The sequence below is a fragment of the Mastigoproctus giganteus genome, chromosome 9, assembly GCF_048544385.1.
Source record: "Mastigoproctus giganteus isolate SK-2022 chromosome 9, ASM4854438v1, whole genome shotgun sequence".
NCBI classification, from domain to species: Eukaryota; Metazoa; Arthropoda; class Arachnida; order Uropygi; family Thelyphonidae; genus Mastigoproctus; species Mastigoproctus giganteus.
Window position 1 is genome coordinate 68219539 of NC_143583.1, and position 72089 is coordinate 68291627.

The following is a 72089-nucleotide window of genomic DNA, read 5'->3' on the forward strand; positions in this document are numbered from 1 at the left end:
ATTTTGCAAAAAAATTCACTCAGGAATTGTTTCTAAGAAGATTCTCTTCTTCTGTCTGTTGCAATTAGTGACTGGTTTCATCAGTCACCAGCACTAACTAAATTTAGATTTGCGTGGCAGCCACAAACAGTCTCAATGTGAACTTTCCGTGAAGAGCAGCGGTCAAAATACCGTGCCTCACTACCCTTATGTTAGCGACAGTGAAAACGGATTTCAGTCCGTGCTTCTAACATCTCTTCACACCACTTCCCTTCCGGAATCGTTAGAGAAAATAACTAACGCAAAGTATCACAGTTCATTACCTACGAATCCTCTTCTCGCTGCAATCGATCAGGCGTGCGGCTTGACATCCCCTGAAATACAAGCTTCGAGGAAAAACGCGCTGCATCGAGTAACCTTAGCAACAAATTGCCTATTTTTCGTGTTTTCGCGTCCATCCTGTTGCTAGGATAAGTCGCAGCAGCTTCGAAAGCGGAGTGTCAGCGGCAGTGGGCGAACTACGGATGCCCTTCTAATCCGCCCACCGTAGTTGCGAGGCGAGATCGGAATGGGCACACAGCGCTGTCGTCTCTGCTGAGGAATCTGACCAGACGTGAACATTACTCGGAGAAGTGAAAGTGTACACGCCAAATAGACAGAAACAGTAAGAAGGCATTAAAATCACGTGGGTGGAATGACAGATCATTGCCTTGGGAGTTGGAATCCTCCTCAACTTTAACTGATACCTTTCTAAAAATATTCGCTCGAGTGGAAGGCAGTAAATGAACGGGGCTTCTTACGACACGCTATACCCATTTAATATTCACGTTACAAGAGAATCTTAAATGGATGCATAAACGCCCCACCCCATCTTCCTGCGCAATGTGACTTGATAACTTGATCGATAAGAATAAAGAAAAAAGTTTCTTGTTTTCTGATCGTGTGACTCCAGAAACTTTGGACATTGAATTGAATCTGCTGCTTGTATTCCCTCAGGTTTATAAATTTCCCCCACCCCATCTCCCCGGGAAAGAGTTTGGAATGAACACTAGGTAGCGTTAACAAAATGGACCATTTTTTTATTGAACTGCCACTCGGTTACACAGGATTCACGACGTGTGACGTCATTACACTCTTTATAGGCCTGATGTCACTAAACTCTCGTGACCATGCACTTACCATGTGCAAGACTAGAAGTTCCAGTGGTGCGTGCAATTACAGTTAATGTAGACCGGCAGAAAAAAGTATTACAATTATCTCTCACGAGAGAGAGTTCGTGTCCGGTGACAGCTCGAGAGATCTATTAATCAGAACCAGGTGTCATCAAGCGGCTCTTCCAATTCGCCTCCGATCACACTCATAATGTTCCCCTCCCCCACCAATTCCCCGGCTTGCTAACACCTGCTTACAGATTGAACACTTATGGAAGATGACATTTTTCAACGTTGCGCAACTCTCGGCAGTCCTCCTCTGCACAGATTTCACGCAAAGGTCAAAGTGAGAAAGAGGTCCTTCGTTTCCTCGGCGTCACTTTCGTAGCGTTCTTTCGGAAGACGGCTCCGAACACTTTGGACATTGTCACGATGCTCAGCTTGCGCTGGCGAGGAAGTGACCGCTGCATGCGAAGGGTCCGCGCCTCGCGGATGAGTCCGTGGAAAGCGAGGTTGATGCCGACGTAGCTCTCTGCGGCCGACACCTCGTAGAATTGGCAGCCGCACTGCAAGGAGATCTCGTGTCCCTCGGTGACGGACACCTGCCGCGCGTGCTCCAGGTCCCGCTTGTTGCCCACCAGAATGATGGGCACGTACGTGGGTGCTTTTACCTGTCGGATCACGTCGATGCACTGAAGGGCGTAGTCGAAGGTGCTTCTGTCGCAGATGCTGTAGGTCACCACGAATGCTTCCGCCCAAAAGATTTGGTCTGTAGGAAAGTCTCCTTCGCCCTGCAAAAATGAAATATGAATAACACTTATTAGGGCCTTTTCTTCTCTCTCTCTCTCTCTCTATTATTAAATTCCTATAATTATTTTCCCCTAATTTTCTCACTTCCCACTATAATCTTCTCTGCCTGCCATTCTTTTTCTATCATTCATTCTCTATATCTTTCTATCATTCTTTATCACAACGATTGTCAACCCTCCCCCCCATTCACTCTCTCATATTAAATAATTCTCAACAGAAAGAAGCGCAGATACATGATTAATTATAAACAAAGCCACGTAAAAAATCAGAAGCCAAGAAACATTCTAGAGATGAGTTAAATTATTATTCCATCTAGTGGACACTACTGAATGGAAAGTTGAAGGATACTCAAACAAAAATGGCGTCGAATTAGTCACAGCGCAAGAGTTACCCGTCCCCACCAACGATGTCTCTCAATTCACATTTTAACGGTGCAACTCTCACTATCCAGGTCCTTGTTCCTGGGAATCGAGATGGTCTAGTTGAAGTGGACCGTACTTAAATCCCCAAAGCAAAATATCGCCTCTGACAACGCATATCTATATCTATATATGTAGATCAATTAGTCACTGGATAAATCCCACGGACTAGTGATGACCCTGTACAAAATGTCCATGGGTAAATTTTGAACAGGATATCACTAGTCGAATTGACCAGTGATGTCCTTGGGACATTTTTTGGATAATAAAATATCATTAATCGTTATTGCTAATGATTAATTACTTCAATTACCAAGGGAAATTCATTAAGGAATTAGAATTGTGTCAGTCATTATAGAAAGACTGGTAGAATTAACTACTTGCGAAGTGTCATTATCGCAAGATGGCAGCACTGATTACATTCCGGGCGCGTGTTTGGCAGCTGTTTTAAAGTTGCAAAGCAGCTAACAGCACGTACGTAGAAAAAGACAGTGTCCTTAGATTTCTGCACCGCATAAATATCAAACCTGCCGAAATTCAATGCCAGTTGCATATCTATGGCGAGAAAAACCCAAGGAACTTTACAACAACAAATAACTCCACACGACACTTCCAGTTTGAAAATGGCCGAGCAGCTTTTGGTTGTGTTGTGAAATGTTCGAGCACCATCTTAATGTCTACTTTGAAAGATAACATAAGCATGTCCCTATGCGCTACTCGAGTTTTATTACAATGAAGCATAAATTTGAATAAATAAATAATAATAATAAAAGTAAATTCCTAGCACTTAATGATCCCTTTTTCGTATAATGACGTGGGAGAAAAATTAACTTCATAAACCTTTCATACCTAGACAGCGGAGGAAAGCGTCATTATGTGGACACGGAACGCTGCATTCACAGCGTCTCTGCAGCAGAGAGAAGAGTTGAGATGACATGAAAGAGTGAAGTAGACGAACTTGCTTGGAGACAGGAATGTCTGGCAACGCTACAGTTATGGAACAACACGCCAGACAGTGTATTTTAAGACTAGACAATGCTTGAAGGGTAGAATAAAGAGAGCATTAAAGATATTCTTAGATAACCGTCAAAACTAGCATTTTTATCTTTCCTTAATTTTCGCTTTCACCAGCGCAAAATGCCAAAGGTTAACTAGTAAAACTATGCGTGCGTACCACCATAAATCTCAATTCATTTTTATTCGTAAATTAAATTTAATTCGCTTCTTCGCCAGAAAGGAGCTCAAACTTCAAATTTTGGAATTGTTTTTTGTCAATTCCATTTTTTTTTTCCATTTGTCAATCCTTTATTGGTCAATGGAATTGACCAATAAAGAATTGACATTTGTACATTGACCACGGATATGTGAAGCTGCTTCCGTTTTTTTTTTCTTTAAACATCCAGTTTAATTTCAAAATTTCCGGGCGGATGTAGTCAATCTTCTATTTATAAGTAGCAAGAAATGGTAGAAGTCATTAATCTCAGCTACTTGTTCTTTTAGTACCAAACAAACCGCTTCCAGATTGGAGCAGTTATTGTTGTACCAATCCTTGGTTGTCATTTCCAAGAAATGTATGTTTATTGCTACGCGTTTCTGTTTAAGACACCCGTTCAAAGACTCTTGCACAAGGCTGCTGAACTTGGGCACAATATACATCTAAACAGCTCGTTAGAAATTTCTCAGAGCGATTTCCCAAGAAATTCTTGATTACCTGCCAGCTAAAATTTACGCCATCACTTGCTGTATATTGTGGCGCCATCTCGGAACGATTATCGTAAACACTTAAATAAAGGTGGAAGTTTTTTAGAGTTATATCCAAAGACTGAACCAATATTATAATAACCAATAATACGATAGTGGTAGCAAAATGCCTCTAAAGGAAGAGCAGGGTTCTTAAATTATATACCACTGAACAATAAATAAATTAAATTTTGGATGCTTGTTTATTTAAGTATTATATTTTAAATTATAATAAAATTTTTAGACTTCACTTCTCTGTTAATGTTTTAACCATTAAATATAAACTTTAATATTCTATTGTATTAATTTTAAAAACTTTAATATTTTCTTATTTCATTTTTAAAACATTTTTGAAACAATTTTTTTTTAAAACTTAATATTTTAATATCTTAAAACGTGAATGTATCATCATAATAATACATACCGACCACCGGGAGATGTCCAAGATTTCTATGTCGGTAGTAACATCATCGCACGATACACTTTTCTTATAGAGCCAGTCTAAGAAATAAGGAAAAAATTAAAGGTAAAAAAAATAAAAAAATAAATAATAATAAACGTTGTAACTTCGCTTAAAAAATAATTGAAAATTTTAGCTATTACATTTTATGAAAGTTGTCATCGAATGTAGACTGATTAATATTTAAAAATGTACTGATATCACATATTTCTAAATGAAATTTTGCATTTTCTGACTATCGTCAAAAACAAACCTATTTTAGTAATGTCAACAAACAGTAGGCAGATGTACAAGAAAAACAGTATTATTACAGATATTGAACACTAGATGGCGCTACCCTTCAGCCCAACATAAATACCGAAATGCATTTCATTGAAAAATCAGCTTTACGCTTGACTTATAACGGAAATCAAGATGCATCTTCTCGTGTTCGTTTAAATTATGGAAAAATCAAAAATCAGGGAACTATTCTACGCTTAAAACTGTAAGATAAAGAGAGTGTGAGAGATCCAAGACCACATTCGAACAACGTACTGAAATACCACCCGGAAAGTGAAATTCATACTTTCTCAAAGTTTTCCTTGCATTTTGTCTTACACGATGTCAATTTGTAAAGTGCTGTTTACACAACCTTCCAGCGTGACGAATATCACCTGGCATCCACTACGGCGAAATGTTTTCCATCAGTCTGCTCCCAGCTGTAGGTTGCTGTCAAAAGTTGTCTGATGGAAGGTTCCCGTGCTATTTTATTGTCGCACGTTTCCTCGGAGGACTCCGGTGTTCCTTCAAGGCTACTTTCTCTTTCCTGAATGATACAAAGAAAGCAGTTCACCATATTCCTCGATTTTACTTGATCTGCCACGAAAATTATTCAAAAAGAGACATCCACGATGGAAGTGTAAACATTCTTTTAGAATATGCTTTTATCATAAGAGTTTATTAGAAAATCTCATCGTAAAATCATTTTGTTTATTAAAAATTCTTCTAAAATAAAAAAAAAAAGCTGTCCACGTATTTTACAGTTATCATTTTCATTATCTGTGGCCTGTGGTGTTAGAAGCGGGGGGAGGAGGACCATTAAAGGAGGAGTTAACTAACCCCACGGGCCACAAATTTTGTAATCCTCAAATTAAAGGGACCTGCAACCGTCCCATTAATTCTCTGCTTATCTTCCCCATTCTTTTTCGAGATTTCCAAAAGTCTGTCATTATACGCATCGACCATGTTTCTTCTACGCCATCGTCGTCCCCTCCCCAGCAATGGAGATCGTGCCGTCCATAAAAGACCGCCTTTCAGAAGAAGAAACTATCTGTTTAACGGAACATGTGAGCATCCGCAGGGAACGTGCCGCTACCACTTCTCTTGAAGATTACCTCCTTCCGGACTTACCTTCGGATGATTTGTAATTAGACCCGATGTCATGCGCGGTCACGAGAGAGCAGGCGGCCAAGAGGGAAGAGGAGTGCAAGTTTAGTATCCCACCTCAGTCCACTTTCCCCTGAACAGCAAAAACTGCAATTTGAGGGGAGGGGAGCGAGAGAGGAGAGATAAAATTTGGAGCGCGTGATAGCACGATAACAAAGAGGAAGTAAGATTTCCAGTTTACGAAGATTTAGGACCCGTAAGGTCCTAATGCCATTGACAGTATATCAACGGCATTAAGACCTTACGTGAACTAATAGCATTGGTAATATATCTTCAAACGGTTTGGTTTAAACTTGAAAGTCTATAGAAGCTTTCGACCTTGTAGTACTCAAAATACCATCTGGCTTGCAACAGAATGCGTAACTGAGAAAATTAATGATACCTTTTATTAATTCAAAATTACTCAGTCAACGATTGATTTGTTTTTATGGCATATCGTGAACTTAGATTACGATGCACCAAGTAAAGTTTGTTAAAGACTAAATGTATGCAGGCATCTCTCTCTCACCTTAACTTTTTAAGTTACGCTCGTGTTGAAAAACAGAAATAAAAAAGTAACTCACCTTTGTTGGAGCTGTATTCCCCGATATATCTTTTCGTCAGGAACCGTACTATGACAGCTAAAACGAAAACATTATACTTATTACTGCGCATGTACATTCATACAAATATATATAAAATGAGAAATATGATTCACTAATATCACTTGTCACATGTGCAGAGTCATCATCAAGTTTTGCCTCAGCATTGTACTACAAATAAGTATCACCGCCATTGATTTCATGAATATTAAAATTTCATCAGAGAGAGGCCCACAGTGCAGGAGCATTTGAATATTTAATTCGTTGATTAAACAGATGATTATTTATTATAATTTAATTTATTTTATCAGTGATTAATTAGCTATCAAAGTAAGTGACCAATAAACTGAAATATACTGTAGTTTATTGATAATTCTTTTCAAGTTTTGTTAGTGAAAGTTTGTTTGTTTGTTTGTTTTTTCGCAACGTGGCTGAGTTAGTCGGTGCCAGGCGATGGTATCATGGTTTTCACTCCCGGAAACTCGCATTTTTCGCCCAGCAAGCAGAATATTGATCACAGACCCCACGTAATTTACAGACAATATACACAGAGATACTTCTAAAATCTTACTACAACAACAGCCTAAAACGAGAGAGAGAGAGAGAGAGAGAGAGAGCAATTCCATTAGTATCTGCTTTCATCCCTTAATCTGCATTACGTTTGTTTTTCCATAAAAATGTTTTACTTATCGTCTTTTAACTGAAATCTGTTTCTCTCTCTCTCTCTCATCTTACTATATTTAATCACAAGCATTCTTGATAAAAGTAAGCAAATTGCTCGATATATCTCATTCGTTTGGTTCTAGTAATCCCTTTACCTCCTCTTTAAACTTTCTATCTATGATGGCGTGTTTCTCTTTGCTCAATTTTTATCTCATTTTATCTGTTTTCGTTGAAGTGAAGTCAGTTACTTTTAATCCATTTACCAGATAAACGGGATTTGGTAACATCATTGAGCACTCATTAAGAGTTTAAGCAGATGAAAGGAATACATCAAAGTGGTAAAAAGCTAAAAAACAATTCAAAATTTAATTTGTCTATACAGTAATTCCAGGAATAATGTAAATAAATTGAACGAATTTGAGCTTTTTTGTTATCATACGAGTACATCAAAATTTTTATATCAAAAGAATGGTACCACACTGAAGGTAGCAAAGAAAGAAAAGACCTGGGCGTAATTGTACAGTTAGACACCAAGTACTCTCTATGCAGATAGGCTGATAGGGCAGCGCATGCAGTTTTGTCAATAAAATACAGGAATTTTGCCAGCAGGGATAAGGAGGTGATTATCCTAATGTATAATGCAATGGTCGAGCCAAATCTTCAGTATTGGATACAGGTCTGGAAGCTTCATTACAGGAAGGAAGTAGATCTGTTGGAACGGATGCATAGAAAAGCAGGAAGATAAGTGAAGGGAACAAAAGAGTACCGTTACCAAAAAAGACTTTAGTTCTACAAATTGCAGCGATTAGGCGCCTCTAGGAGAGCTGATTGTGGGGTTTACGGCTCTAAATGGATTGAATTGGGTCGGTTGGTTGGTTGGTTGTTGTAGGCACATCAGCAATATACATCTTATTGTGCAGTATATATGTTTAAGTATATATGTTTGAAAAATTCCGTGTGTTCTGAGGTCCATTTGCTGTTTGTTGAACAAAAAACACGAGTTTCCGTGAGAAAAAACCATGCTACGCTCGCCTGAGACCGACTAACTCAGCCACGTTGTGAAAAAGACTCATAAAAATTCCTCGTATCATTGATGGGATTCGAACTAAGGTCTCTTCCACCCTATGTGGGGAGAACTGTGATTATACCAACTGTGCTATTCACGAGGGCGAATGGATTGAGTAGCTAAATGTCGATGGCATGCGTAGAATGATTTATCTATTTCAACTTGAGACTTGGCGTATCCGAGTGGTTATTGTTATTTGGTTTTTAGGAGCATTAGCAACTAAGGCCATATTGCTCCGGGAATATGCGGTGGTCATTCCCTGACCTTTCCACATCCTCCGTATTTGGTGGTCACGGGCTCGAACCCCGGTCTAATCAAGAAGCGTGTGCTATGCACTGCTGCTTCTACCCACCTGGCTACGGAGGCGCCTATCCGAGTGGCCAGGAGCGCGAGTGAGGTAGTACACGCTCTTTGAATGGACCGGGGCTCAAGCCCGTTACTGCTGAATACGATTAATATTTGTATTCAATTGATTGATTGATTGATTGATTGTAAACCCCACTGACCTGGTGGTCGTGTCGGAGTATAAACAAGAACTTGTCAGAGAAAGTACGATATCTCTAATATGTTCGATTTTGTTCAGACAGCACCCAATGTGAGGGGACCCAAATTTAAATTGAGGAAGGATGGTTGCAGGACAGATTCGCGGAAATTTGCATTCAGCCAGAGGATAGCCTGGACATCCCAGTAGGGACTTAAGGTATATAATATTCTGAAAGGGATCAGAAAAATGAAAGAGGGATGTATAATCTCACTGCTAGTTGAAAGAAGAATAATGAGTAAAAAAGATGAAAATTTGGAAAATAACAGAAGGCTAGGTCTCATGAAGCTTACTGACGGACAGCGTGTTGTAGATCTTTGTAATGAATTGTCTGCCACGGTGGTTAAAGCAGAAAGTTTAGTAAAGATCAAAGAGAAACTGGACAATCACTCTTTGGCGATTGCAAAAGTGCGAGTGACTGAGAATCTTTTTTTTTTTTTTCTTTGCAGATGGAAAAGAAGTTCGCTTCCTTGAATTATTTAGCCATTATTATACTAATATTAATAGTTATATATTCGCGGGTGATTCGATTTCCTCAGTCTTGATCCGATTGTCTTAGAAGAGTGGACGCGTGGGTGGCGTCCCTCCGGGTCAGTTGCATGAATTTGGTGCGCTGATATTTTGTCTTCAAAGTGGTTGAAAGTCTTCTCTTCGGGTTAAAATTGTGCCCATCGAGTTCTCTAGGTGTTGGTGAGTCAGTTGATGGTTTTTATTTGTGCCCAACTTCTAAGGTATTTCGAAAATATGAGTAATTTTAACTTCGGGCTGTGTGTCGTTGCTTTCAACAGGACACAGCGCTGAAATGCCATATAGGTTTGGCTGTTGTGGATCATCTTGATATTGCTTATTTTAAAACCTGAGTGGTGCAGTGAACTATTCCTCAATAGTAATAGTGATTCATGTTATTATTTAGATGATTGGCTCACTACAAACTAGTCTCTGCGTAGCTGTAAATTTAGTGTCTTATAATTATGTACCTATGGAGGCAGCCATTGCTTCTCCCCCGTGGTAGTAAATAAAGCCTCTGTTCGCCATCGTTGATCACGTGACCACCGCGACTGTCTCTGATTGGCGACACCGGCCTTGATGCAGTTAGCCACTTTATTACTAACTCTAATCTCAAATAACAATTGGATACAATATTGTTGTGATCTAACTAATGGCATCATAAATACAATAATTATAGCATAAATGTCTCAAATGATACATAATTGGAATGAGCTATATTACTGTCTATTGAAGATGTATTAAGAGTTGTATAACTTATGTATAATTACTGTATATCTCAATAACTTTAGTAATTATGTCTGACGAAAATTGCTCATCTTCCATGCAAGGGGACTTGACCGTTGCCCCGGAACTGGCGGAGGCTGGACTGGCCGATCTCCAGGACCCTTCTATCAATATTGTTGATATTTTAGGGCAACATTTTCCCCCACTTGCACTGGTCCAAGAAAGGACAAAAGTAACCGAAAATGGTCAGAATAATGAGACAGTCCATTTAAATGACTCTGCTGTTCTTGATTACGTTTTTGCTCTGAAGAATAGTTTATTTGACTTTCTTAAGAATGGGACTAAGGTTACCCCTTCCATGATTGCCGAGGTTGGCAAAGTATGGAATTCCATGGAACGCATGTTACTTGAACTAACCATTGAGAATGGAAAGCTAAAAACTGAAATTGCATGTAAAACATTGCCTGCTCAAATTTCAGCAGCTAGCTATGTTGGTGTAGCTGCTTATGGTGTAGGCAAACAGGTTAATGTGAGTGCGATCCCCTCTGGGACACAAACCAGACACGCGGTATTAGTGCGTGCTGATGACAAAAGTGAACTCAAAACAAGTGATGAGATAAAACAAATGGTGACAAAGGAGTTTAAATCAGAATTGAAGAGAATTAAGATAAAATCAATAAGAAAGGTTAGAGATAGAGGTATTGTAATTGAGGCTGCCTCTAACAATGATCTCGAGAAACTAAAGAAGTGTAGTAAGTTTAAGGATCACAATTTAAATGTGGACCTTCCTAAGAAATTGAATCCCACTCTTATAATATATGATGTTAATAAAGAGATCACTGATAATGATCTTCTTGAGGATTTATACGATAAGAACCTTGCCGATTACAGTATAACTGGTGACGAATTCAAAAAATGTGTCAAGGTTAGATTTAAAATTAAGTCTAAAATTAAGAATAACTTTCATTGGGTCATTGAAACCCCTGCCAACATTAGGAAAATTCTATTGAATACTGGTAATCGTGTATACATTGGATGGGCATCACATGGAGTAAAGGATTTTATTATAGCATCACGATGCTTCAAATGCCTCGGCTACGGGCACTCTGCACGTAATTGCCATCAAACTGAATATACTTGTGGGCACTGTGGCAATCAGGGGCATCAGATTGAGTCTTGTCCTGACAAGGCTTCTCCTGCAACTTGTCCCAACTGTAAAATGCGCAAGAAGAAAGCTGATCATTCCTACCGTGACAACGGCTGTCCTGAGTATATACGCGCGCAAGAGGTGACCAAGTCGCGTACTAACTACATTCAATCGTAATATAAATCATAATACTAGCGAACCAATTAAAGTTTTGCAATTGAACTGTCAAAGGTCGATCGCTGTCTCTAATGACTTAACTAGAATAATCTCTGACCACGATATCCAAATCTTAGCCCTTCAGGAAGTGTATTCATATAAAGGAGTTGTAAAAGGATTACCATCATCATCAAAAATTGTACAATCTAATACTGAAACTACTGGAAGTGGCAGGAACGCTGTGGCCAGGGTTTGGGCAGCCGTAGTTATAGTTGATCCAGGCATTATTGTCACAAAGATAACAAGCTTGTGCTCCACACATTCTGCCTGTGCCTGTCTGGAGGGTACGTTTGGGCAGGTGTATTTTGTTTCATTGTATTTTCAATGCTCTCAACAACATCAACAGATCGAGCCTTACCTAAATTATGTAGAGGATATTCTCCATAGATTGGCGGGTAGAAGAGTTATTATGTGTATGGATGCAAATGCTGCATCTACATTATGGAACAGTCACTTCACAGATCACAAAGGCGAGTTATTAGAGGAGTTAATCCTAACTAAGAACTTACATCTTTGGAACACCGTAGGGCACCCCCCTACTTTTGTCTCAGCATCTGGTCAATCCTTCATAGATATTACGGTGTCCAACTCTACATTTGGACAAAACATAAGAAACTGGCAAGTCAGAACTGCATGGTCAGCAAGTGACCATAACCCCATAACGTTTGAAGTTGTTATGGACTCAGGCTGTATGGCAAGAAGGAACTCATACGATTTCCCAAGGTACAGGACTCAGGGTGCAAATTGGGAAACTTTTGAGAACAGGCTGTGCGCAGAAGCCACGGCTGATAACATTGAGAGAATTGGGCAACTACCGGCAATGGAGCAGGTGGGAGCCGTAAATGACCTAATAAGGTTGGTCTGTGATGCCTCTCTCGCAAAGAAAAAGAGAAAACAGAATCATGTGCCCTGGTGGTCTCAGGATCTCACAAATCTGAGAAATGAACTGAAAAGTGCTCGGCGTAACTATCAGCGTGCCAAGAGAAATAATAGGGCTAGGGTTGAGGTGGACCGTCTGGGCGACCTTTACAAGCTGGCCAGGCGGACCTACTTTAATCAAATTTATAGAGAAAAGAAGAATGCTTGGGAACAACTGGTTAAATCGACACTAAAGGATGAACCGTGGGGACTTGCTTACAAAATTGTGGCGGAGAAATTGCACCCTGGTGAGATCGTTTCGTCTATCGTGGCTGATGGGCAAGAGACTCTTTCTTGGACAGAGTCGATGAATGCAATACTGGATGGCATTATTTGCCAAGACATTTGTGTACCAGAGAGTACGGAACAAACAAATTTAAGGATGGAGCACTTGATGTATTTTGGATTAACTGATGAGGACCCGTTTACTAATCTTGAAATTGGCGCAGCTATTGACTCTTTGAAGGATAACAAATGTCCAGGCTTAGATTTACTTGAAGTTGCAATATTAAAAAGAATCTGGACAATCAAACCACAACTAATCGTTAATCTTCTTAATTCCTGTTTGGCTGACGGGTGTTTTCCAACTCCCTGGAAGCAAGCCAATCTTAAAATTCTGGTTAAAAATCCTAACAAACCCCTCAATGTTCCATCCACCTATCGTCCTATTGCATTACTACCAGTGCTAGGCAAGGTTTTAGAAAAGGTTATTGTAACTAGATTTATGAAATATTATAAGGCTAAAAATCTACAAGTAAACACTCAATTTGGCTTTACAAAAGGCTGTTCAACTGTTGATGCTATAAAGTTTGTAATGGATTCGGTCTCGAATGCGGATTCCAAGTATGTCCTCGGCCTTTTTGTGGACTTCAAAGGGGCCTTTGACACCTTATGGTGGCAAAGTGTCCTGGCGAGGTTCCGGGAGGCCGAGGTGTCTGCTCCCCTTTATCGACTAGTTTCTGATTATTTCCATGGTCGTAGCCTAGTGGTGTATTCTGGTGTCTGTTCGCTTACTCGTGCTGTTACTCGGGGTTGCCCTCAGGGATCAGTCCTAGGACCGATCTGCTGGAATGTGGTTCTTGATGGGTGGCTTGGGGTACAGCGCGACAAAATTTTGAAGGCAGCATATGCAGATGACTTGACCATTTTGGTTTTTGGAGAGTCTCGTAGGGAACTTGAAGAACGTGCGAACGAAATCTTGGAAGACCTTGATGGTTGGTGTAGTATGCACAAACTACAGATTTCTATTGACAAAACTAAACAAATGCTTTTGAAAGGTTATTTGAACCTGAATAGGCCCCCCAGTATAAAAATTAATAATCTATCCATTAAAATTGTAAGAACGTATAAATATCTTGGAATAACGATGGACGATAGATTTAGTTTCGTAGCCCACGCAAAAAATATGCTGAACAAAATAAAAGTCTTAACTAGTAAAATCATTAGAATAACTAAAAATGTCTGGGGAATTAAACCCGCAACTTTAAAGTTATACTACGAGTGTATTTTTATACCAATAATTTGTTATGCTGCAGGTGCATGGGGTTATCGTGTTAATAACTGTTTAGTCTCGAAGTATTTGACTCAAGCACAACGTTTCTTTCTTCTTGCAATCACAAGAAATTGCAGAACAGTGTCAACAATGGCACTCCAAGTACTGAGTGGAAAACTTCCCATTCAATATGAAGTTATTTATCACTACTTACAATATTATCGTCGGAAAGCTCTGCCTGCAAGGGTGAGCAACTATTCAATTAATTTAGACATACCAACTAAGGATGATAATTGTAGAATTAGAAGAGAGTTTGTTAATAGTTGGCAATTAACTTGGTCCAATGCAGAAGTTGGTAGAGTTACTTTTAGATACTTTCCCAACATATTAGAATTTACCAAGCAACGGTTGGCCTGGTTCTGCCCAGGTCTGAATTTTACTTCTAACAGGGCATGGCAGCTTGAACTCCAAATTGTTCTCTCTGGGGTTGGTTGCCTCTCCATTGTGTAAGTGTGGTGCTCCTGAAACCATGGAGCATTTAATATTTAACTGCTATCTCTATACAGACTTAAGAAATAATCTACAGCTTCTTACAGAAGTGTACAATGAAGATGACCTACCATGTTTTGTCAATGATAAAGAAAATTTCCTAGCTTTTTGTAATTTTGCAGATAAATTGTTTGCACGTAGGAAGAGACTAATTGGAGTCGATCTGTAAACAGTGATGCCAAGTAATCCAGAGTCTGTATTCAAGGACAAGAACTTTTTTTTTTTTTTTTTCCTTAAAATATGTTTTCTGTAAACAAGTCCTTAGTTCTCTTTTCTTAAGTAATTATGTTGATTCCACGATGGTAATAATGTTGTGTTTTGCAGATTATTTGCCATAAATATAAAATTAGATTTAGTAGAATTAACAGAGGTTGTCTGTTGGTTGTGTTAGTGGTTCTTGAGCCGAGTGTGGTTTCTGTCAAACTGTGACTTGTAAAGACTACCACGATATTAATAGCGATTTTGTGTACAGTGGAAAAGCTGGCTGTGCATGTTGTAAATATATGATATTGAATTGTAAAACGCTGACAGGGTGCTACTTATGTATGTCCATGGATAGCGCCTCGCTATTTGCCTTCTGAGTTTAACGGTGAAATCTGGTAGTGTCGGATCAGATAATCATAGCACCAGCCAGAAAAAAAAAAAAGTTGAGGTAAAGTGGTTGAGTCCTGTACAACGACTGGACAAGTGTGTCTGGTTGCTGTGGCCTAATACTTTTCAAATGGTGTTAATTAATGTAATGAAGTGTTATTCATAGTTTTGGTTGTCTGATTAAGTCCCCCAGGAGTGGTGATCGTACTCACTTAGCTAATAGTAAACATTGTATATAGTTTTTTTTTTTTTTTTTTATTATTATTATTTACTTTATTTATATATATATATATATATTTTTTTTTTTTTTTTTTTTTAACTCTATCCACTATTGTAAACTTCTCTCTTCTATTTCATGTGAGGTCTATCTCTCCCTTATCTTCTATGCAACCTCCCCATACCTCAATTGTTACCCCCACTTCCTTTCCCTTGGGGCTCCCAGGCTTGCCTGACAGCCCCAGTAAGAGTCTCAACTAGAAAGTGAAACTGGCGCGCCTCCTCGTGGCCAAGGTTGGGAGTCAGAGGGCAGGGGACCAGGTGTCCCCTGCCTCCTGGCTGCAAAGTCGCCAGTGCCGGCACTCAACACTCATCATAACAAGACACATACTTACACACCTACATACATACATACACTTGCCGGCCTTCACCTTTTCAGATGCTACAGCGGCATATAGGGGAAACCCTGGAGACCGCAAATGAAACAAACACACCTTGACACCTTGACCTTGTCTTAGATCGCTATCTGAAAAACAGCAATTACAAAGTTCCAGAAAATAAAATTTTTATCTCGTTGGAAAAACAGATTGTAATCTGCAACACACAACTCGCAACTGAAAGCAAAATCCTCCCAGTCCACAATTTACAACTGCCCAAACATATAAAGATGTAGGGAATAGTGATCCCACTCTTCTCTACTTTGAGAGAGAAAAAAAACATCACAGTGGTAATAACCCTGCATAATGAACTACAGCGCTTACCATTTTAGAAAGAAAATCTAAGAAGTTCAACAGCATCATTTCACATAATGGATTCATTTTAAATTTCTTAAACCAAAGATTATAATTTAGTATGAAACTGAATTTTAATTCAACGGCATAAATGTCTAATGACATTCCTTTGCAGAAATTCAGCATTCATGGTCTTTCCTAGGCCGCCGTAGCCTAGTGGTCAGGCGCGCGGGTGCATAAGCACACGTGCCTTGAGTGACTGGGGTTCAAGCCCGTCACTGCTGAATACGGTGCTGTTTCTTGTATTCTGTCTATCTTGTGAACTCCTCTGACCGTTTGGTCGTCCCGGAGTATAAACAGAAAATTTATTTATTTTTTTTTTATTCCAAAAGGACCGAAAAATTTCACCAGGTTACTTAAGATTAAAATCCAAAATATATTGTAATTTTGATCAAAACACAGCCATAAACAGACAGAGCTCTTCATAATGTCTAAAATGGCGAATGCACTTTATAGAACTGAATAAATCAAAAATTATAATAAAATCTCGATAATCATAATTAAAAAGGACCGAAGTCAGCTCTGATTACTGAAAAGCGTATTTATTTTTTAAATTTTAATCAAAATTAATAAAAACACTTTAAATTAATGAAAGAAATTATAATAAAATTATATAATTAAGAAAAAAATGTGAAAAACTAACAATTCAGCAATTCAGCTCCATAATTTAAAATTTTTAATCATTAACGATTTACGTAATTTTTATTTAGATATTTCATAGATCTGATACCCGAAGATTCGCATGGGTATCAGATTTGATACCCGTGCGAACCAAGGTCTTGTTTAATACGCTAACACTTTCGCTGTCGATATTAGGAATGCCAACATACTGGAGAAATAGTAGAGCTACTTATGCATTCAAAATGATCAAAATTTATTTTTTGTAACAAAAAAATTGTGCTATTTTTAGAGAACCGGTTGTTAGAATTTTGGCATCTCACCACTGGCTATGGGACTGGATCGCACTGCAGAGGACTTGGATCAAAGCGAGGTTTTAAGATCGCTGTCAGTTTGGCTTCATTTCTCACCCAAAAACGGTTTCTAAATTAGGGGCGTTACACAAACAGCTTTCTTGGAACTATAAATGAGAGAGGGGAACGACCAACGCGAGCAGTTAGTAGCGCGTGACCACAGCCCGATCCGGCACACCGAAGTTCTGTTGTTTATGGTACAGCCATCTCAGCGGAGCACAACGAGTGATCTCACGTGAATACCTCTTATGTAATAGAAGCTGGAGATGCCTTGCAAGATGCTGCCATCTATGCGGTAGTTTATAACTGTCATTTGAAAATTTGACACAATAAATAATGTATTACATGTATTACATAGTGTATTGATTACTTTGCCCGATTTACCAAAAAAACCTGAAAACTGCAGATTACCCATTCCAAATACCATTACGCGCTTGAACTTAAGCTCATTTATGGACTCCATGACTCCATTACCTATTTATACAAACTTGCACAGTTTGTATAAATAGGCAGTCTGCGTGCTATTGTACAAAAGCATTTGGTCAATGTGCTTAATCAGATTTTTCCTGCTGGATTTTCCATTTCTTCGAGATGATGCTTCCTTTTTATATAAAATTCTTGAGAAAAATCACCTTGGAATGCTTTTTGGAATGAAGTTATGAGAAGTCACTTGGGCAAGGAAGGGGTTGGAGGTCTAAATCTCTGAGATATCGCTAAAATTAAATCTTCTGTCCAATAAGACATTTAATAATTCAATTGCGCATTATATGACTATCAAAATTTGACTGTCCTTTAACTCATCGAAACACATCGAAAGATTAACACTCGATGCTTAGAATTGATACGGTCCATTCAGGTGTAAATTGGACAAACTAACAAATACACAGCTCTTAAGAAGGAAAGGCGAGAGACTAACAAGCCAAAACAGACTTTCCCACAAAAGAGTCGTCCTTGAAAAGGGCCCTAAGGAGCAAGAGTGAGCCCAGTCGACCAAGGACTTGAAAAACATGTCATTCACATCGAGTACTTGGATCATTATCTTCTACACATCGTGACTGTCATTCATTTGGAAAGGTCGGGGTTCTAATCCCATCGATGGAGCGAGAAAATTAATGAGCTTAGTAGAGACTGAGTTTGTTTAACCAAGATGGAGGTTGTAGGATTTCTCTGCTCCCCTCCCCCTCCCGGGGAAAGCTCCATTTCTTCATGTGATAAAACAAAGTAATATGCAACGTACTAAACGTATAGCATACAACACACAATCATTTAAGAATGGAACCCACTCTACTCATTCCTCCTCCTCGAGGTAAAGGATACCATTTAAATTAATTATGGGTGATTTCCACCCCATCATAAATATAGTCCTGCGAACTATTAACATATTTAACAACAGGTTCACTCAGCTCAATATAACTATGATACGTGATACTACTACCCAAAAGGCCATCAATAAATACTTTCAATTGCTCCACCCTCAAATCGACAGAGAGAGAAATGGCATACGAGTTAAAGGCCATGTTTAGCAAGACCACGCAATATGCACGAAAGAAGAAACAATATCCCCTATTTTTTGAATCCTAACTTGAAACTTTGACATGTCAACTCTCTCTCTCTCTAACTGGTTCTGAGTTTTCGAAATGGGACTGTGGTTCGAAGAGTTCTGAATTAGCATCAAGCCTACTGAGGTCATGAGGCATTTGTTTCGCGTATGTTCTAAGCCAATTTGAACGTTTGTGGGAAAAAAAAAAGACAGAAGAAATAAGCAATAATAATTGTGCATGAAACAGTCATTACAACAGTTTTCAGTAAATAATTACTGTATTCTATATTAGAATTGTATTTACTAAGTGGTATTTGCATTTATATACAAAGCAGCAGCTGAACACAAATGCTTAAAATGGAGAAGCTTAAGAAACATAAGATTTTATGCCCGCAATTATTTATTTATTTTTCTTTGTACATTATTAAATAAATGCGTTCTTTGATTATCGCACTAATTAGCACAATTATGACCAATGCTGTCACTATGGGTATTGGTAAAATTCTGTTGTGGTGGTTGCGGCTATAGAAAAACGTGTGGAAAGGTGTGGACTTAGACTGAGTAACATTCATATGCAAGATACATCAATCCAGTTTGTTTAATTCTTCAGTAATCATTCATAGTGAAACAAGGATTATTATTATTGAAACAAGTACGACTGATACAGTTTCTAGATTTAAAACCTTGAGGACATGAAGTAGGACAATTCCCTTGAACTCTAAAAATGATCTAACAACCAAGTTTATTTTTTTTTTTTTTTCAGTTAACAAATGAAATATAGAGGTACACAATCCTTGAGTGCAAAATCCTCAGTGTTTTCAGCACAGAACATTTTTTTACCATCATTATTCGCCATCTAACTCCTATTAAAAATATTAATCTAATTTTTATCATTTAAGTTGTCATTTGTACTTAAGAAAGCACTTTTTCCTAAAACAAATCGATGGAGAGTAATTACCAAAATGTTCGAGGATCAGCCTGCTGGAGACGTTCGGCAATAAGCATATTTTTTGATTTCTTCAGAAATAATCAACGTAGAAAGAGAGAGAGAGATAGAGACAGAAAGATCAAATTCGATAGGCAGCATCCTCAAGTGGTGCCTGAGAACTCTTGATGAAGACGCTGAACGTTAATTTGCTAAATCCAATGATTAGGTATTCGTTTCAGCAGCGGAAACTTCACCAATTGGGTCTTATATAGTGAAGGATAACAATTCTTTCCGAGCAGAATTCGCTGCTTAAGATATACAAGCCGATTTACCAAAAAAGGATGCAGTTAACCAAAAAGTAGCCTACCAAAAACTACGAATAATTAAATGTCATAAATAATATTAATATTATACTTACATGAAGTATTATGGATATTTATTACTTCATGTGAATATAATAATTAATTTAATTTATTCAAAGTTATCAGTGTATGTGTTATGTCTTTAAGACTGTGTTGAATCAAAATCGTAGTTTCAATTTAATAGCTCTAGGAGATCTCTAAGAGCTATTAAAAATCTTTCTAACAGTAATCATACGCGCATAATGATAATTCGATCAGCATCATAAGAGAAAAGTTTTCATTCATACGTATTTGTTCATATATTTAGTTCAATTAATTATTCCACTTCTTCGTCGATTCATATATCGCAGTGTAAATCAAAAGTCAACTGCCAGATCTGAATTTTTTTTTCATTGCTCTACTGAAACCAGAAAAGTCTCAGTTCTGTCTTCGAAGGGAGAAACTTTTATGGACTTTTTTCACACTGTGACCAAGTCAGTCTATAGGTGAAAGTTTTATGATATTTTCCCAGAAAAATCGAGTGTTCCATCTACAGAACAATAAACCGGTCGTAGAATACATCCAATTTTAAAGACACAGTACAGCCGCTTCATTTCCGTAGTTCCCTCGACGCGAATTCAAAACAACTCAACACAATCTCATCCAGAAATTCGAGAGTCATCCTTTCAAAACGCAAGTAAACCGTTGGACATATTTAAGATGTTCGTGATTGACTGAAAATGAAGTGGTCGGCAGAAATCAGTTGCAGATGAATAGCAAACAGTGCAGGTTGCAGAACAGCTACAGTTCCAAGAAGTATTCTTCAATTCGATGTCAGAGCGCGAATAGTAACCCAGCGTTTTCTTCAGCATGAAGTGATCAATGATCAATGTCGCTTCTTGGATGGACATTATCACTCACGTATTATTTATTTCTGGTTCCAAACAACCCTATTGCTGATAAAGTCGGTATGTGTGGACTGCTTAATAACAAATTTATAGAACCTACTATTTTTTAAAGATATTAACTAAAGCACACACATTCAGAAAGTCATCGCTACAATCTCAGATGTATTGAATTCGCATATACGAACCATTCCATAAAGTGTGTGGTCGCAGACCATCTACCAACATTGGTAGATGGTCTGCGACCATCTACCAATGTTGGTAGATGGTAGTTGGTAGTACAGTTGTAACATTCCACTACAACTATTTAATTGGTAAAAGATGTCAGTCACCTCGTGGCACTGAAATACTCCATACAGTACACCACTGGCAGAATTCGACATTCGTTTTACGAACCCTCAATATTACTGACAGAAAACGATCCATACCACGAGTTGTTTCACCCAGAGAGTCAAGGTATAAGAACTAGTAGTTATTCCTGCCCTTCACCTGGCGACCACGAGAGACAGGTATTCCGTGAGTACGCCGTACGTGCATTTTCCTTTCAAGTAGACACAAACTCACGCGTCTCTCCATAAATGGAAAGTGTAATGATTGTGACTCGCATACACCTATTCCTTGGGGGTAAAGCACGCCACCTAGCAACTTTGAAACGACCTACATAATGTGACCGTGAGGAACGTGATTACTTTCTCCCGCAGTCCGTACTAATCAGTGTGTGGTGTAGTCCAGATGAAGAAAGCCGTCTAACGAGCTGTAAACACCACCGCTATGACAACTGAGTCACGAAACATAATGCAAACAAACAAATAAATCTCATAGCAAATATTTGAGCTACATAAGTGTTAAAATTTACGCAAATTTTATTGATTATAATTGAATTTAATTAATTATACAACACCTTTGTTTATTAAACGTTACTCAAATTAGTGATCCTCAAAATCACTCTGGACAACTTTCCTTTGGTTAGGATCATGAAACCCATCAGATGAGCAAAACCAACAACAATACCTCTCAGAATTTGCATTTTACAATAAAAATGCTTAGCATTTTTATTGTAAAATAACTGCCAATGTTCTGAGCAAAATTCTGTATTTTTATCAAACATGCTAGTTCTCATTCATTTTTTCTTGCGATCCGTTCCATCTAGTAGATGGCCCGGATCGCTAGTAGTTTAATAATTTTCTTGCAATTCGGTCCATCTAGTAGATGGACTGAATTGCAAGAAAAATATTAAACGCTTCCATTGCTGTAACTTTCCTTAGCACATACATGTATATACATAATCACCACAAAGCACCCCCCCCCCCGCTCACCTTCTTCATTTTCAATTCCTGTCTGATTCGGATAAATATTTAATGATGAAACTATTTCTTCATCTGTCAAAAGGTAATACCCTGATTTCCAGGATTATTGCTAAAACAAATTGCTAACGTGCAGCTCATGCCATGTCTCTAGTTTTGGGTATTGCTTTTAACATCCCCAAAGAATTTATTACGCAATTCATTGAAGTGTACAGAGAAAAATCCCTGTTAATAGAAAGTTAAATAGAGGAACTATAGAAAAAAAATATTCTTCAAAGAACAAAGTGTGTTGTCAAAACTTTTTAAATCAATTCGCGATCAATGTCGCGCATTGATCAACACGCTAAGATCAATGCGCCTGCAATAAAAATATAGGGTTCATTCCACTTCTGTATAACCTCAACCACATCGATGTGATTCATAAACTTCATAGAAAAAAATTCAATAAATTGACTATTATGTAAATCTTTGTCAGAAACTTTCCCTCGTGGGTAACACAGTTTTCAGAATCACCATCCCCCCCCCCCCACACCGGGTGGAAAAGACCTGAGTTCGAATCCCGTCGATGAGGTGAGAATTTTTATGGGCCTTTTTCACAACGTGGGTAAGTTAATCAGTCTGAGGCGAGGGTAGCATGGTTTTTTCTCCAGGAAACTCGGATTTTTCGTCCAGAAAACAGAAAATCAACCTCAAAACACACGCAATTTACAGACAGTGTACAAAGAAATATGGCCTTAGTTGTCGATGCTCCTAAAACCCAATTACAACAACAACAGCAGTAATTCGTTTTAAAACAAATCCCGAAATACATTTTAGCCAAATGTGTCCACTTAAAACGCTTTCCGCGACTAGCTGCAGAAACGAATAAAGAAAAAATAATTGGGAAAATTAAAAAAACATAGCTTAACTGTCGACTGGAGGTGTGACATTCGGGTGTGTGCGAATACTCTATCTTGGGCTTTGTTATTGGCGAAGGCTCCTTAAGGCGCTATTTGTGGTCTCTATTTAATTTATTAAAATTTCGGCACAATCTAATTGGGGCTTGTGTGACAAATTCTGCGAGTGTGTTGACTGTTTTTACCGGACATGTTATGGACACCATATTCGTGAAAATATTCGCTCGTATTACGTAGAAATGTCAGCGTGGCCATATCTGTCATAGTTCGACCCACGTATTGAGTTCTTATCGTGTGTGCACGTTTAGCAGGAGCCACCTTTCAAGAAACGAAAAACATAATTGGTTTCTCAAGAGTATATATCTCAAAGGTTTTAAATGACTGGAACGCGAGTAGTTCTTCCATATCTCTAAGGCAGAAAACTAATACTTCAAGAGCGAAGCCATCGTACTCTAAGGAGGACCGTACAGAAAGATAGGACATCAAGTGTGCAGCAAATAACATCTGGATTCAACCAATAACAGAACTGTCCTGGTTCAACCAGTACCATGAGCAGGGAATTGAAGAAATTGAGTATTGACACCTGCCTATTCAGAAGCCACTTGTTTCAGAGAAAAACAGAAAAATCCGCTTGCAGTGGTGCCGAGACCGAGAACGTTTTGATTGGAGAGAGAACAATGACAGAAAATTATGTGGTCAGACGAATCACGATACACTTTATTTTGCACTGATGGTAGGCAGAGAGTGTGGCGAGAATCTCACGAAGCGATAGACTCTGCATGTTAAGTTGTTGTTGTTATTTTTGGCGCAAGGGCTGCTCAGGCCATATTGCGCCTGCATGTTAAGACAACCCAAGCATCTGAAAGTGGTATCATGGTATGATGAATGTTTTTTGGCACGGACTGGGTCTATTGATACCAGGAGAAGGTCAATGTATGTCGTCCAGGATATAACTGAATTTAGAATCAGATCTACTGCGCCCTACAATGTTACACTTTTATCCCGAAGGTGATGGCCACTTTATGGATGACAATGCAACAGCGCATTGTGCCAGAATTTTTCAAGAATGGTTCGGAGAACATAATACTGATTTCCACCATCTTCCGTGGCCCTCCCATTCACCTGATCTTAATCCTATTGAGAACATGTGGGATATGCTGGAGAGAACTATTCGGCAACGAAGTCCTCTTCCTTTAACGTCATCGCAGTTACGCGATATTTTTCTGGATGAGTAGTCACAATTAAACCAAAACGCACTAAACCTTACAGAAATAAAGTTTTAATTTTATTCGAAATAAAGGCACCCTTCTTCGATATGGAACAAAGGTTGGTATTTTTTTTTTTTTTTTTTTGGTCAGTGTATGTAATAAAATAAACTCCGTTGTTCAAATCATTATTCTGTTCGTCCTTTTTTATTTATTATATCTATTTATATATATATTTATTTATTATTATTATTTTTTTAATGCCACGGGATTTTTTCCGCTCTGGAACAGGCCCTCAGAGGAATCTGGTCGACTTTTTGACATCAGGTGAGTCAGACTCTCGTATTGATATGGTATAAGATCTGCTGGACACTGGCCCACCTTCCTTAGTATTTAGAAGCAGCTTTTCAGGTGATTGCGGCTTTTGAGTAGACAAGCGGCCAGAACAACACAACATATTATACACACAAACTAACACTGTTCATATATCTGGCCTTTTTGCAGAGGTAGTGCTATTCACAGAGAAACGAGGAGGATTTGAACTGCCGTTCTAGAAGCCGCCCTAACAATAACACATGTCCACATTTGTCCTAATGGTACGCTGTGCTTCAGTGTTCCATGCTTCTACTTGTGATGCTCTGGAAGTTGGTTTTCTGCCTGCATCGCAGTTGTATCTCATTGCGGTACAATGAAATTGGATCTTCTACAATACATCTGTACTTTATTGGCTTTCATTGCGTTGCACAGAACTCTGTTCCATACCTTTTTAGATGCATTAGTATGTGTCCCTCGGGTGCAATAATTAAGGTGCATTTTGCACTCATGGATAGATATGGCTGGTTAGCAGCTTTCGAAATGGAAATTATTTGAAACGGGGTAAGCACAGGATATGAGGTAACCGTTTCGAATAATGATGGCGGTTTGTGAGATGAATGGCATGCATTTGTGCAGATGTTTGTGGGCTGACATGACGAAAAATATTGCTCTCTGGAAACAGGCATAGGCGTTTCAATGGTTAGTCTGATGATGAAAAGTTCTGGCCCCTGGTTAAAGTTCTGGCCCCTAACGAATGAATGGCTCTGATTCTGTTTTGGTCATATAGAACTTCATTCGAACAAGTGAGTGGAAGTTGTCTTGTGGCAATTTAGATAGAAGATCGGAAGTTGTCTGCGACTGGGAAATATCTCCTACAGTGGTATGCGACCTATATGAACTGATAAATCAACTATGAAATTGATCTCGATGTTGAGGTAGGGGTCAGCATTTAGGGACCAGATTTGAGTCTGAATTTGTGATGCATCACCCTTGAAGCACATCTGTCATCTCTGGTGGCTGGGTTCGTGTTGAAGAAACTGGGGGCTCCTGTGGTGGATTAGACCACCACAGCGAGACTGCCACTTATGATGGTGACTTCTGAATAGCGAATCGGTGCCTTGCTTTTTAAGATGTTGGTTCGGACTTTTGTGCTACTAAGTTGGTATTCCTTAGTAGTTAAATAGGATGCTACATCTCCTGTTCATTACATTACTACAAGGACTTGTATATGAATTGCGTTCCATTTCTTGAGCAATGCTATTCTTGATTAGGGCTTCAACATTGCAGTGTGATGGGTACATCAGCTGCATGTGTTGTGGCTAAAACGTTATTGATTTATCCTGAATGCAATTTTATGTAGGAATGCAAAATCTACTTTCTGTGATGACGTGAAACAGTTAAATATTTCCACATAAGAAAGACATCCTCTAATCAAGACCAGTACACTAATGATCAGCTTTGTCCGAAATAGCTCTTTATGAAGGGAATTATGCAGGAATCTTGGAAACATGGAGCTATTTTTTGAATATGAGTTTTTGTCCGTGTTCTTAAAATATCCCTGATTGTTAAGTGCGAATGAACTAAGATATGGCAAATACACCCTTGTTGTATAATTCTGCAGTGGATTGTTCCTGTGGGAGGGAGGGAATCTGTTCGATTAACAAATAACCTCAATTGTTAAAAAGGAGTTCTGGCGCGGATGGACAAACATATTTATTCGAATAAATAAGTTTTATAAACACATCTTTTATTACACTGGGCATAGTTACACGCTTCAGAGCTATAAGATAATGAAATTAAATTTAAGAAACAAAAGCTTAAAAAAACTTCGAAAAAAATTTGAATAACCGAAATTTCGAGCAGAATAACTGGAATTTGACTGTACGAATCCAGAAGAGAAGGAGTTCTATACGTGTTCTTGAATAATGAGATGTACAAAATGAATAGTGAAGATTTTTTAAATAAAAGCAATCCGTGAAATATAAAATGGAGGAGTTGAATGCAACCGACTGTCTTCCAAAATTTCCTGTCTTCGTACTAAACTGTGCTCAGATTCGTACTTGGAAAAAAATTACTTCAAAAGCTATTTCCTGACCCATGAAAACACCAAGGGCAGTACAACTGTATCTGTGCATTTATTGCGAGAACTAAATTGAGGTCACATGTTCCATTAACCTCGTCATGCTATGGGTTTCGGATGAGTCACTTTTGCAGAGAATTTGCCAAAAGAACCTCCCCGTAACTCAGCATCAAAGATCTCTCTATAAAGAGAGAGGGAGGGGTTGGAGATTAAAACACAACGTTCGATTTTAGTATAAGGAGGTGGGAAAGGTGCCAGGGCAGCGATTTCTTTCTACAAGGAAGAAGGAAGGGATACATCACTTGCACGAACTGTGTGTGGTTTACTTCGATTCTGACACTTTCCTTCATCTTTTGGCTCATTGATTGTCAAGCGTCCATAACTCCTTCAGTGAGCTTTACAAGAAAATCAAACAGGCGTTCCTCGAATATTCCCAGCACGCAGATAAGGGTAATGACTACTGCACAACATTTCCACTTCACTCGAGACAAGGCTAACGATTAATTACAAACGTGATTTACAACCGTCAGCTTAAACGGATGTTTCTGTCTCACCACATGAAGTGCCCCACTTAATGGTAGCAATGGGAGTCTCAGACTTGGACGAAGACAAAAAAGAAACAGGGAAAGAAAAAATATTCTTGATTTATTAGTGGTCCCAGCATGAATGGCTCTACAGCGGAACACAGCAACAATAGCTGCCTTACAGATTTAAATAACAAGACTCAATAAACAGGAAAAAAATGTTGAATGAAAATAACTGTTCTAAGCGGGATTTCGCAGAAAATATTCCTACGATATCCTCAAGCTATGCAGTGCCGTTGTTTAAGAAATAAAATCCGCGGCCAGAAAATGTAACAGTGCTAAATTTGTGAGCAAAACACTGAAGAGAAATGTACAAAAATAACGTAATATAAGTAAATTAATTCATAAGATTAGAGGATTCTGGTCAATGAGAGTCATCATCAATGACTCCTTCAACTTAAATACATTTTTCTAAATCAGCCTGAAGGACTTCATTTCCAATGCAAACAAAAAATTCTGTAAGTAAAACAGAATCTAATTTCCGCATTTCGATTAATGAAATAATGGAAACGAATAATAATAATGTTCCAATTTTCTTTCGTGATGGCAGATCAAAATAAGCATATCCTTATAAAAATATCAAAAACATCCCCTCTCTCCTTATAAATAAAGGTGTTTTTTTTCCTTTGACTAGATTGCATGCTACTTACCCATATACTACTCTTAACAATCTCAGTGGTAGCCATGTTGCTTCAAGGTGGAAGATCTGAACGTTCCTTTCAGAGCACTCTAGTCTGCCTTTAAATCTGGTCTAAATTACACTGTAAACATAAGATATTAGCGAGAGAGGGCCGGCAAACAGCCATGGTAATCTCAATAAGGCGGTCTTGGAAAGTATGACTATGACTAGAAATAAAATATTCGATTCTTTATCTCAAGGATACAAGAACTTCCAACCACACCATTTACAGATGAGTCCTCCACCCAAACTTCCAGTTCTGCCATCCCTTTTTATATTATTAGAACTCTTCTTCTTCTCTCACTCTCACTGCAAACTTGTGCAGAAGATATCAAACTTTTTATCTCTCCTCTTAAAAGAGGAGGCATGTCATTTTATATCAAAGAAACTATCCGCATAAATACAGCCAAGTCAGCCCAGATATTCTTTAATAATTTAACGAACAACGTCAATATAACTATCAATGATACCAGGTCCAGAAGGTTTCTCATCATACAGATCTCGGCCTGACAAGGACTGAGTGTGGTCTGACTTTCACAAAGCATTTCGCCAACACTAAGACAAAAACCATATCGGTTATCTGGGTAATCAGGTAAAAGCTTGATTGTATAGGCATTCAGACCTTCCTTTTCGGTATATTCAAACGTATCTGTAGGCAACCAAAACTTCCTATTCAGTATATCCGAACATGTAATCTAAGTAATCAGTAACCGACACTCAGGAGCTTCTTTCTGATGTTAAAGTTTAAGGCAGAGGATCACATAGCCCAAGTCCTCTGTCCCCAAATTTTAGCGTCATAAAATTCCTGAGTATCAGGAATTAGTTACTTTGGTGGCCAAACCATATTATAGGTCATTCGTTGACCAACTCATATTAATACCGCATTCCAAACTAGTACCTAGTTTGGAATGCGGTATTAATATGAGTTGGTTAACGAAGGTAGAATACTACCTTCTATAATCAGCTACAAATGGCAAGAAACTTGCGTTCTCACAACTTCACTAATCGATTTCTTAATGTTAGCAGTCCTAGGCCGACAGTGACGCGTGGACTTCCCAGAGAATACTATACCTTATGAAATCTAGAGGAATTTAAGGCTTTTCTTTACCCATACCGTCCAAATATACAACATTTGGATCAACCCATACAGATTCTTTGATGGTACAGCATACAGAATAGAAAATAATCTCATTAATATTTATTCTCCAGAACCTTCCAAAGGAAACTCGTCATATCGCACTGCAACTACTAGACCAATGTTTCTCAATCTTTTTACTCTCGTGGCACATTTTTCAAAGAAGAAAAATTCTCGCGGCACACCTACGTAGTCATAGAAGAAAAAAATTCTAAATTTCGCGGCACACTTGGAAAATTTTGCGGCACACTAATGTGACGCGGCACACCCTTTGAGAAACACTGTACTAGACTATTACTGTGTAACAGGACGCTGCAAAGAGGGAAGTATTACCCACTTCCCTCTTTGCAGCGTCCTACAGCCATTTCTCATTAAGTTTACCAATTTCAGCTTTTACGCCGACGACTTGAAGTTGTTTGTCACCTATAATGATTCCAAAACCAATGAAGAAATAAATCAAAACATTGCTGCACAAATAAACGTATTTGTTGATTATTTAGAGATTTCGGGGTTACAACAGAACCATGAAAAAAACTGCAAGGACGACTATCACGCAGAAGCGCTATAAAAACAATATCCAGGCATTCATCAGTGGAAATATAGTTCAAAATGTTTCGTACCACACAGAATTGGACTAATCTGGGAAGAGAATTTCACTTTTTAGGAACATTTCCGATAAACAAGAAAGAAGACATATGCGGCATTTTGGGTAATCCGGCAGGAGTCAACAGGTTGCTATAAACTGTCCTTAATATGCCAATATATAATAAGATGTCTCACACCCATCCTCCTCTAAGCTTTAGACATAGAGGAGGATGGGTTCTCTGCACCGGAATGACGCCAAGAAAAGATATTTGGCATCGAATTTATCGATATTACAGGACATGATACTTTGGAAGGTCATCGATCTAGTAAAAAATATCGCCACTCTGTCAAAATCATTGACCAAAACAGTTGATGTTCCTAACATAAATGAACTCGTCACAAGAGCACACCGAATCCTCTCCTTCCTTTAAGGATGAAAGTTAACCCTTGCCTGCCTGAATAGTATGTTTCCAGCGAACCCCATAAAATATTTCAATGAACTTCAAATTAACCCTTACAATATAACTGAAAATAAAGCATACACAAAAAAAAAACAATTCAGGGGAATCTGCAATGCAGCCTTGCTTGAGTCATGCCTAAAATCCGGTACATATCAATAAAGAGCAAGCTGTAAAGTCCCACTTAAACCGAAGAAGCGGTGATACCCACTTTGTATAACTGCACTTACTAACCCAACTTCAACTTACCAGATTTCAAGAAAACTCCTTCTGGAGTCCCGACTATCCAATTCTGTTTATATTTTAACTTCATTACACTTATGTATATATCAAATAACAATTGTAAATATTTACTGAAAATTGCGAATATTATTGTAACTATACAAATAATCTATGTGAGTGCTCTTTTTGCGCCCTTCTAGCTTGCATGCTATACAGGGGGTGATTATAAAATGCCATACCCTGAATAAATATTAATAAAATACAGGAAGTACCTTATGAACAAAGAAGGGGAGGAAGGACAAAAAGAGAAAAGGAAACAAAGTAGAAAAAAGAGAAATGGCAGTAGCGTGGATCCTTAATTACGCTAGTAACCAAACACTGCTGAAAATAGATATAATGTCAATAAATCAAATTTAGATGGTCCCCTAAATTTCATTTTATCGCCATTTTCAGCCCAGAACCCACACCCACATTTGAATCCTTTGGAACTTTGAAACAATCGAGAAAAAGACTTCGTAATCCAAGCAGGGAACACCACAGCTTTACGACAGGAGTGGAGAAAGATTCCAGTCTACACATATCAAACATTCACAGAAACTTCCTCATGGACAGTTACTGGTATCATTAGTGCACATTGGGGTCATACTACAGAGCAAAAACCTTCTTTCTAACCAGATAGTTCTTTGTTTATTCACTAATACTGTTGGTAAATAGTATACATTTGCATTTATATTTTTTGCTAGTTGCAATGTACAAATGTGTAACCCTTCATCTGAAAGCTGTCCAGGAGTGAAGCTCATAATGAATTTAATTATACACTGAGTAGCCACTTTATTAAGGGGCTACTCAGTGTATACGTAAGATACGTAGGTATGATGCATGTGTGCAATTCAGTATGCGAATGGACAAGACGAAAGATTTATACCCACACCCACACCAGACACACTGGTGTGGATATCTCGGGAATTGCAACCGACCCGGGGTTTTCACGTACGATTGTGTCTCGGATATATCAATAACTTACTTAGTCGAATTTAAATTCAGAATTCCCCAATGGGTGCTTATCTGTTATTCATAAGCAGACAAATCAGCTTTAGAACGTGTTAGCGAGCCAACTGGAGTGTTCAGTGCAATTCAAATCAAAAGAGAGCGAGAGAGAGATAAAAATAAAAATCCTGACGCATTCAAAAAGCACTCTGCCCTCTTGCGGCTACAGGAAGAAGCAATAAATAACGAAGTGTGTTGCAGATTGGCGAGTGAGAGGGCAAATATTAGAGCACAATTGCTGGCGCTCTCCAAATTGTCCCGACAGGAGTTCCCAGGGTATTTAGCAGCTTCCACGTGCCTGGAGAGAATAAGAACGTAAAAGAAAAAAATAAGTGTGGCGTTAATCTTTGGGGCTATTTCTAGGAATGCGGATCGCTAAAGAAATCCATTTATCATAATTAAAGAAACGCAACCTTGAGCGTTCCCCAATGTCTGAGGACTTCGCTTGAAATAATGTCTCCCTTTTTTTCCTGCGCACTCAAACGAAAACACATATTAAGAGAATCTAGGTCATCTCCTGTGCGCGTGCCTGATGCTCGTGGATGTGTTTCCCCTCTCCCCCGTGTTATTATTACTTTATTATTATAGCAGAGAATGGCTTCCTGAGGAGAGTTTTTCGGCGCAATATTAGCGCTTAACCGGAGCAACTCCACACTCCAATTAATATATTCGGAACAAATTCTCGGCTACCGAGAGAGAGAGAGAGAGAGAGAGAGAGAGAGAGAGAGAGAGAGAGAGAGAGAGAGAGAGAGATGCAATATCGTGCCAAAATGAGATGCAGCGTATCCAACGTTGCATTTCTATGTCGTGTTAACCCTTTACTTGAACTTTCACTACAATAATCCTTAAATCGAAAAGCGACTGATGCAGAAATGGATCGCCGAATTCCTCGCCCTGATTCATTATTGTCTGTCAAAGAATCCACATTTAAAAAGGTTGCTGGTTAAGGTCCAAGTTATTTTTATTTTTATTTAAGTAAACAGTTAAACAAAACATAAAGGAAACCGAACCCCGAGAAATAGATAAACATATGAAACAATGCAATACAAAATGTATTAACACCCAGTTGGACTGTATTCTAGCTCTTTGGTCCTCGCTGCATCTGGGCTCTACTAAAAACAAATAAATAAATAATAATAATTATTAGACAGCTGCTTCAAGAGAGCTCGAAAAAATGGTACAGATACGTATAACGTCCTCACTCAGAAAAAAAAAAGTCAATTCATTAACTAGAAGATGGCAAGTATTCTTTGGCACACATTCAAAGTGCTAACCCCCGCCTATCAACTGTCAAATTCAAGCAAACATTCAACGTTCTCGCTGGAAGTGAATGTGCTCTCCTTTAAAGACAAAATTACATAATTTCGAACCTTTTCCTCCATAATGGAAGGAAAATAAAACATGCCTACTCTCCCACCATAGATTATACTCGTAACATCTACCAGAGGAGAAAGCACTTCCGCTGTACTCAAAGTAGCAATGGCACCATTTCCACGAGCAAATGCATCTACTGGATACACTGTTGTTCAATCCTGAATTATATCGCACACAAGATGGAAAGTCCCTTTCTGTAGCCCTCTCAGAATTCCTATTCTACAACAAGAAAAATAAAGAAGACCCCTGCAAATGCTCACCAGTTCTCTTTTCGTGGACAGCAATGGAAACTATTGGATATATCCAAGTGACAACAGTTATGGAAAGGCTGGCACCAGAACTGCTTCTAGCTTTATGCAGGAATTGAAAAGTAAACAAAACAAAATTCACGTGTACTTTTCCTGCGAAGTCTACACAGAAACACCACAGAAGAATCTTCGACGAATTACACCATTAAAAATCTAAAAGAATTCCTGTCATTATTACACCACTTCTTCTTCTTCTGCCCAAGTCCTGAACAAGAAATTTTTACTACCATTTTTCCACACTGTGGCCGACTTAGATGGTCTTTCAACATTTTGTTCACAGAAATTCTGGTTTTTCTTCCAACAAAACAAAAAATCACTATGGAATGCAACGCAATTTAACTTTGACGCCTTATAGCCTTAGTTGCTTTATTTGGGAAGAGGGGCAAACACTTTCATCTATTTCATAACTCGAGTAGTCTCCAGTGGAATAGGAATGCGTTATTTCAAAAATCCCTTCTACATTTTGTGAAATTTATAACTATAATTATTTTCTCTGTTTCAGACTCCAGCAAGAAGATAGTAGAAGGTGGTCAATGGGCACGCGTAACTCACTTCTGCGAGAACGCCGGTCTCACGCTCTCGTGTGAGAGCAAAAATAATTAGCCACGGAGAAGTAGCAGGTATGCAGTGACCTGAAAAAGTGTCTTGCGCCGTGCGTTGACTGAGTATCATGGGAGGTCGTCACTTGTCTATTATAAGACGTTAGAAACATCGAGAAAAGAAAAAGAAAAAGAGCGTTTCAGTCCGATTACTAAAGCATGCACGAGGCTGAGATGGATCATCCTTTCCTCCACCACAAAACTAGCCTTACGTAATTCTCTATTAAAAAGCTGTCTGTTCCCTTAGCTACGCTAAATTAAGCGTAATCGGAGCTCGCGAGCATTTCATACCCGGTTATCTTGCACCAATAAGTCATCCAGCCCGCTTATCTAAACGACATCAGTGCTGCTTCCCTTCTGGCAATCACATCGAAACTTGAAACACACTTTAGTGACAAAAATAAACAAAAAAAAGAAAGTCTTTCACAGCCTGAAATACGAAATATTTCCCTGGTCTATTTATGACAGAAAATCGCTTTAAGTATAACTCCTTCCCAGTTTACGCTCTCAGTCAGGAATTTGGCAAAAAATTTAAAATAAATATATAAAGAAAATAAATTAAATTCAATTTAATTTTAATTTAGAAAAAATGTTGTTTTTTTATTGAAGCGTATCAAATATTAACTTTTTGCGAGTATCATTTCAGGATTGCGTATTTTTAATGCCATCTGACCTGCAATGCAATTATCTACCACATTTAATAAATTCGTTTCCTTTTTTAACCTAAAGACCCCTTTTCATCTGATGACAGGATTCGAAAAGAATCCTGAAACGTTATCTGCTATTTGACATGAGTATCAATAAAAATCTATTTTTGTTTTCCCATTACACGTGGTAAAACATGTCTTTCTTTGTATCCAGTACATAAACTTTGGGCACCTCTGTTCTGTTCTATTAACACGTGCTTTTCATTTTTAACAAACTATCAAAAAAGCAAAACAGAACTCCACATCTTTTCAATGAAATACTCTGGAACTCTGCCAACCACAGCTATTTTCGCATCTTAGCGATACGTCCCCCATGACTGCCAGTCGTCACCCGTTTGGAAAAGATCTGAGGTCGAATTCGAGTCTGAGACCATGGAAATTCTCTAAAAAGGCTTTTTATTTATTTTTTTGAAGTGACTAGTCTCATGCGGAAGTAAAGGGTGTTTTCCTCCTCCTGGAAACGATCTCTCCCTCACGTGCACACAGCTAGAGGTGTGCAGGAGGGGAACGGAGAGTTCGCAGGAGCCCGTTGTTATATTTTTGGTGATTATCCGAGCCCCATGTTTAAGAAAAGCGTCGATAAAATTTAACGCACTATTTTAATCGGGGAATTCAACCCTTAGTTGAATTTCTTCTCTAGCGAGTCCGTGTTAACAAATTCTCAGCGCACTCTGCGTACAACCAGTACATAATACACACAATTTACTGACGCCTTACAGCCTTAATTGCCTACATAGTAACCTTAAACGATCCAAATTCTTACTGACACTCTCGTTGATCTTATATCTTCTATTATTAAAATCGCGTCACTGCTGTTTAAATGCTACTGATAAAAGAAAATTATTGCGGTATTATTGATTTTCATCATTATTTAATTATGTTCTGGAGCATATTAAATTCTCTTATCTGAGACTTGAGGTAAACCCTTAAGAAAAAGAAAAGGAAAGAAAAATTGCGAGTATTATTTTTTACTTCAAGAAATATTTTAATTCGCTCAACCAATACTGTCTTTCCAATTGGGCAAGTAACTCCTTTTTTCCTTACTTAGATTTTCAAACGTTCTAAGCAGCATCTTAGTGGAAATAAGGGAAATAACATTTCTCTTAGTTTGAAATGAAGGAATTTAAACACAGAACAATAAACAACTTACTTTAAGACGAATGAAAGGAAGTAAAAGACTTAAAAGTGACAATAGGAGAAATGTGTGCTGAAGGAGTGATCTAGGAAAACAGAATGAAGTTCTGATTGAGTTCCGGCTGTCATGGACTTGCAATGTGGCCAAGAAAATATGATGGTGGTGGTGAAGAGAAATTTTTCACAAGAGACTTTCTAAGACAAGATTTACAATGTTTTTTACGTGAGCGAGAAACAATTTATTTTTATAAATGCAGCCCCCATAGCTTCGCGTATTTTCTTGTAAATAATGAACTCTGCGTTCATTTTCTTTCCAGACCATCTTATGTCCCTTTTAGGTTGTAATTTATGTTCCTTAATAATTCTTAAAAACAAACAAATACATCTATTTAACTAATTGAATCTATTTCATTTTAACTACATAAACAAGAAGATTGGTGGACAATTAATTATTCCTGCGCTGCCCACTTCAGTATTACCAATCTTTAAACGACAAAAGCAATATGCGCAGCATTTCGTTACCTAGTTAATATGTTTAGCAAGTTTCCTGGCTCAGTTTATTAAGATAAATGGGCAGCGTGTTATGAATATAGATGTGGAAAGATTGCTGATTTTAGACCCGTACTTAATTCATATGTTTTATGCACATTAATCACTTCCCAGATTGTTTACTCTCCAACTAGATAAGAAAAATACTAAATTCAGATGCACCCACGGTTTATTGGAGATATTATTTAAAATGATAACTAGTTAAAATAATTCAGATCGTCTATTTACATCCATAACACTGACGTCTTAAGATTAACTTCCAGCTACAAATTGCCAGTTTGAAAACGAGTACATTGAACCCATTTTCCTCATATACTGCGATTATAGTTTTATGATTCCAAAACGATTTCTTAGTGACACGCCATCAATACCAAGATATTAAATTCTTAGCAAAAACCAATAAATTCTGAGCAGCATTTTGTAATTAAAAAATTTGGATGGAGACTCTGCAAGAGGTGAAGGATTTAAGTTTTCTTTTAATGTGAAAATGAAAAGAGAAAAACAAGCCTACCTGATTTCCCAACTAGTTTGCTTCCGAGTACAATTAACTTAATGGAAAACAGATTGGTCATCTTTCTCCGGACAGGTAACTTTAACACAGTCCACCGAACAGAAATCTTGCACCTCTGCACTCAGTTTTACCCTCGTTCAGCATCGCATAGTTTGGGCTGAAGTGCAGCTCGTTTTTTTTCCTTCATTAAAGCTGAGTCTGTTATCACAAGAAAAAAAACATGATGGGGAACAGTGCGTGAAATATTACTGGCTAAACTTTAACGCTTGCCACCATTATAAAGCTGACAATGGAAGCTCTTTGCTATAGAACGAAACGTGCGAGTTCACGTGGATGCGCAGTGTGACTGCTCTGAACAAGCAGTGGATTGCTCCCAGCAGCCATCTCGTTATTAATGCTCGCACTAATCTTGGCACCATAACTTCAGGGATTCGTCACATGTCAAGGACTGGAGAACGGAAGTGGCGAGTGGCGGATTATTAGTGTTGGAGGTGGGTACTCCATTTGTTTTCAAAAAGCAAGGAAGCGAGGAGGAAAAAAAAAAGGAAATAAGTTAATAAAAACAAATGGCAGTTAACTGCGGATTTCATTTTCGCTTAAGAAAAATTTTGATTTGCAAATTAGCAATGGGGTTGGTTTATGCTAATTAGAAAAAGCAAAAGTGTGAACCTTAAAATTAAATTTTTTTTTGCCTACAAAAAAAATATTAAGATAAACCTTTGTGATTATATTATGCGCAGGGATGGATTTTACGCCCATAGGCACTGAATTATTATTAGTGCTGTATACTATTAGTATTAGTAGTGGTAATGATGTAAGAAAGCAAGCTAATACAACACCACCCACAAAAAAAAAAAAGGAAAAACATTTCATCTACTAATCTCCTCCCCAATAGTTTGTTAGTACTGTATTGTATTATTCAAGTTCTTCCTTCAATTTATTCAAACTATGCCTTTCCACAACAGCAGATGGAAGCGTGTTCCGCATCAACCAATCGTTGAGTGAAGGGAAAACTTCCGCAAATCAGCATCTCAAGCTAAACTCGACTTGAATTTATGTTCCCTGATGTGCATAGTCTGAGCAAGAGGAAGAATTCCATCAGCATTGAGTTTGCCTAAGCCAACCAAAGATTTAAACATCTCGATCAGATCACCTCGCAAGAGCCTAGTCTCCAGACGCTGCAATTTGCAGAACTGAAACCTTTTGTTGTAAGAGCACACCTTTGTTCCTCTCATAAATTTTGTTGTCCTCTGCACTCGTTCCATCAGCTCTACATCCTTCCTAAAATGCGGCCTCCAGACCTGTAGCAGTACTCATCTTGCGTACTGCTACATGCGTGACCATTGCTTTATACACTGGTGTGCAAAAATTATGGACCAACACTATTTCTAAAGGTTACAACCACAAAATCAAACGAAACATCCTCTGGCGATTTGCATAACTGTGGCCGTTCAGTAGAAAGCTGGTGCACATGCAAAAATTTGAATCATGATGAGAGGGCTCACATAAACAGATAAAAGCAGTTCTGTGCAAATTACCGAATGGTGAGCACGATTGTTATAGACGTTCGATTGGTTTCATACAGTGCTACAGACAACAAAATGGCCAGTAGACAACATCTGGATGACTTTACCCGGGGTCGAATAATTGGGAAGCTCGAGGAAGATCGAAGTGGGAGGAGTGTGGAACTGCATAGCACAGGAGCACAGGACGCAGGATATCGCGGTACTGTGGCCAGGCGACTCCACAAAATGGATTGTTTGCTCGACGGCCAGTACGCTGTGTCCCTTTAACACCTGCCCATCGGAGACACTGTTTACAGTGGTGCATCGAACACAAGGACTGGACAGCAGCGCAATAGAGTAAGGTTCTCTTTACTGATGAGAGTAGACTCAGTCTCAGCAGCGATTCTGGAGGTCAGCTAATCTGGTGAGAGGTTGGCACACGGTATCACTCCTCAAGCATCACTGAAAGGGATCGATATGGCGATCGAGGTGTTCTCGTCTGGGGAGCCGTTATCTTGAATGGACGTTCACAACTCCAGATACTGGAAGGCGGTACTGTAACCGGTGCACACTACTGTACTGAGGTAATCCTTCCCCATGTGCGTCTGTTCCGAAGTGCCATTGGCCCCGAATTCGTGTTCATGGATGATAACGCCACACACATCGCACTGCAGTGTTGATATGCTTTAGGAAAGTGAGGACATTGTTCGTATCGATTGGCCTACCTGTTTCCTCTAAATCCCATCGAACACATATGGGACGCTCTGGGGAGACGCCTAGCGGCACGTTCACACCCACCAGAAAATGTTCACCAGCTGAAGATGGCACTGACAGAGTAATGGACGATGTTACCGCAAGAACATATCAACAACATTGTTCTAAGTATGGACAGGCGGTGCAAAGCCTGCACCGACATTAGGGGTGACCATATCTCCTACTAAGGACCACCTCTTCCCTTTGTTCCATCTTTGGCAGTGATGTATCTGTATCATGGCAGCCAGTGCTGTGTTGCCATTTTTGGATAAAGTCCCTCTGTACAGTTTTGTTTCCGTTGTTGTGTCGATGTTGTTTCCCACATCATTTCTGTACCACACGAGGTTCCTTTGGTATGCTTTTCCCATATCCAGATCTCTTGTATGAGAAGCTACAGGTTAAAACCTGACTGGTCCTTAGGTTTTGCACACCAGGGTACAATGGTATAATCACCTCGTTATCCCTAATAGGAAAATTATTGTATATCATTAACAAAATTCCATGAGCTGTCCTGAAAGTCTGAAATGTGCAGAGAACGTTTTTTTTTTTATGAAAGCCCCCAAAACGAGAGGTATTACAACTTATAGTACTTAGTACCTTGCATCGGTTGAACGTTGAAAAGACGAAAGAAGATATTTGTTGACATTAACTTGAACTTATGTATATTGAAATTTTCGGGAAATACGTATGAAGGAAGGTTGTTCCACAAAATGGAAGTTGAATGAATACATGAGGAAAAAGAAAAGTTGGTTCTGTGAATTTGAAGTTGGACAGTAAATGGATGTTGGCTGGTGGCGGCACGTGTTCAGACTGGTTTGGAAGAGAGAGCGGGAATTATAGAAGCCATTCCAGAAGAACAGTACCCACGGAAGTATCTGTAGAAAAGGCATGCAGCAGAAACAGAACGTCTATGAGACAGAGAGTGGAGAGACTCTATTAAAGTTGAGTCATTAATTAACCCAAGTGCCCTCTTCTGAATGGAATCAAGAAGCCTGAGAGAGGTTTTGGGGGCACCGCCCCAGATGTGGGAACAATATTCCATGGCAGGGCTGATTTGCGATTTATACAGAGTGAGCAGCTGTTTGGAAGAAAAGTAACGTCGAGAGCGAAAGAGAAAACCAAGTTTTTTAGATGCAGAAGAAGCAATATTTGTAATGTGCTTGTGAAAAGAGAGATTAGAAGTCAGGGTAATCCCCAATAGAGATATATTATCTTGCCTATAAATTGTAGTGTAATCGAATATTAGCATAGAAACAGAAGAAGAAGAAGAATTTTTTGCAAGATATAAGACAGGACTGAGTTGTAGAAGGATTTAAATCAACTAAGTTATGTTTGCGTCACTGGAGAATCAGCATTTAAGGAATCTGTAATGGATATTTGCGAATTTGAAGCTGTTCGTGCAGAACAAGGTTTCTCAAAATGGAAGGTGGAATGCAATGCGCTATCATCAGCAAAACTATGGATAGGATTTCCGGTCAATGGAAGAAAGTAATTAATATACAAGAAGAAAAGAGAGGGAGAGAGGACTGAACCTTGAGGAATGCCAGCATTAGTGGAGAAGTTAGAAGACAGAGAACCATCTACCATCACCTGCAGTGAGCGGTAAGAGAGAAAACTGGATAACTAATTACAAAAAAACAGTTGGCAAGCCATAAGATGGGAGTTATTTAGAAGACCTTTATACCGAACACGACCAAAAGCATCTGAAATGTCAAGAGAAACTGCTTCAGGTTCACCAAACTTTTCCATTGAATTTGTCCATGGATGAGTAACATAAGCCACAATATCACCAGTGGATCGCCGGTATGGATTTTCTGACGGAATCCATACCGGCGATAGTTGATCAGGTGGAAGGTTTTCTTAGTAGTTTAAGAGTTGGCGGTTAATTGCTTTCCCCACTGCTTTAGAAAGAGTAGAAATAGTGCAATGGGACAATAATCGGATGGGAGGGACTTGCCATCTATTTTAGGAACTGACTGGATATGAACAAATTTCCAAGCAGAAGTAAAAACACCTTTGGAAAAACAAAATGAACAAAGTCGACACAGACAGGAGTAACTGCTTGAGTTTCCGGAGCACAGGTTTTGAGTAAAAGTGGAGTAATGCCATCCGGACCCGGAGCTTCTTAGCTTCAATGTTGATCAAAATTCTTCTGACAACTTTTGACTTCGTTTTTCACTTCCATTGGATGGAAGCGAAGAATGGAAGTCAAGATCAATACATTGGAAGAAAAATAGGATACTAGCAGGTCAGCCTTATCGTTGGCTGAACTGGCAATAGAAACATCTGGTTTTAACAGAGATGGGCAAAATTGCGGCCAATACATTGGCAAAAGACCAGAATGCTCGGCTACCATTTGTTTGTTATTTGGTTTTTAGGAGCATTAGCAACTAAGGCCATAATCCTATTAGGCCATTCTGCGGGAATATGCGGTGGTCATTCCCCGACCTTTCCGCATCCTCCGTATTTGGTGGTGAGAGGCTCGAATCCCGGTTTAATCAAGAAGCGTGTAGTACGCACTGCTGCTCCTTCCCACCTGACTACGGAGGCGCCCTCTGCCATTTGTACAAAAGCAAGTTTTCTGCTCTTAGCCTGTTCGAAATCTAGTTTGGACTGATTAATAACTGCTTTACAATTGTTGCGAACTTTGATGTAGGATGAAAATTAACCCGGGGATTTGGAAACAAGCCTTTTAATTACGATATGCAATATTCTTCTCTTGAACAGCCTTAACACGTTTATTGGAAAACCAAAGCTTAGATAAAGGACGAGATTTTAACGTGGAATAAAGGATTCCATTCCTACAAAAATAATTTCACTGACGCGATCTGAGCAAATGTTGACATCAGACGATTTGAAACAGCAATCCGATCAAAGAAAAGAAGAAGAGAAATCTCGCAAATCAACCCATTTTGCATTCTTGTAATGCCAAACAATACGAGGTTGAGATTGGCCACGAGAGAAAAGCTCCATTGGAGAAGAGACCATCACCAAGTTTTGATCTGAGATGTCTAGAGATCACTCACCTGTGACCTCCCCTGAATCCCAAAGATGCTCTCATAATTATGGGTTTGCTTACCTCCTTTTCTGCATTCTTTAATATAACGGTTTAAATCCCATCCGCCTCAGGTGCTTTTTTAATGTTTAACTGCGACAATTTCTCTTTCACTTTCCTCTCAGTTATTACAAAATCATGGCTCCCTTTTATGGATAAACTTCTGGCGTCCACTTCTCTAAACAATTCCTCATGTGTGAACGTAGATGCAAAATATTTATTCAGTTTGTCTTGATTATCCTGAGCAGGATAATCAAGAGTAGAATCATCGATATCAACAATACTAATGTGATTCATATCCTTCCTCCTAGTGTTTACATAAGTAAAGAAGTCTGTTGTGTTTTTTTTTTTTTTTTTTTTTGCTTCCTTTCCCAAAAATTTTTTAAAATCTGCCTTGGCTTGCCTAAACTCCTTTGTTACTTGATTTCAGGCACTTTTTTTATTAAAACCCCAAGAACGAGAGGTATCAAAACCTATAGGTACTTAGTACTAATATGCAGGAGTTGAAAGTTTAGAAGATGAAAGAAGATGCTTGTTGACATTGGACTTGAATTTCTATACATTGTAATTTTCAGAAATACTTATGAAGGAAGATTATTCTAGAAAATGAAAGTTGAAGAAGTAAATGAGGAAGAAGGGAACTTGGTTCATTTTTGTTCACCTGGTTAATGATAGTTATCAAAATACTCAACGGTACCATCTAACATTTAATGCACTGTTTTATTAGCAGTCCCAAAAGTATTATTCTTCCGTGTCTTATGTACAGAAATACGATTCGAGAAACTTTTTTTTTGATTGTTTCTCTTTCTCTGAGATAAAAATATGATCAAGATATTAGAAGGATTGCAAGATGTTTATCAATGGAAGAAGTGACAGCGACATTGTCTACAGATGCCCACAACCACAGATCTCTAATCTCCAAACTTTTAAAACAAAGGTCTCTAAATTTTCTGCTCAAGAAACACATAAAAGATTTCCTTTCCATACAGTTTACAGCAGTTATGAATCTTCTAAGCGCTATTACTCCAACCTCTGTGGGCAGCAGGAATATTTCAAATCATGTATTCCTCGCAACGTGTTTCCCAACCCTGTTTCACACGACTTATACAGAAAAAGAGACCTTTATGAAACATCGATTTGTCAATGCTTCCAGCTACAACCAAAGATCCTTCTTCACCGATTTTATGTCAGGAAACTTTTACTGCCATGCTCAATTGTAGTTATGGAAACACCATTTGAAACCATCTATACAGCAGATGAGTCATGAGGAATGTGCATAATCGATAAATAAATATACACAGAATTTCATGGCTATCTCTGTATGGTCTATAAGTTTCCTTATAAGCACCTTTCCTTTCCTTAATGCAATTATTAATTCTCAGTAACCTGTATCCCGAAGGAATATTCCGAAATACTGTTACAAAATATCGGTCAGTGTAATTTTGGCGTCCTTAAGAAATATGTGTCTGTGTGTTGACAATATCTGATTGAAAAACTTAGCAAATACCTTTCATCGATAATTTTGTGTCACCAGACGTCTGCACCTTTTTTTTTTTTTTATAACCTACTTTTCAGTTGTCAGGTTCTCTATCAAAGTCATAGTGACAGTTGTTATGGTACTTCGTGAGTTATAGTAATGATTGACAGGCTGGAATTTTTCAAGGATCTAACAATGAACGCAATTTAGGTCTAATAAATGTAAACAGAAATCTTCAATTGATGTCGGATCGTGAATGTTACCATCTCTCAAACAATATATAAATTTCTATTACCAGAGCTTTTTTTTTTTTCTATTTCTCAAGAAGCTCACTTTTCAACCATCCAACGCTTTAGAGAATCCTGCAAATATTTTCCTTCAAGTAGATACGGAAATTGATTCCCTTCTGTATCAGCTTCTCTTTGCTTGAGAGACACTTTCCAAATAAAACACAATCAAGACACGTGTAGTTGATAAGACTAATGCCAGAGAGTGTCACAACGAACAGGGTTGGTTTTTTAACCACCCAGACAAACACGATCGGTCCTTTATGTTCTTTGTAGCGCTGAACAACGTGTGGTGGTGGTGGTGCCGCCTAACGGGCGTCATGAGGGCGACGCCTTAGTGAACCTTCTTGAAGCTATCGACATCTAGACGGGAAGGTTACTGTCAACATTTCAAAGGGTCATTGTGCTAATCACGGGAAACTACTTTGGATATGACCTTAAACAAATCCTAAGGTGGCATTCTGGTGGTTGCCATAATGAAACGGTCGAGGTGGGACGTGTAATGACCTCGTTTTGGTCTTTTTCATACCTCTTTATTCTAAACAGCTGGACTTTAAAATACTCCATGCTCGGATATAAGTTTTTATTGAAGAATATCGTATCATATTTCTCACTTCCCTTTTATGTGTTTGTTTCCGGTTTTTTTTCTGTTTTTTTTTTTTTTTTTTGTTAATATATAAATAGCATGCTGTTGAACAAATGTTTAAGACCACGCCATTGTTCAGTAAAAACGTTATATTGAACAAATGTTCAATATAAATGTTCTTAGAAATTATTTTGAATAGGCCTAGGTATATGCAGTTTTATTTCTTATAACGGAGCAAGTTCAAAACAATTGACTTCTCCTCTCCAGGTTCAATGGGGGTTCAATTTTCGATGCTATCGCTAAGGATTACCCCAAATACTACGAATAAACCTCATGATTCTCAAAAATACGGTAACATGGCACCAGTCATAGGTGAATAGTAGTGAACCATACTCGATGCAAGGGTGTCTATAAGATTCTGTGGCAACAAATCCCATTCTTCCACCAGCGCAGACCTTAGCTCACCAAATGACCGAAGAGTTGGATTTTGTTCTGTTAATTTTGTCTTTTTAATGCTATTTATTAGTAATACAACACCATCTATATTAATGCCATGTCTAATACCATCTATATTCATATCAATCATTCATATCAAACCTCAACATTACACTGGTTCGTTGTGATCTATCGTTTATAAAATGCGTATGTACTGGTGCTGAACTTAGATCACGTTGGTAATATATATATAACTGATATCATCCTAAACAGAAAACTTTAAGAATAAACTCACTGCTATGAGTTCCTTAATAGGCCCTACATTACATTTACTTTTCCAATAATGACAGGAACCTTTATGTGAGGGCTGAAAATAGTAGACGATAATATAAGCAGTATTGTGATATAATATCCATGGTCTACTTATTCATAATCTCATTCAGCGTAACGAAACTAATGTGGAATAAATTGAAACTCAACAATCATTACTGGAGCCCAGTTTATGGTTGAAACATCGAAAAAAAACTTGGAAAGGGTAATTATGTAATCCATATTTATCAAGATGAATGAGATAGCCGAGAAAAATGGGCATAAATCATTTTATATTGGTCAAGTATCGCTATAGAGAGCACTTTTTTTCTGCATGGCTTAGAAAGAAGTTTATTGAACCTAAACTTTTATCCACTGATTAACTTTTATTATTCCATAGTCAAAATCATTTATGTAGGTTGAAATCCAAGTAACGCAACTATCAAAATGTTTTGTCTTCTTGGATTGTCAATTTTCGCTCTACAACCCAAAAAGGCTGCAAATGTTACTATACCTATTGAATTTTCACTTGTAACAGACGAATAAATTAACAGAAAACTATAAAAATGGCGTCGATGATAAATAATAATCAGACAGGGTTATCTGCCTTGTTTATGCAATTTGAATTACTCACCTTGTGGCATCTTCCCTCCACTTATCCTAATATTTTTTGTTATTGCAGCCGCCTACGATATCTCCATCCAGGCTCTGTTAAAAATCCTAAACCAAATCTGAGGAAAGTCTTTTGAAATTCCCCATCTAGAGAAGGAAGGATCTCCTCCGAGGGGAAATCTTATCAACTTCTCGTTTCACGGGGCGAACAGGAGCCATTTATTTTCCTTATTAGCAACTTTAATAACGCACAACGTGAAAATTTTCCACATTTACTGATCAGAGGAAAAGATTGAACAATAAACTTCTGATAAAATAAGTAACTTGGGAGTATAGACTGCACTGGGCTGCATTTAAATGCGAACAAGTCAGCCATTGATGACGACTACAAAAAACAAAATCAAAAAAGATATTAAGGCTCGAGGAACAAGAGTACAAAAGTTCAAAACACTTGCATCTCGGATTAGTGTGGGACGATTACACCTTGACATCGCATTTCGCCTACGTGAAGACTAAAACATGCTCTACGCCATGGGTGGCCAGAACTAGGAAACTGTTCGTCACGTAATACATTTTAAAATGTGATGCTCCGAAGAGACGTCCACTATCCACTGCTTAAGTGTGCTTATCAGCATCAAATTTTCATCTCAAAGCTTTCTTAGTCCGGAATATTAGTTTCTGAAATGACTGAATAGAGTTACTGGACACTCTTTCATAATCTCAAGGACCATATTATGCTGAAATCCTAATATCTACTTCGGATGTTTAAGTTTTTCGCATCCACTTCGACAGGCTTGACGTATTCAAGAGCCCGAAAATTGACCCGGAACGATTTTATGAGGATTTTGAGAGAAAATAAGTAATTGAGAGCTGGTCCCTTCTCAACCAATTATGAAACCTCCTTCCGCCTGTTTCCCGGTTGACTAATCAAGACAATTTGCCTCCAACGATTTCACAGAGATATTTCAGAACTGAAAACTTTAAATTATTTAATCTAAAGTCTATGGTAAGAGTTCTAATTCCGTCAGAGAACAGACGAATTCTTGAAGATTGAAAGGCGAAAGATCAGTGTTCCGGTAATTTTCTGACCTTGACAAAACTAAAAGTAAACTACAATTGAACTAAAATTTCCCAATAACATAAATCCAATAAAAGATAAAATTTCACTCTTATTTGAAAGTTGCTATAGATGGTCTTGTTTGCGACAGTTATTTCAAGGAAACCATAAGGAAATGAAATTTCTTTAACGTACGTGTTCCTAGTGAGTCTTTAACCAAATCTTCAAGGAAAACCTCCGCCTAATAAGAGGGTACGGTTGTCTCACCTTCATCTTATCTTTATGCAGTCTCATACGTGTCAGCATATTTCTGGACGTCGGCTTAGTAATCTTATACGTTTGCAGGTGCGTTTTCAAACCTCCCATTTTGCTCGCTAACAAAAAGCCAGGAGGCGTGGCCTTGTTATTTTGTCAAAAATACAGCTGTGATCAAGGAGAATAATAGAAAATAAAGAAGAGAAAGAAGCGGTTGACAAATTTTAATAACAACAACAACAACTGGATAGTTGTTAAGACTCTGAAAAGAACGGTCTTGAACTTGTATTCGACATTTGGTGCGAATTTTCGCTTTTTGTACTAGTCCAGGTTGAGTATTCAAGTTGATTTTTCGTTAACTAAGGTTAATTAAATGAAAATACCGTATTATTTCATCTTTAAGAGGATAATAAAAGGGGGGGGGGATGTTCCCTAATCTATCAAAGTCAATGTATTTGATATTATTATTTTTAAATATTTGGTTAAGTATAGCTTCGTTTCAACCGTTTTGTTATGAACTGGAAGGATCACAGGAAAATCAAAGAGAAACAAATTGCTAATTTCACTTTCTGAAGAACCTGTAAGTGGCTTAGTCAGACAAACAAAAGAGTGAACAGCAAGGCCTTTGGCATTTTCCCTGATTCCATCCTCCCCATGTATGGTTGGGGATATAGAGTGAAATATTCGCAAACTCAACGGGATGTTCTGCCTTATATCTTCCAAAAGTAAACACACACACACACACACACTGGATAACAACCTTTTCTCTTCTCTTCTCTGGGCGTCAGTTTGGAACGCTGCTGTGCGAGCTAATTTTATTACGCTCCCAACGTTGTCCGAGCCTCGTTCTGACTCACCACTTCTGTTGGATTTTTTTTTTTTTTTTATAGCGACTGTCTAATGAGAAGAACACGCCCAGGCAATGCTATTGCTTTAATCGTGAGGATCAGCACACAGTAAATATTTGATTCTGTCTGCTGCACTTGAACATATTGTGTAAGTGACTGTTGACACCTTCTGAGATGGGCAAAATACGCATTATGAATCCTGTTTATTAAAACAAAGAAAACATCTTAGAAAGCATTTTTACAGTTTGGTAAAAGCTTAATATTTCACAAAAAATTAATCTTCCTTTAGTTTTTAGTTATCAATCAAAGTTAGGACTAATGTGCGATCATTAAGTCCCAGCTAAAATGGTTCTCGGTAATCTTCCATGTTCCAACTCTTAATTGTGAGCGCTATATTCAGTAATCGAAATAGGTGTTTCGTTATTATCCTTCCTGATTTTACTCGGCGTCAACATGACCTTCATAAATGTCACGGGACCCACTTGAATCCCAAAGAATCAAGCAAGTGGACAGGAAGCCACGGCTGGCTCTACTTCCTGTGTGTTAGCTGTAAGGGACCATTCTCTTAGTTTATCTGTCATCTTCTATAAATATACCGAACTCGTGGGTGTTCAAGTGTTTTTACATACAACCAGGGGTTCGTATTTCTATAAAGTCCAAGAAAATATTTACGGAGTTCTTTGAAAACAGGATTCCTTTTAACCTATTCGGGCATGGATGTTTTGAAATAACTCCATGAAGTTGCCCACTTAGAAAACTTCTTTAATTAACTTACTAATTACTAGCTGTTGGTCCTAAGCGATTATATAACGACTTTGTCTGTCAACAATTTAGAGAGAGGGGGGTGATGACATAATTTGTGGTGTGGGTTATATCATTCGTTTGACTGGAGTGGCGTAATTCGACTGGAAGAAGCCAATTTCAGAGAAAGGACTCATAAAGAGATAGAAATTCTGATTATAACTTTCTGAATTTCGGGGTAAGTTTCTGTAAACGATTATTATTAACACGTTGTTTTTTGAACAAACAGATACTTCTAAGAATGGCTAATAGCACTGAAGTATTCCAGAACACATAACTTACCATCAGCTGCAATATTTACATATTTCGCATCCCGAGGCCTAGTGTTTCAAAAGGGATGATTAGAGCAAACAAATTGTCCTTATAATGAAGACAGTTTGTTATCCAAAGCATTTTGCAATGGGGGAAAGATGATACTTTTTATTAAAGAGCATTATTTTGTTAACAAAGATCTCGACACCAACCGGACAAAACCAGCAGGGATGGATAGAGAACTATCCATCCCTACTGGTTTTTAATCCTATTCTCAGAGGAAAGGCTTCAGGACGCTTTGACAGACGAAATATAATTATACATAATAGGAAATGTAAACTTTCTGTAAAAATTTAGGGTACCAAAAATATTACATGAGTTCGAACACTTCTAGTATTTTTCTGTCTTCATGTATGAAGCAGAGTTGAACTGGTTATTATGAGTACGTTTTCATTTCCACCACCGCCATTGGGCCATAAAAGTTCATGCATAAATCAAGGGATTGTGGCATGTATAGCTGTTACCAGTATTCATCACGGTAAAAATTGAGGTCAACCTGATATAATTTGGAAATGATGATACGTGGTGAATATTCACGGATTAAAATTTGAAAAGAAACCACTCTTTTACCACGTGGATAATGTAAAATTAGTTTATTAAGTGCTTTGACTTAATTCTTAAACTTATTATAAAGGTGATCTTTCATTTCATGATCCTTGCCGGATCCCACCATGATACAAGACTATTAACAGCCCCTCACCCACGCCCTGACTCGTTTGAATAAACTGCTCCATAGAGCAATGTTAGTTAACGCCACCTTTGTAATAAGTTCAGGAATTAGGTCAAGGCACTTAATTAATAAACTAATTTTGCATTATCCACTGGGTAAAAGAGTGGTTCGTTTCAAATATTAATCAGGAGTTAACCTGCTTCTTCACCCCACGATCACCTTCAAATTTTCTACACGTCAGAAGTTTGGTCTATCACCACCCTAATAAAATTGTCAGCCATGTTTGCATTGCTGAGTCCCGAACCAAACACAATTTAGCGTACAACCGATTCATCAATAATTGATGGATTAACACTGTATTTCTACAGGAATTAAGGGAAAGATAGAATAGATTGTTTCATCGGTATATTGATATTGTAAAATGTAGAGCCCTGCACTTGAAAACACGATATTTAGAAGATATCTGAGTCAATAGAGACTGAAGTATTTTGCCTTTATTCTACTCTGCAGTTTTATGACCAGCAGTAGTGCATATTTACACTGAGTGCACAGAAATCATGGGATACCGATCTAGTAACGGGTAGGCCCACCTTCAGACAAGCAACTGAAAAGGAAACGAAAACGGGAACTTTCGTTTTGTTTTTAGAAGGAATTTGTATCTCTGTGATCAGCATCAATGTTTTTATACGAGCTGCCCCTCCAGCGGTTGAATTTTCCAAGAATAATTTGTTCCGCTGTAAGCAAAGTTTGAAAAATATGCTGAGTTTGGCGTTTTTGTTCAAATTACACTTTTAAAAAACAAAATATGCACGCGTTGCATTTCTAGAAATCCCCTTTCTAACCAAAAGAATTCGGTGATTCGGTGTACATAAAGCAACACGGTGCTGCCATCTAAGGGTTAAAGTTGTAATTCTTATTTTTATGATTCATTTTAAGTTGATTCACCAGTGTTTTTAGGAATGAGAATTGTTGTATAAATACTCTTGAATTTTATTTGCAGTTGGGCGTAATTAAACGCGATAAATCTCACTATGACTCACTCCGAAATATGAAAATAAGATGCTAATAAAACTGCGCACTACAACAGCAGCGTGCATGTCTAATCCTAAGATAATAGAACGAATATGATTAGATTTTCTCTTTCTGTAGAATGCAACAAACATTTGGAAGATTTGAGGTAGTGGATGGCTATTGAGGACATCTTGCTACCACACCTGGGATGAAAAGGCTTACTAGACTTGTCAGCGCCTTGAATGCAAAATCACAATACCGACTTATGGAATAGATGAAAATCTCACAGGAAATTCTCCAACACTGATATTTGAATTCACATCGCCAAAAAGACATGGTTCCAAGGTCCGCTCGCTTCTAAAAAATATATCAATTTATTATGTCACATCACGCAGCAGTCATGACCTTTCCATCAACCCTTCTCTCCCACATCATCATCTTCATGTCCTCTCCCAATTACCAACTAACTTTCATTGAAACTCTTTATTAAACAAAATTAGAATTACTACTATCCATAAAGTACAAGAAAGCTCCAGGCTTTTGATGGGCCAACCAAAAAAAACTACCTCTGAATCTTTTCGGTTGACCTCAACCATACATGGTCGTAACTTAATCCAGTAATTAACAATATGCTGGCTAAAATAAAACTTCTTGTAATCTAGTCTAAACTTTCCCCCATAATTTTTTGTGTTCACCGGTATAACAGTGGTTATAATCATAGTCCTCCCCACACTGGGTGAAAAAGGTTTTTCCACCCGGTGTGGAAAGGATGGTGATTATACCAACTATACTGATGCTTCATGGTCTCAGTTGCTTTGGCGCCAACACTCACGCTTTAAAAAATAGCTACCATTTATCTGACTATCTCTGAATTCCTTCCAAGTAGTTCTGAAGGAATGCTGCTTGACACTGATCATTAACCACTCTCCTGTTCTTGACATCCCTTCTCTATCCCTTCGTCAATGTCATTTTTGAAGTGGTTCCAGTACCAATGCTTGGAAGACCTCATTTCTTATGTTAGTCCAGTCTGAAAAGTAATAACAATTAATCACAACCCTCTGTCTCCTACCCTGCAACCACCTCGCGATCCATCCAAGAATCTTTTCCCGCGGTTCCAAGAATCAGCTTATACAATAATCTTCATTCATCAGCTTGCAATATATCTTGTTCCTCTCATGCCAGTTTAGCGCAAGACCTCATGTGGAGTCAAAACGGGAAACTGTAGAGCAAAATCCTGCTGGAATTCTTTTACCACGAACCCAAAGAAACTTTTATCTCAACAGACAATGGACCAAAGCAGATCGCCTCTTCAGGCGATCTGCTTCGGTCCATTCAGGCGATCTGCGATAGTGAAGATGCCTTATGGAATCTTCAACAGGTGAATCTTTTTAAATGTCCATTCGCTATATTCTTATTATTTCATAATTATAGACTATATTCTAAACCCATGTTTGTGTGTAACAAATGAAGAAACGAGTTCATATAAATGTGCGTCTGATTCTGAACTGGAGCTAAGACCGTTTGAATTTTAAATAAGAATAAGAATAATTCGACATGTACTTAGCAAAATGTTTATTCGCACGCGGATTTTATAAGATCATACCAGATCTGTGCGAATGGGTTTTACCCTTATTACCTCATGCTATGTATAAAGGTTTATCTTAACCTTTGTGTACAGCATGAAAGCTTGTCGTGAGAGCTGTTTCCCTGTCCGGTTTAAGTGCTTGAATTATGCATGATTCCTTCAGTTTTGGATGATGATCTCATTGCTATGATTCTTGAAAATGGTGGCTTATTTCTTCCCGGTGTAATTTTGAGATTTGATTAGAAATCCACAAAATATTTTATAGAATTCAATTAAGTACACATTTTTTGATATTTTCGATTTTGTAGTTATAATAACTTTTGAACAGCAGTTTATAATATACATCTGTCTGGTTCGTTGTTTAAAGTTAGGACTGTGACACTTAAGGCCAGGAGGCGTCAATAATATTGGTTTCAAAATGCATGATTTCCACAGCTAGTTTTCCTGGAAAAAACCCATGAAAACTCCTTCCGTCTTGATGTTTCTAAGGACAGCGATTAACCACAGCGCCACTAGAGAGGACAAAAGTCTATGCGCAATCACGTATAACCATTTTCCTCTAGCTCTGTGGAATCGTAATGGACTTGTTTTATATGTAACTGGCAATGGAAGAATAAAACATATTTTCTTTCTCTATTCTGTGCATTTATTTTTTCCTTCCGCAAATTCAGGCTGTTTCATCAGAACATCTGTTGTTGGTTAGTACGGATATCCAATCATCACCACCATTTCCTCGCGGTGGTCTCAGATTAAATTACAGGAAACGTAAAGAATTAATTACCCGTTATTTCCTTGTCTATACGAGAGACTACCATTCTCCGTGCATCGAAAAAGAAACGAAAGTGAAAATAACCGCAGCTTGACATTCAAAGGGACTTGGATCAAATAAAAGAAATCAACGTACCTATTCAAAACCAATAACATAAAAACAATTAAAACTAGGATGTTTTCCAACTTAGATTCGTATTAAGTATTCGTAAAGCTTAATATTGCAATAGAAGATGACACATTATTACTGTGCAGCCACTGGCCATCTGTTTTTTATAATCTCTACCTAATTTTATCGGGTATGAACCGCTTGCTTAATTGAATTTATAATTCAGAATGCACTGCCCTACTTTAAAAGCATTAGATTTTTTTTTAAATGTGATGTTTCTAATCGGGATTTAGTGAACAAAATAGTTGTGTTCCTACCTTTGTTCGCAATGAGCATCAATCTGTCGTGGAACAATTTCGACCACTTCTTTGTAGTAGAAATTTGAGTCCATTCCTCCTTCATTGTAGTCGCTATTTTGGCTGTGAAAGAGGGAAGTAATGGCCTTACCCTGATCCAATGTCCCAATTCATCTCAAAGGTGCTCAGCTGGTTGAGGTCTGGACTATGGAGTATTATCGTGCTGGAACTTTTTTTTTTTTTATGTAAAGCCCAAACACGAGAGGTATTATAACCTATAGTACTTGGTACCGTGCTTGGGTTGGAGGTTGAGAAGACGAAAGAAGATATTTGTTGACATTAGACTTGAACTACTGTAGACTGTAATTTTCAGGAAATGTATCTGAAGGAAGGTTGTTCCAGAAAACGGCAGTTGAATGAATAAACGAGGAAGATGAAAAAGTTGGTTCTATGAGTTTGAAGTTCGACAGTAAATGGACGTTGGCTGATGGCGGCACGCGTTTGGACTGTTTTGAAAGAGAGAGCGGGAATTACAGAAGCCAATTCAGAAGAACAGTGCCCATGAAAGTATCTGTAGAAAAGGCATGCAGCAGACACAGTACGTCTAGAAGACAGAGAGTGCAGAGACTCTGTTAGAGACGAGTCATTAATTAACCTAACTGCCCTCTTCTGAATGGAATCAAGAAGCCTGAGAGAGGTTTTGGGGCCGCCACCCCAGATGTGGGAACAATATTCCATGGTAGGGCGGATTTGCGATTTGTACAGAGTGAACAGTTGTTTGGAAGAAAAGTAACGCCGAGAGCGAAAGAGAAAACCAAGTTTTTTAGATGCAGAGGAAGCAATATTTGTAATGTGCTTGTGCCAAGAGAGATTAGAAGTCAGGGTAATCCCCAAAAGAGATAGATCATTTTGCCTAGAAATCGGAGTGTCACTAAAGATAAGCATAGGAGCAGAAGAATCCTTTTTGCGAGATATAAGACAAGACTGAGTTTTAGAAGGGTTGAAATCAACTAAGTTGTCTTTGCCCCACTGGAGAATTACCTAAAGATCGGCATTTAAGGAACTGGTAATTTTCGAGAAGTTGAAGCTGATTGAGCAGGACAAGGTTTCTCAAAATGGAAAGTGGAATGCAATGTGCTGTCATCGGCAAAACTATGGACAGGATTTCTAGTCAATGGGAGAAGGTCATTAATATATAAGAGGAAAAGAGTGGGGGAAAGAACTGAACCTTGGGGGATACCGGCATTAGCGAAGAAGTTAGAAGACAGAAAGCCATCTACCATCGTCCTCAGTGAGCGATCAGAGAGAAAACTGGATAACCAATTACTAAAAACAGTTGGCAAACCATAAGATGGAAGCTTGTTTAAAAGACTTTTATGCCAAACACGATCGAAAGCCTTTGAGATGTCAAGAGCAACTACTTGTGTTTCACCGAACCTTTCCATTGAGTTAGTCCATAAGTGGATAACATAAGCCAGAATATCACCAGTGGATCGACACTGACGGAATCCATACTGGCGATCGTTGATCAGACGGAAGGTTTCTAGGTAGTTTAAGAGTTGGCGGTTAATTGATTTCTCCATTACTTTAGAAAGAGTAGAAGTAATTGCAATGGGACGATAATTAGATAGGAGGGATTTGTCACCCTTTTTAGGAACTGGCTGGATATGAGCAAATTTCCAAGCAGAAGGAAAAACGCCTTTGGAATAAGAAAGTGAAAATAGACGGCAAAGAATAGGAGTAAGTTCAGCAGCACAAGTTTTGAGAACAAGTGGAGAAATACCATCGGGACCTGGAGCTTTCTTAGCATCAAGATTCGTCAAAATCCTTCTGACATCCTTTTGACGGAAGACCACAGGAGGAATTGAATGGAACGTGTTGGAAATGGTGGGAGGTGTTTTACCAAGATCATTAATGCATGAGTTGGAAGAAAAATGGGATGCTAGCAGGTCAGCTTTATCCTTGGCTGAAGTGACAATAGAATCATCTGGTTTGGACAGAAGTGGGAGCAGAGATGAGCAAAAGTTGCGGCCAATAGCTTTGGCAAGAGACCAGAATGCTCGGCTACCATTAGGGCAAGAAGCAAGTTTTCTACTCTTAGCCTGTTCAAACTCTAGTTTGGACTGGTTAGTAACTGCTTTACAATTGTTGCGAGCTTTGGTGTAGGCGGAAAATGAAACTGAAGAATTAGAAACAAGCCAATTACGATATGCAATATTCTTCTCTTGAACAGCCTTAGCGCATTTATTGTAAACCCAAGGTTTAGATAAAGGACGAGATTTTAAAGTGAAGTGTGGGATAAAGGATTCCATTCCTGCAAGAATAATTTCACTGACACGATCTGAGCAAACGTTGACATCAGAACTTTTGAAACAGTAATCCGACCAAGAAAAAGAAGAAAAGAAGTCTGGCAGGTCACCCCATTTTGCATTCTTGTAATGCCAAACAACACGAGGCTGGAAATAGCCGTGAGATAAAGGTTCCATTGGAGAAGAGAAAATCACCAAGTTGTGATCTGAAGTGCCTAAAGGACCTCTCACTTCGACAGTGTACTTAGAAGGGTTGTTTGTGAGAAACAAAATCAAGCGTATTGGCTGTATGATTAGGATTGTCCGGTATTCTTCTAGGTAAATATGCAATCTGAGCAAGGTCATTAGTAATTGCAAAGGCCTCAGCATCTCGACCAGCTGGGTCGGTGTGACTAGAAAATGTAAGTCAGCTGGAGTTGTGACCATTAAAATCACCAAGGAAAATTACCTCACTGTTAGGAAAGTTGGACTGGAGAAAGGCAAGTTGCAAAGAGAGGAAGTCAAAGAGTTCCAAGTGATTAGTGGAGTTGGGAGAATGGTAGAGATGAATTTGACAGATGAATTTGACACAATGAGGTAGAGAGATTTTAAGCCAGAGAAGATTCCAAATTACCAAGTCTCTGACAGGGAATATTGGAACGAACATATGCACAAGTACCACCTTTGAGGTGAAAGGAATCAAACAGCAAATAATTTGGGCAACTGAGATGAACAGTAGTTGAATCAAGCGATAACTGAGATTCTGTCAGAAAACGTACATGGGGTTTCACAGACTGCAAGTGGAAATGGACATCGTTGAGGTTAGAATTGAGACCACGTATATTTGTGAAATGAACTAGGAAGTGTTTGAAAGGTTTAGATCTTTTCGCAGATAAGCTTACTCTATTAATTTGACAATTCATGGTGTATTCAATAGTAAGAAAAAGTGGGTGGGACATGCTGTATGAAGTAATGAAATTTTTGGATATGGCGTACACATGGTAAGAATATACCCAGATCCTTGACATAACGTGGCCTTGATAATGCGTCCCGCATACACACTACTCAGACTCCCTTCAGTCACTATCTGGCGGAGTAGAGGTAGCAAGATTATACACTATCTGATCCGAAACCTCCTAGAGAGTTTCCAATAGGTTTGGTCCAGTGTACTAACTAGCGGCCGGCCTGCGAACACCGTTTTAGAGCTGTACCCTCGAAATGTAAGGAATATTGGATCTCGCCACGACGTTCACATAACCTCAAAAGTCATCAATCATGCTGCATGATGGAAGAGATAGGGAAGGGTTGACCGGAACTTAGCTCTAGAGACTAAACATGGGTTCCTCCACTTCAAGCCTCCAATAAGCAAGGTGGTGGTATTTCACCGGTTGATGAGAGTCATCTAACCCACCACTTAGTGGGTTGATTTCTATAGATTGAGAAATTGTAGGTACTGAAATTGTACAATATATCAATGTATGACTAGACATTGGTTTCTGGCATTGCAGCCAACAGCCCGATTCCGAACCAGGAGACCCAGTCCCACACCATGATATTTCTGCTATTGTCTTCACACTTTTAAACCTGTTTCTGTCTTGGATACCTTATTCGTCCATTCCCAAATCTCATTCGTCCAGTCCATTCCATTCCTTTTCCGAATAAACTCCTCAGACAATCATAATTTTTTCCAATGACCAGGAATATTACAATACAGCAATCACTGAAGCAAATTGCATCTCGCGGATTAATACATTTTCTGAATTCCAGATGGCAGCACTAACTGACTTCCACAACTGACGTTTTTTTCTTTCTTCTTCTTTTTTACCCCCGCCCTCCAATCAAACGGTTCTGTTAGAACATATACTATATATTATCAATATAATTTAGGGGTGAGATTTTTAGATCCGTGTTTAACTTAGAATTGTCAAACTTCTTGCTGGCCTCGATCATAGAACAGAAATTTTCAAAAATGAGTGGATGAGTCAGTCTTTCGAAATGCTTTTGACGTCACACATCAAAGCTGTTTCTGTCTAATAAATCGCACGCAATGAAGAATTTTTCTTAAGAGATCACGATAGTCACGGTTGTAACTTCCATCTGGCAACCGGTAGTTCTTAAGACATCTCGAGAAATACAAGATAAAAAGGTCACGTTTGAGCTCTTCCACGCGTAACGCGAAACAAAACTCCAAGCAGAAAGTAGTATTTATTTGTTCAACCACACGCTACATAGAATAAAATGGTATTTAAATGTAAGTGTATTCAAGATTAGGATAATAAAAAAAAAATTTGAGTCAGATTTCTTTTATAAAACGAAACTTAAATAAAAACAAAAACTGAGATTAATTTTTCGGAACATTTAATGGGAAATGTAGATCTTTGCACCGAGACTTCGATATTATATAAACTTTTATTTTCCATTAAATTTTCGCGAAATAGTCTCGAAAATTCACGGCGCTCTTTAGCTTTACTTTAGAAAAGGAATAAATGGAAGAAATCAGTTCCATCTATAAAATTAAAAATAATTTTATTTAATCGTAAATCAATATACATGCATTCTATTTCAATGTTAAAAATGAACTGACTCGTAAGAGAGCAAATGTACAGTATTACACGCGGCAATGTGTCATGCTTTGCAGATTGCAAAGCATGACACATTGCCGAGTGAAAAAAAGCCTGCATTCAAGTCTCAAGTAACCTTGGAATATCGCGACTGAATGTTCTTTGAAGGTCAGGTTGGAATCAAGTATTATTCGGTACTCAAGAATCTATGCCCTTCAGCATTCGGTATGTGTGAATCAACGACCCACATAACTAGCTCAGTGACTAGGTTTTATTCTTCTTATCTCTCTTTCTCTCATTATGTGGTGAGGATATGGGTTCGATTCTCGTTGTTAAACGATTCATCCCATAAAAAATAAAAAAAAAATTATTAGTTGATCTTTATTTTGCGACAAGTAGCTTAGGAATGATACGTCTGTATATTCTGCTTGCCAACTGCGATCATGCTATGGTCGCTTTTCCCATTTTTCTGGAAAAACTCAGTTTTTCATAGGAAAAATGATGAACTATACTCACGCCTCAAAATCCCTCAGTAATCTCGTTTCCCTTCTCTGTACTCATATCCTTCTTAAAATGAGACCTCCAGACCTGAATGCAGTACTCAAGGTGTGGCCTGACCATTGCCCTATACAAAGGGACAGTCACCTCCTTATCCCTGCTGCAAAATTCCTGTATATAATTGACAAAATCCCATGAGCTGTCTTGGCAGCCTGTCTGTACTGCTCAGAGAACTCCGTATCTGACTGCACAATTACCTCCAGGTCTCTTTCATTCTCCACTACTCTGAGTGTAATACCACACAGTTGGTACGCTATTCTGGGGTTACTACACTCTATATGCAGGAGTTTACATTTGTCAATGTTAAACTTTCTAAATTTTCTAGATCCTGTTGCAGTAGCGTACTGTCATCACTGTCATTAACAACCCTTCCAACCTTCGTATCGTCTTCAAACTTGGACATTAAGCCTGACATACCTTCATCAGTATCATCGATAAATATAGAAAACAACAATAGGATCAAACCGAACCCTTGGGGGATTCCGCTAATAACATTATTAGTCCGCGATGAGCAGTGTCCATTGATCACAACTCTCTGCATTCTCCCACTCAACTTTCCCTTTATCCATAGAAGCAACTTGCTCTTAATGCCATACTGCTCCAGTTTGTACAGTAGTCTGCATGTGCAACGGTATCAAAAGCTTTCCATGTCAACTCGATGCACTGCCTTAGATTTTATGTTTCTTAACTAACAGCGTAACCACTCCACCCTTCCTATCCTGTCTGTCCTTTCCGTACACATCGTACTCCCCAAATTTAAAATTTGCACCGCTTATACATGTGTGACACCACTCGTTGATATCCGAAAAATGTCCGCATTTAGTTGTCTTAGATTGTTCTTTAGTCGTTCTTAGATTAATTTCAATTGTCTGACGTATAAATTATAAGAAAGCAAATACATAAACGGATCAAAAATAAAATATTTGTTGTTTCCACAACCTTGAAATTTTTATTTTTGATGCGATTAATTTTCTCCCTACCCCATCGTGTACTTGCCTTTTCATCACCCACTCTATGGACATCCACAAGTCTGAATCTTCTAAAATTTTCAATATTATATTCTACAAAAAGAGAAAAATGCAATCAGAAACTTTCTATCCTGCATTAAATCATACAGGAATGATGTTGCTGATAAGAAGATTTGGTAATACTATATTCCAACCTGACCTTCAAAGAACATCCATTCGCAATGTTACAAGAAATCTTACTTTTTGTCACCTTTTTAACCATCCTAGTTTGATATTCTGGACTTAAAATTGCATTATGATGCAGTACAGTAGGGTGAACAGATCTGTTTAAAGTTATCTGCGCTTTTTGTCATTGGAAATTTGATTGAGGTCACTTTACAACGTATTTAAGAAAGACAATGTTGGCTTCAATCGTATTTGTAGACTTTTTTGTTTGTCAGCATTAGTTCGGTGTTTGGACACTTTTTTGTCTACGGTAGGCTGCTTTCTATTCCTAAGTAAGGTGACAAAATTGTCGCCTTCCGGATCATTAAGTTTATGTCAACACCTGTCTGCACAAGTGAACGCTCGCTTACAGAGGCATCATACACGACATAACTGTATGAACTTAACTAAACTATTATGTTATGGACACTTCAACTACCCATTTGTATCGTGTCTATAAATTGCGTGTGTTCGCTGGTCGATTTGCCTGCTTTTCTGGATTAAAAACTGGGGGTTTTCCCTGGGGGGGGGAACCTTGCTATCTACCCTGAGACCGACTAACTGAACCACAATGAAAAAATCCCATAAAAGTTCTTCACGTCATCGGCGGGATTCGAAGCTTTTCCACTCCGTGTGGAAAGGACGGTGACGATACCACTGTGGCGCAGACACAACTGTATGAAGTAATATACCATAAGAAATGATGCACTGTAGCTTGGGTACTTGTTGTAGGGTTTTAGGGCATCAGTAACTTAGGCCATATTGCGCCGTATATAATATATCTAAGTTCTGTGCATTCTGTTGTTGATTTGCTGTTTCTGGATGAAAAACCTAAGTTTCCGGGGGAGGTGAACATTCTAACCTCACCTGACACCGATTAACACATCCACATTGTGAAAATGACCCATAAAAATTCCTCCTGTCATCAATGAAATTCGAAGTTAGGTCTCTTCCATCCGGTTGTTGGGTTTTAGGAGCATGTGGACGACTAAGGCTATATTGCTCGGTGTATATTGTTTATAAATTAGTGTGTTCTGAGGTCGATTTTCTGATTGCTGGACGAAAAACCCAAGTTTCCGGGATGAACAAACCATGCTACATTCGCCTAGGACCGACTAGCTCGGCCACTTTGTGAAAAAGAACCATAAAAATTCCTCACGACATCGACGGGACTAGAACTCGCACTTTTCCACCTGGTTTCGAGAGAACGGCGATCCTACCCACGAGAGCGGCTTGAGTAGCGATTGTACCAAAAATTCTAAAGGAAAAGTATGAAAGGAAACTGCTAAATATATGATAGAAAGTGATATTAAAATCGTGCAATGTAAAGGAAGGAGGTCTAAACCATCCAGCATATTTATAAGTCGACTATCCCCAGAAACAACGGTGGAATGAATTGAAACCCTTCTGAAGCAGCTAGACATACCTGGTAACCCCATCAGGGTTCCCACTGGGCATCCAAGCTATGCCTCTTTCCGGATCAAGATCAAAGATCCTAATATAGAAAGGTATCTATATTAGGTTTAGAAAATACAGCTGCGAATTACAGGCTCCGAAAAAAACGATAAGTTTTTGCTTATTATTTACATAATTGTTATTTATATTGTACTTAATACGTTGTCTTATAGTTCTAATTACGCTGGTTATTTTTATTTTTATTTGTATAAACAGTTTTTGTAGATATACGTAATACTTTATAAAACCGTTATTTCATTCGAATATTGCAGGCATTGTTTTGTATATAGTGATCGGGAATTCAAATTTTTAATTGAGGTAGTTAGGTAGCTCTAACGCATAATTATAGAAACAGTAATACGCTTCACTGTTTCTATTAGATAGCGTAGTATTGACATTTAATTTAATTTAATTTATTGATCTTATTAATTTAAAATATCATGCCCCAAACTAGAGCAGCAAAGCAACGGGCACAAAGTGGCAGGAGTGCTGTGACTCGGGGGAGAACTGAGGGGGGCAATTCTCCAACGCATCACAGCCTAAAAAAATGTGCAACTTGCGAAATGTTTGCCGAACTATCTGGAACGGAACATGATATTGCCATGGGGGATGTCTTTGTGTGTGCGCGATATAAGGAGTGTAAGGAAATCAGACGACAACTCAGCGTTGTTATGGGCCTATATGAGAGTTTGAAGGACAGAGTGGATGCCCCCGAAAGATCTAAATTGAGGGGCCCATCAGGCTCTCATCTGCCCACATCAACGCCTGAGCTTGCACTTGGTCATCACGCAACACAGCGGCAACCCCTAAGGCAGATTGCGCTGGTCCCAAAGGAACTAGTAGTTGGTGACTCTATTGTCAGGGAAACGGGAAACATCCTTTGTAGAAAGGATAGATGGAACAGGACCAGGGTATGTCTGCCAGGGGCAAACGTTGATGACGTTGTAGAGCAGATATCATCTTTTAAGGGCACAAAAGGTGATATAGTTGTACACGTTGGCACTAATGATATTAAGAGTAGGAGACCGGCAGAATTACTTAACAAGTACAGGTCACTGATGAAAAAAAGCCGTGAAATAGGGTTGAATTTGAAAGTGTCTGCAATTCTACCCAGACACGATAGGAGGGAGTACATGATGAGAGCCTTGTCGATCAATTCGGCCCTGGAAAGATTGTGCAAGGCTCAAGGGGTAGAATTTTTTTCAGCCTGGACTGTACTTGTTAACAGGAAAGACTGCTTCTACAATGACAGTATACATTTAAATAGAAAGGGTGCAAGAATATTTGCTGATGCTATCGAGGCAGTGTTAGGTGGATCGGAAAACTGACAGCTTGGGGGGATACAAGGACTAATAGTTTAACAGTAGCCGTAGGCAGAGGTGAAGGTGATTCTTGCACAACTTCTATTAGAATAAGTAGCGACCTGGAGCGAGGGGTGTTGGGGGTTTCAGGGACGGATGTCAGTCATCGTGAAACAGGTGGGTATATGGGATGTGTTAGAGTGGCTGGGAATAGGAATAGGTGCATGTATACTTGCATGTATACCAATGCTAGGAGTTTGGTAAATAAATTTGATGAATTTGCAGTGTTGGTCAAGACATCAAAGGCGGATATTGTTGGGATATCAGAGACGTGGTCACACACAGATATAAGGAATGCCGAACTGGAATTTGGGGAGTACAATGTGTACAGAAAGGATAGACAGGATAGGAAGGGAGGAGGTGTTATACTGTTAATAAAGAAAAACATAAAATCAAAAGAAGTGCATCCAGTTGATATAGATAAACAGTGCACTGTTGTGTCAGTTTGGTTTGACATAAGCACTGCGAAAGCAAAAATTAGAGTAGGAGTGTGTTATAGGCCTAATGACTTGAATGAGTACAATGAACAATTGTACAGAGAAATAGAGTGGGCTAGTAAATCGGAATGTCTTATAATGGGGGATTTTAACTTCCCAGATATTGACTGGAACTTGTGGGTTGGGCACTCACACACTAGTCAGACTATTGTGGATTTATTGGATGATTGTTTTCTGCAGCAGCATGTTCGAGAGGCAACCAGAGAAAGTAATACTCTTGATCTGGTTATCAGCAGTTATCATTCGTGTATTAGGAATTTGCATATAAAAGAACCACTAGGTGGCAGTGATCACAGTGTACTGACGTGGGATTTACTTAAAGATTTAATTACTATCAGGGGTAAAGGAAAGGGTTTTTGCTTCCGTAAAGGTGAGTACAGTGGTCTCAGACAGTTTTTAAATTCTGTACAGTGGAATCAACTGATGATGTTACCAACATTGAATTCTAAGTGGGAAGCATTCAAGGAATTAATCGTGGAAGCTATTAAACGTTTCATACCTATTAAGAAATATTGTTCAAGGTTTAGGCCTAAATGGTTGTCAAATGAACTAATGAGACTCGTAACAGAGAAGAAAAATGCATGGGATGCATATAAATTATCAAGAGACTCAGAAGCCTATGGCAGATATAAGCTAGTCTGTAATCAGGTCACAAAGGAGGTTCGGCAGGCGAAGGCAGATTACGAGAAATCCTTGGCAAAAGATGCTAAGAAAAACAGCAAGCACTTCTTTACTTATATAAACTCTAAAAGGAAGGGGATGAATATGATTGGACCACTTGACATCGATGGTTAGACTGTTGATGATCCTGCTCAGATAACAAACAAACTGAATGAGTATTTTGCATCTACATTCACACGTGAGGAATTATTAAGGTTTGAAAATGGCAGAAGGTTATCAAATTGTAGCAGGGTGCTTAATGATCTTGTAATAACTGAGAGCAAAGTGGAAGAGAAATTGTTGAAGTTAAACGTAAGAAAAGCACCTGGGGTGGATGGGATCTATCCAGTTATATTAAAGGAGGCGGCAAAGCAACTAAGCAAACCCTTAGCCATAATTATGAAAGCATCCTTGGACTCAGGGAAGGTTCCCACGGACTGGAGATGTGCAAATGTGTCCCCAATTCACAAAGGGGGATCGAAGGGTGACACGAGTAATTACAGACCAGTTAGTTTAACTTCCGTTCCGGGTAAAATAATGGAGTCGCTGGTTAAAGATGCATTGCAGGATCATCTAGACAAGACTGCAGCAATCATTCACACACAGCATGGGTCTGTTAAGGGAAAGTCTTGTCTGACAAATTTGATAGGATATAATGATGTGGTTACAAAGGAACTGGATGCAAAAAATAATTTTGATATCATATACTTGGATTTCAGGAAAGCTTTTGACACTGTTGCGCATGGAAGACTATTGTACAAATTGGAGCAGAATGGTATTAAGGGTAAGTTGCTACAATGGATAAAAGGATGGTTAAGTGGGAGAAGACAGAGGGTGGTAATCAATGGGTGCTGCTCTTCTTGGACTAATGTTATTAGTGGAGTCTCACAGGGTTCGCTGTTAGGTCCACTGTTGTTTTGTATATTTATCAATGATATTGATGAAGGTATATTAGGCTTAATGTCGAAGTTTGCAGATGGTACAAAGGTTGGCAGGGTTGTTAATGACAGTAATGGCAGTGTGCTACTGCAACAGGATCTAGATAATTTGGGCAGATGGGCTAAGAAGTGGCAACTGAAGTTTAACCTTGACAAATGCAAAGTACTGCATATGGGTAGAAGTAACCCCAGAGAAACGTATCAACTGTGTGGTACTACAATTAAGGTGATTGAAAATGAAAAAGACCTGGGAGTAATTGTGCAGTCAGATATGAAGTTCTCTGAGCAATGTAGACAGGCTGCCAGGGCTGGTCATGAGGTTTTGTCAATGATATATAGGAATTTTGCTAGCAGGGAAAAGGAGGTGATTATCCCTCTGTATAAGGCAATGGTCAGGCCACGCCTTGAGTACTGCGTACAGGTCTGGAGGCCTCATTTTAGGAAGGATGTAGATTTACTTGAGCGTGTACAGAGAAGGGCAACAAGATTGGTGAGGGGAATGAAGGGATCCTCTTACCAAGAGAGGCTTAAGTTCTGCAAATTGCAGTGGCTGGAGACTAGGCACCTGCGCGGTGATCTGATTGAGGTATATAAGGCCTTGAATGGGTTGAGCACGCTGAATTCTGATGGGATCCTTCCACTTGTTCAGATTACGAACCTAAGGGGGCATAAATTTGAATTTAAGAAAAGACATGTAGAATAGATGTGCGGAAATTTGCCTTTAGCCAGCTGGTGGTTAATTGCTGGAACAAACTTCCATCTGTCGTTGTGGAAGTTGATAGGTTGAATAAATTTAAGGAGGAACTGGACAGGCAATGGAGGGAATGGTGTGATTTTTTTTTTTTTTTGGCTGATGCTGCATAAGCTCATACATTTGCTTTCTTGCATTACATGCCACTACTACTATCTAAACACAGATATCTGGCCTCCAGGTCTCCTGGTGATGCCATCTTTTAGCAACCATAATGTGCAACCAAGGATACATGCTATCTCGAGACCAGAGATGGGCAGGGTGCATCTCTCTGCATAGCTAGGCAGCAAACCAGACTGTACCTTTCAATTTAATGAAAGAAGAACAGCCACCGTGCTGACTAAATCCTGCAATTATCTTGTCAAGTCTGATAACCAGATACAAGTGCACATTACTAGTAGGGTGGGTCCTAGTGCCACACCCTCTTCAAGAGGAATCCACCTCCAATCGGCCACCATCCTCAGGGAAAGGAACCCTAGAAACTTAATCCAGATCAAGCCTGTCAACGAGAAACATGGGAAATGCTTCATGCAGAACGTCAGGTGCCTGAAGAACAAGCTCAATGTCCTGATTGACATACTTCTAAGTCCGGATTACGATTTTGTTATCCTTATTGAAACCTGGCTTCATGATGACATGGACATATCGCTTTTAACCACCAATATCGGTTATCAGTCTGTTCTGGCGAACAGGAAAGATAGGAAAGGAGGTGGAGTCTTAATCTGCCAAAGGCAACAGTTCCCTCTGATCAAGGATTGTGCATACCCTGGTAACGATTTTCAGGCTACACCGGGTTGCTATCTAGTCGATGGACTACAGTTGCTAGTATGTGCAGTTTACTTACCCCCACCCGTTGCAGCCCAATGCATTACTAATTTTTCTGCTTGGTTCCTGACCTCTATCATGTGCAACCAGAAAGTAATAATTCTCTGAGACTTCAACTCGCCCCTGCCTGCTGCATCAAAGCGCCTCGATCAATTAATTTCGGATCTGTCCATTGCATCTGTGTTACTCCTTCTCGAGGAGAAGCCACATTACAGAGAATCTTTTCCAGCCATGGAAGTGTTGAAGCTGCAATCAGTTCTAATTCGGCATTTCCCTCCGACCACAGGCCAATTGAAGCTCCTCTCATCCTGTTGAAAGAATGTTATTACCAACCAAACCAATCGACGTCGATTGAAAAGATCAGGAAAACTGTATATGATCCACAATACCTAAAAATTGAAACAGCAATGGATCTCTTTAGTCTCTACCACTGGCGAACTCTCAGTGAAATAGATAATGGGGAAGCTGCGTTTTGGCTTCAGAAATGGTTGTCTTTCATTGCTAGAGTGGCCAAGTCAAGAGTTTGCGTCATCTGCCCACACTCGAAGCCGTGGTGATCCAGTACCCTTATGCACCAGTTTAAAGAAAAACTACGGCTACATGCCCAATTGAAGAGATCACCCACAGAAAGATCATACTCAGCGTACTCAATAGCCAGATATAGTTTCCAGAAATTCAAGAAGCAGGCTATAAACTCGTTCATGGAGAAGAAGATAGTGGATGGCCAGCGATTCTGGTCGGCCAATCACATCCGGTCAGCCGAATCGTTTGACCTGGCCTAATGGTGCGATCATGTAACCCGGTTCGTCAAAACAGACAATGCAGCTGCGGACTCCCCCTGGAACAGTGCACACTACGACATCACTAATCTCACTAACACGATGATTGGCCAAGAGGAGCTAATCAAAGCCATCAACGCCCTGTCCAATAAACGATCAATGGGAAGTGACTCTATTCCCAACTTTTGCCTTAAAGTTGCCTCCTACTTCATCAGCGACGAGATGACAAAGTTGTCTAATAGAATTTTACAACAGGGAGTAGTCCCAAACGCTTGGCTAAATTATAGAGTCATCCCAATTCCAAAGGTGCAGAATCCGACCTCTACTGCTGACTATAGGCCTATTTCAATCTCCTTCCCTTTTCTCAAATGCCTGGAGAAGTGTTGTTTAAAGTGGTTGCCAATCAGATCCTTTCCCAGAGACCTGGGCATAATACGTTGGAATTCGAGATGAGCGGACGCGCTTAGACAGGGCTCCTCAGTTAAGTGGTTTACTTTTGCATAGTGCTTTTAAATATTTGATTTATTTAGATATTGTTGGATTATTTTGTTATAGGTTTTCCTGTAACTGTTTGATTTTAATAATATTATAGACATAATTTTTTAAAGTTACTTTCATTGATATTTATTTAATTTTATAATGGTAGTTACGAGATCTGCCTTAAACACATCACAGGGTATCGTGACTCCACGGAAATAGCAGATGGCGATTTACGGGTGAGTCATGATTTAATCCGTTGTGGAACCTGTGGAATGTTTTCCAAGGTCACCGGGTGACTAATCCTACCTCACCTGGGGATTCTTTTCTTTGTGATCGATGTAAGGAGTGCACCGATCTTAAATTACAATTTGGTGCACTGATGGAATAATTTGAGTCCCTGAAAAAACGAGTGCTTGCCCTCGAGAATAATGCATCTGGGAACTCGTCAGGGACTCAAAACTCCAGCAATCTACCAAGTGATGCACACCCGATTCGAGCCTCAAAACAGAAAAACCAAGTGCAAACTACTCTGGTTAAAAAGGACTGTTTTATTAGGAGACTCCATTGTCAGGGAAACGGGGAATATTTTTTGTAATAAAGATAGGTGGAGCAGAACCAGGGTATGTCTGCTGGGTGCAACTATTGATGATGTCACCAACAGATTGTCAGATTTTAAAGGGGGTAAAGAAAATATTATTATTCATGTGGGGACAAACGATATTAAACGTACACGATCTGACGATTTGTTGGAAAAATACAGGACCATAATGTCTATGTGTCTGCAATTCTGCCCAGACACGATAATAGGGATTATACAAAAATGTTAAGAGCCTTGTGGATTAACTCAAGACTTGAAGGAATCTGCAAGGCTTTAGGGGGTAAATTTCTATCAGCATGGCCAACACTTGTAGGTAGAAGGAATTTGTTTTGTAGAGACGGGATACACTTAAACAAAGGTGGTGCAAAAGTTTTTGCCAGTATTATTGAGGATACCTTAAAGGTTCAGGGAAACTGCTAGTTAGGGGGGATGTGGGTAATACTGACACGCGTTTATCTGATAATATTGGTCAAAGTAACTCTTGCACATACCTTAAGAGTTCTTATCTATTACCCCAACTGGACGTCTTATCTAGATGTTCTGGGGGCAAAGACGTTTCACGTGAGCGGGTAGCTAATATCAGGGAAGAGAGCCTAAAAAACTTCAAGGGTTGTGTTAGGGTTGTTAAATATACAAGAACAGTAAATCTTAATTGTTTATACAGTAACGTTAGAAGTGTCGTCAATAAAATGAGCGAATTCGAACTGCTGGTTAAAACAAGTAACGCGGACATAATAGGGCTTACAGAGACGTGGTGCCACCCGGAAATTGGGGATGATGAGTTTCAGTAAGGCTTGTATAATGTATTTAAGAAAGATAGGGTAGATAGAAGGGGTGGTGGGGTAATGCTTCTTATCAGAAGCAGCCTGAGTGCGCCGATAGCTTTCCCGGATCCAAACATTTCACATGCTAGTATAGAGTCTGTATGATGTGAGATAGTTGGAAACAAAGGTATAATGCGAGTAGGAGTAATCTACAGACCAAGTGATTGTGAAGATTATGACAAAAGCCTCTACATGCAAATGGAATGGGCAAGTAAGCGTCAATGCCTTATTATGGGTGATTTCAATTTGCTTCTAATTGATTGAAGTAAATGGGAAGGAAACTAGACATGGGGAACAAAATTTTTAAATCAACTAGATGACTGTTATTTGTATCAACATGTCAGAGAAAGTACCAGAGAAAAGAATCTCCTAGACCTCATCATCACACATGAATCAGATGACATAACAGGGCTGACAGTAGAGGAACCAGTAGCAGGAAGTGGTCACGGAGTTCTACGGTGAATGATAAAGAGAGAGGTAGCAGCAGTAAAAGGCAAAGGAATGGGTTTTAATTTCAGAAAAGGAAATTACGATGCCTTAAGGTACTACATGGCCTCTATTAACTGGGTAGATATCGTGCTGAGAATGAATACAATTGAAATGTGGTACGCTTTTAAAACATTAATCACAGATGCCTTGAATGCGGATATACCATTAAAAAAATACTCCACGAGAAGGGTTCCAAGTTGGATGAATAGTGAAGTTGCCGCATTACTTGAACAGAAAAAGGTGGCATGGAAAGGTTACAGAGCAATAAAAAGTACTGAAGCCTATAACAGCTACAAGGTGATGTGTAATAGAGCCACAGAAAAGGTTCGACGGGAAAAGGTAGTTTATGAGAAATCACTAGCAAACAGAGCAAAGAGGGGGAATAAAGAAATCTTCACATATATAAATGCCAAGAAGAGCAGGACAAACCAGATTGGACATTTACGTAAGGGAATAGTATTAAATACACCAGCTGCCGTTGCTGATGAACTCATCAGTTATTTCGCATCGATATTTACAAATGAAAAGCCTTTTGTGGCAAAGGGAAATTGTGGGAGCGAAGTTAAAAAATATGTAATTAATGATATTGAAATTTCGCAAGATTATTTAATGAAAAAACTTTCGAGCCTACAGACCAGTAAGGCTCCTGGAGTTGATGGAATATACCCTATAATCTTAAGAGAGGCGGCAAGCGAGTGCATTGAACCATTGAGGCTAATTATGCGAGCATCACTAGACTCTGGGGAGATTCCCTTGGATTGGAAAAGTGCAAATGTATCTCCCATACATAAGGGTGGCTCTAAAAGTGAAGTTGGAAATTATCGACCTGTCTGACTTCAGTAGTAGGGAAAATCATGGAGGCAATGATCAAGGGTGGAATTCAGGATCATTTGGATCGAATTGAAATTCTCAAGGATACTCAGCATGGTTTTGTAAACGGAAAATCATGTTTAACAAATCTGGTTCGCTATTTCGAAAGGGTCACTCACGAGCTGGATTTAGGGAATAATTTCGACATTGTTTATTTAGATTTCAGCAAAGCTTTTGACTCAGTCCCACATGAGCGGTTGCTTTATAAGCTGGAACAGGTTGGAATCACTGGGAAAATCCTTAGATGGATAGAAGGATGGCTTCAGGGCAGGAGGCAGAGGATTGTGATAAATGGCTATTTCTCAGATTGGGTTGATGTAAGAAGTGGGGTTCCCCAAGGATCAGTATTAGGACCACTGTTGTTTTTAATTTTCATAAACGACATTGATGAAGGGATAGAGGGCGTGATGTCTAAATTTGCAGATGATTGGTAGAGTAGTTAAAATTGGTAGAGTAGTTAATGATCACTGTCAAGCTGAGTTTCTTCAGAGAGACCTAGATAGACTTCAGGAATGGTCAGAAAAATGGCAGCTGTGCTTTAATCCAACAAAGTGTAAGGTATTACACCTGGGAAACAGTAATCCCAAAAAAACTTATTCACTTGGTGGAGTTCAACTAAACCCAGTACTGGAGGAAAGGGACTTGGGTGTTACGATACGGTCAGACATGAAATTCTCTGAGCATTGTAAACAGGTTGCAAGGAAGGCCCATGGTGTCCTATCCATGATCTATCGAACTTTTGCAAGTAGAGATAGGGACGTGATAATCCCATTATATAAGGCTTATGTTAGACCACACTTGGAACACTGTGTTCAAGTATGGAGACCGCACCTAAAGAAAGACATCGAGCTTCTTGAAAGGGTGCAAAGAAGGGTAACTCGCCTGGTGAGATCGGCAAAAGGGCGTCCTTATGAAGAAAGACTTCGAATATGTGGGTTGCAGAGTTTGGAAACTAGACACCTTAGAGGAGATTTGATTGAGGTGTTTAAGGCTCTGAGAGACATCAGTAAAATGAATGAAGACGTAATTTTCAAGATTATAAATGATGCTAGAACTAGGGGACATAAATTCAAGTTACGGGGGGAAATGTTTAGATTGGACTGCAGGAAGTTTTATTTTAGCCAGCGAGTTATAAATTACTGGAATAAGTTGCCTTCAATGGGTGGTAGAGGCCGACAGTTTGGGGAAATTCAAAGTCATCTGGATAGTACTTTCGGGTAAGGGAAGCGCATAGGATGATAGGTTTAATTTCCTTTTTATTTATTTATTTATTTTTTTTATTTATTAATTATTATTATTTAGTTATTTATTTTTTCTTTTTATCATTGTTTTGTTCGGATTTTTTTTTTTTTTTTTTTTTTTGGCTGGTGCATTATTATTATTATTATTATTATTATTATTATGTCTAAGGTGGTACCTAGACTTCCGTCTATCTCCACCTGATAAAGTTGACTTTGTGCAGAACCTCTGCAAAATAGACCTGTATGGAAGGTCTCTTCGCCATCAGGGAGAAGCTGTCACCTGCACAGCCGCTCCCCGTTGGCGAATAGACCCTAATAGCCGCCCATATTCACTTGGTGCTGGGCCTGGTCTTCTATTTTAAGTGCCTCATGCACAAAAATCCCGCACCCACCGGAAGTAGTGCTATACCGGTGGGTGTCAGCAATCCCGCTCCCAGGCTGCCCACACCTGAGAGCCAAAAAAAAAAAAAATAAATAAATAAATAATAAATAAATAAAATACATATATACACACACATAATATAAACAAACTAAAAGAAAAAAAAAAGAAAAAAAAAAAAAGAAAAAAAAAACACAAATAATCAAAATGTATATAACCAAATCTTAATTAGTAATCATTAGATTATTCCAATGTCTTCTCCGTTCA

General features: G+C 38.7%; 1 protein-coding gene across 1 annotated transcript; it reads right to left on the reverse strand.

Annotated features, from left to right (window-relative positions):
• Nucleotides 1-1076: 1076 nt before the first annotated feature.
• Nucleotides 1077-36643, reverse strand: LOC150080418 (ras-related and estrogen-regulated growth inhibitor-like protein A). The gene is made up of 4 exons (XM_090381229.1): nucleotides 36366-36643; nucleotides 6548-6604; nucleotides 4524-4600; nucleotides 1077-1921 (listed from the first exon to the last, which is right to left on the reverse strand). Exons 1-4 carry the CDS (start codon nucleotides 36424-36426, stop codon nucleotides 1472-1474), a joined length of 645 nt encoding a protein of 214 aa, XP_090237355.1. The 5' UTR covers nucleotides 36427-36643; the 3' UTR covers nucleotides 1077-1471.
• Between the last annotated feature and the right edge of the window lie 35446 nt (nucleotides 36644-72089).

Coding starts and splice junctions, on each gene's coding strand:
- LOC150080418 (XM_090381229.1), bottom strand. CDS start 36,426: ATGACCAATCTGTTTTCCATTAAGTTAATTGTACTCGGAAGCAAACTA. Junction 6,605..36,365: donor CAAACTAGTTGGGAAATCAG/GTAGGCTTGTTT, acceptor TTTTCGTTTTAG/CTGTCATAGTACGGTTCCTG. Junction 1,922..4,523: donor TGGACATCTCCCGGTGGTCG/GTATGTATTATT, acceptor TCATTTTTGCAG/GGCGAAGGAGACTTTCCTAC.